Below are 72089 nucleotides of genomic sequence, written 5' to 3' on the forward strand. Positions count from 1 at the left end.
GAGAGAGAGAGAGACAGACAAAGAGAGAGAAAAAGAGAGAGACAGAGAGAGGGTACTCTCTGTTTCGAGTGCAAACGTTGTGCTCAATAAAAAAAAATGTCAAACAGCCACAACCTGCATGTGCAATAACGCGGTGTTCATATAAACAAAAAGGCTTGTGAGCATAAACAAACAAACAAACACACAAACAAACAACCCTGTGTGGCAACATGCTGACAGTCAGGTGCCCAACCCATGCAGATGATTGTCAGTCAGTGCCATATGCAGCAAGGCGTGGGTAGTGTAGTCTTTTTGGACTGTGGAAGGGAAGCCATATGCACCAAGGTGGCGTGGGTAGTGTAGTCTTTTGGACTGTGGAAGGAAGCCATGAGACCCTACCAGCCTGCATGCCATGCTTCCTCTGCAGCCTCAGATGGAACAAGAACACCTAAGGTTTGGAGGTCTTCACACACACACACACACACGACTCTCGTGTCACAGACACACTGTCCCCCATAAAAACAGACCTCCTCCCATATCAAGAGAAAATACGGATCATAATTCAGTTTTTCAGTTTGTGAATCAAATCATGTGCTTCCTGTTTCTGAGGGAATCAATTTTCTGATCCAATTAAGAAATGAATAAGTCAGAGGAAATCTGGTTATGGAAAAGAGAGAGACAGAGAGAGAGAGAGAGAGAGAGAGAGAGAGAGAGAGAGAGAGAGAGAGAGAGAGAGAGAGAGAGAGAAAAAGAGATTCAAGGAGAGGAGAAGGAAAAGAGGAAGAAATAAGAGATGTAGACAAAGCACACACACACACACACAGCACACACACACACACACACACACACACACGTAGCACCTTGCTTCAGAGTGCCATCCACACACAGCTGGGTTGGACCTCCAGTTCCTCATCCGTGGCCAAGAGGGAAACAGAGAGAGAACACACACACACACACACACACCCCTAGTGTACTGTCTGTGTGTGTATGGGAGGGGCGTGTCATGTCTTATTGTCTGAATGCAAGAATGCTCTCGTGCGTGGAGTTCCTGATCAACATGTTAAGTATGCACATTGAAACACACATGTTAATTAGTGCTGCCGCAACGTCGACATAATCGACCATGAAAATTAGTCAACAACAATTTCTTTAGTTGACGTGTGACGTGAGAGTTTTACTATCGACCGCCTATTTTATTTTTGGTTCTCCCGTCTCAAACGGCTCACTGTAATTCACCTCCAGAGCATTCAGAGGTAGTCTGTACTGTTTAGTAACTCTTGAGAAGTACAAGGACTGTATTTGGATGTTAAACAGGCTACTTAAGCTTTGGCAGTAATGTTTTAAACTCCACCATGCAAGTGTAAATGCCGGCGCCATTCATTATTAGGCAGAGCTAAGCGGGGGGAGCTAAGCTAAGCGTAGTAGGTTATGCTAGTCCAGACTCTGACTAATATGGTATGCTATAGCTTAATGGAAATGCAGATACTTATGCTTAGATAGTTAATACATAATGTTTTTGAACAGTTTACTTAATGAGCTTCTAACAAAAGTAGGCTGATCTTGATGTGAAGGTGAAAGCCATTTTAAAGTTATTTGTATTGTTTACATTTGTGATTTTATTTGGTAACATCAAAGTAATTTATATTGTTTATGGCACAGGTGACATTTTATGTTTTGGCCCTTCAGTTGAGTTCAAAATAAAATATACACAACGAAATAACAAACACAATCTTTTTTTTTTTAATTAGTCGTTTAGATTAGTAGACTAATCGAAAAATTAGTCAACAGATTAGTCGTTAGAAAATTAGTCGTTAGTGGCAGCAATAATGTTAGAAAGAAATAGAAATGTCAACCACAGCAACAATAGTTATTAGTCTCTCTCTCACATACACACACAGCACCAATACTTAGATTAGGCACACATACACACACAAATCTGTAAAGTAGCGGTGTTCTCTGCAAACAAAACAAATTAATGTTATGAAGTACATAATGATTACATCAGACATGCTCAATTACAGTCCATCCATCGCGCGCGAGTCCACACAATATTGTGTGTAGTACGCAATTATGCAATGTGATAGGAGCCTAGCCCAGATGCTTCCCTTAAGTCTAAATGCGTGTGAGCGTGTGTGTGTGTGTTTCAGAGTGCCAGCGTGTCTCTTTGCATCTGCAGTCACTGGACCACCAGCACCAGTCTGGAAGTAAACAAAGGGGCCAAGTGCTAAACACAACACCTTTATTATTATTCCATCACACTCAGACAGTTGCAGTGCAGGAGGGAGACATTGACAAAGACCAGCAGATGACATCACAGAGGTGTGTGCGCCTGTGTGTGCTTAAGTCTGTGTGTGTGTGTGTGTATCCGTTAGTATGTGCGTGCGTATGTGTATATGTATGTCCGTGTGTCAGTGGGAGGGTTTACACCACCCCCTAAAGTGCAATAGCGGTTTTGATTTTTTTTGTGCAAAGTTTAGCAACATCCATCAGCTCAACAGGATCACTCCAGCCTCCCAGCCCAATGTCCAACCCAACCCACACCAGCTCTGTCTGCTCATAACACTCATTATAAAAGATCAGGAAACAAACAAACAAACAAACAAGTAAACAAAAACACAGTTTCCGTTCCCAACCGTCCATTCTAAGAGTCCACTGCAGCCATTGCACACACAAGAGAGCGTTGCCATAGCACTGCTGACAGCGCAGAGCATTTAGCACACAGGAAAGAACACGGCTGAGCGTTGCCATAGCGTAAGAACACAGCTGGGTTCAGTCTTTCACCTTCACCCCTTCTTATTCAGTTTTTTTCCCCATGTCAATCTTTTTCAATCAGATTCTCTCTACGGTGCGAGAGAGAGAGAGAGAGAGAGAGAGAGAGAGAGAGAGAGAGAGAGAGATCAGAAGGAGAGATCAGAAGGAGGTGTAGGGTTTAATGCTAAAGGGGTCTGATTTGCATGTGTAGCTTATGCGTTACCTGCCAGCGAGTCATCACTCTTCTCCCCGAAGGTGGCGAAGTACGGCTGGGACGGGTTAGCATCCTCAAAGGGGTGGGGCTTGTGGAAGACAGGGGAGGCATGGCCTAATATGGGGGCGGGGCATAGCTGGAGAAACCCCTCCAGCCCCGCCCCAGGCTCCAGGGACTCCTCCTCGAGGGCCTTGCCCAGCTCAGGCCGCTCTGCGTGGGGCGCGCCGCACTGCATGTAGCCCTCCTGCTCCAGGCTGAGGGGCGCCAGCTCCAACGCTCCCTCCTCCACCGCGTGGACGCTCGACGCCCCTTTAGGCTCCTCCTCCTTCTCGGCGGTCGACGACGACGGCTCCTCCAGGGAGAGCAAGCCCGGGCAGGCGCTGGGGGTGGCCGGCTCTTCGCTCTCCTCCAGGACGGGGAGGGGCGCGGCCTGCTGCTCCTGCGTAGCAACCGCCGCCACCGTTGCCACCGCGGCCACCGGCTCGTCCAGCAACATCTCGCCCTCCGTGTCGCTCGTCTCGTCCTCCGTTGCCGAGGAGACGGGAGAGCCGGGCGTCTGGAGCGCTGCTGGTTGCAGCGGCTCCCTCCAGCAGAGGTTGGTTGCCGGGATGATGTCGGGAAGCGCGGAGGGGGTCAGAGGAGTGGCCAGAAGGAGCTCGTGCACCTGTGGAGGTGGTGAAGGAACAACAAACAACAACAAGTTCTTATTTTGGATATTTTAACATCTGTATTGATTTTTTTTTCTCCTTTTCCTTGTATTTGCTGCGGTCAGCTTGTTTTAAACAATACAGTAGGGCTTTCTCCATCCGATGCTCGGGCCCTATTCCGATTCATGTCAAAGTTGATATTTTGTTTTTATTGATACGTGGTCACGTACTGAGCCTATATTAATCGCCACAAACACAGCACACACCTACTGTTGAGGAGGAGCACTACAGACACACTACACTACATTACAGACACACTACACTACATACTACAGACACTACACTAGACACACTACACTACAGAAGCACTACACTACAGACACATTACACTACACTATATACTACAGACACACTACACTACAGACACACACTACACTACAGACGCACTACACTACACTACAGAAGCACTACACTACAGACACAATACACTAGACACACTACACTACACACTACACACTACACCACTACAGACGCACGACACTACAGACGCACGACACTACAGACGCACGACACTACAGACGCACGACACTACAGACGCACGACACTACAGACACAATACACTAGACTACAAACACACTACACTACAGACGCACTACACTACAGACGCACTACACTAGACTACAGACACACTACACTACTACAGACACACTACACCACTACAGACGCACTACACTACAGACGCACTACACTACAGACGCACACACACGCTACACTACAACAGACACGCTACACTACAACAGACACATTACACTACTACAGACAAACTACACTACAGACACAATACACTACAGACACAATACACTACAGACACAATACACTACTACAGAAACACTACACTACACTACAGCTACACTACAACAGACACAATACACTACAGACACAATACACTACTACAGAAACACTACACTACACTACAGCTACACTACAGACACACTGAACAGATGCAGGACACATGTGAGCCATGTTGTGAAAAGCAAGTACATCCCACATCCCAACAGCCTAACCCAGCATGACTATTACGTTGCCTGCGCTGGACTTACCTGCCCCGCGAGGGCTGTGGAGGAGCAGGGTCGGAGGGCGGCGGGGAGCTCCTGGGTGGGGGTGGGGGGCTCCAGGGGCTCTGGGCTGGGGCTGCTGGGGTGGGGCAGGGGGTGGGCATGGGGCTGGGTCCAGGGGTGGCTCCCCCAGGGCTGGGGCATCTGGGAGCCCGGGGGCAGCTGCTCCAGGTTGTCAAAGTGGTCGTCGTCGGGGAAGTCCTGGTCGTCGTCGTCGTCCACCTCGTTGCCGTAGCTCTCCAGCCCGCTCTCAGTCACGGGCTCGCTGGCCATCTCTACGTCCTCGTCTTCCTCCTCCTCCTCGCCCTGCCGCCGCGGAGGCCCGTCCGCCCGCTCCGACCCCACCTCCATGTCGCACACGCGATCGTCCTCCTCGTCGTCCTCGTCGTCGACCTCCTCGTCGTCCTCGTCGGCGCGCAGCTCGGGGACCCTCTCGGAGTCGGGCGAGCCTGCGGAGGGCGCAAGGTCGTCGGGGCCCTTGAGGCTGGCGTCGGCGCCCAGGTCGTCTGTGCTCTCCGTGCCCTCCAGCAGGCCCTGCTGGCTGCAGCTGCCGTCCTCAGAGTCCGCCGCCGCAGCAGCCGCTGCTCCCGCCGCTGCGTGCCAGAGGGAGGACCCTGGACGAGACCCCTCCCCCTCGGCAACCGCCTCCTCGGTGGGCTGGGTCCCGCTCATGTCCGAGAGAGACACCTGCTGGCTGCCGCCTTCCTCCTCCTCCTCCTGCTCCTCCTCCTCGTCGTCATGGTTACTGCTGGTGGTGGCGGAGGACAGGTCAGGGTAACTGGGGGCCTGCTCACAGGCAGCTCGGGAGGGGTCAAAGGTCATGGTCACGGAAGCGTCCTCAACAGACATCGGCTCTTGGGGCTGACCAGCATTTTGCAGTTCTTGGGGTGAGGACGCATCCTTCTCAGTGTGTTCCCTTTGGGGTGAGGACGCATCCTTCCCAGTGTGTTCCCTTTGGGGTGAGGACGCATCCTTCCCAGTGTGTTTATGGGGTGAGGACGCATCCTTTCCAGTGTGTTCCCTTTGGGGTGAGGACGCATCCTTCCCAGTGTGCGGCTCTCCGGTCAGGTGAGCGTCCTCATCCGTCTGCTGCTCCTGTTGTGCCAGAGTGCTGGAGGGCTCCTGTGGGGGGCGAGTGGGACTGGGGGGGCCAGAGACCCCAGCTGCTGCTTCTTCTTCTTCTACTGCTGCTTCTTCATCTACAGCAGAGCTAATGCCCCCTAGTGGTGCATCTGCAGACTGCACCTCTGGCTGCACCTCAGCAGGAGCCTTTTCCAGGCCCGAGGAAGCTGCTGCCGCTACTGCTGCTACGGTGATGCTTGTCGCCGCAGCAGCGGTTATCTCAGCGATGTGTGCCGGTCCAGCCGAGGGGGCCTTGGTGTCGGGGGGCTGGGCGGGTCTCTTCCCTGCGGGCTTGCCGTTGAGGGCCAATGGGGGCACGGGCTGAGTGGGCTTAGAGCCCCGCTTGGAGCCCGCGGGCGGTGCGGCGGCCAATGAGGTGGGGCGGGGGCTGGCCATGACACGCCTCTGGGGCGTGCCCTGCAGGCTCCTGGGTTGGGTCACCTTGGAGGGCGTGGCTTTGGCAGAGGAGGCGGGGCCTGCAGTGGGAGGAGGAGAGGAAGAATAGAAATATTAACACACTTGTCACTTTTTCAAAACTTCCATGTACTTTGTGTACATAAAGTGAACATTTTTAATCAATTATATGCACATCTGCATTTTAAATTTGCAATTTAACTTTATGCAAATTTCACACTTTTGCTAAAAATGTACTCAAAAAGTAAAAAAAAAAAAAAAAAAAAAATGTACTCAAAATTGCAATACATCAACCACCACAGTATCGCAATATATTACAATAAACTTTCTCGTAACTGTATTATGGTATTGTGTCGTCAGATGTTGCTGATACACAGCCCTTAGTGGCTGTGGTTTTGGTAGAGGTAGTACCTGAATTAGGCGCTTTGGAGGTGGAGCTAACATTGGGGTGGGCTTTAGCAGAGGCGGAGCCTGTTGTACTTCTCGAAGCAGAGCCTGCTGCAGCTGTAGTTTTAGAAGTGGAACCTGCTGCAGCTGTAGTTCTAGAAGCGGAACCTGATGCAGCAGGAGCTCTAGGAGCGGTACCTGCTGCAACAGGAGCTCTAGGAGCGGAAGCAGCTCTTGCAGTGGTCTTGGTGGCAGATCGGGAAGGGGGAGGAGCTCGGGACGCGGAGGTGCTGCGAGGGGGGGCTGTGGTGGTGGTGGAGGGGGGCAGTCCTGGAGGTGGCAGGAGGGGCACGGCCGGCAGGTGCAGCAGCTGAGGGCTTCCTGGCAGCAGATGGGGCGGGTTTAGCGCCATCTAGGGGAAGGGAGGGAGAAAAGGGGAGATGGAGAAAGAGAGAGATAAGAGGAAAAGTCTCTTTAACAGACAGCACATCTCAAACACACATTTGCCTGCTCCCTCATACTGCGTGCCACGGAAACAGTTATGAAGCATCAAGAAGGATGTTTTATTTGTCAGAAGAGAAAAGATAAGAGAAGAGCAGAGAAGAGAAGAGCAGAGCAGAGCAAGAAGCAGAGCAGAAGAGCATCATATGAGGAAATGTTTTGAGTCTTAACCGGCTACTTGCACAAAGGGCTCTCAGTGCACTCGTTTGTTCGTTCTCTCTCTCTCTCTCTCTCTCGTTATTTCTGCCCCTTGCAGCTCCGACACTGAATCTCTTGTTTGCCCACTTCGCACACTAATTACATTAAGTGGCAGGTTCAAACATACCTGGCTCCAACGGAAACAATACAGCCGCATTGAGAGCCTTTTGTGCAGAGACCATTGTGTGACACGCGGCCAAAACTGTCAAAAATCAGCCCAGCCGTCAAAATCAAGAGACAGTCAGAGCAAGGCCAGCTGTTAAAATCAAGTAGAAGTTTTTAGTTCATCAGCATCTATTGATAAACCATGGCAAAAAGTATAATAAATAAAACTGTTTACACGTGGCCGGCTATTTTCATGAACGGACATTTCACCCTCTCGGTTTTCAAAAATAACATTGTGCACACCTGTCAGTTTTCAGAAAAGTTTTCCTTTACACTAACCCTGGGTATATTCCAAACCTATATGTGGCAGTGCAACGAGAAGCTCCAGCCCATGTTAGCCAATCAGAATCCCGAAAATATCAACAGCAGCAACGAATCACTTCCTCTTTCTCTTTTTAACTGACTAAAAATCTCCGCCGTCAGATAAATCTCCGTTTGTACCTCTTTAGACACAAAAGAACAAACGGAGTTTTCACAAAAAAAACAAATCAGCCCAGAGTTTTTAAAAAGTCCATTTGCTTTTAATTTGATAAAACCTCTGTTTGCGTCTAAATGACAGGGTTAAACGCAGAAAAACATCACAGGTTGCATCGTTTTCGTTGTCGTCTAAATAGGGCCTAAAATAAACCAACACATTACATAGATAAAATAGCAAAACAATTCAAAATATAGCTGCAAGCAGCAATGTGGGGGCCAAGCAGTGCGCTATAGCAGGAATGGCGTTGCCATGGCATGAGCAAGCACTCACAGCAAGAAGCAAAATTACACCAATGTCCTTGTGCATTCTCACAATCAGCTACCATGTCCCTCTACCAAGTTTGGACTTCATACACCAAAGTGTTGCTGAGATGTGAGCTCACTTTCTTTATTACAGCACCCCTAGAGGCCAAATGAGACCACTTTCCTTGCATGTCCTCACAATCAGCTAATATGTCCATGTATCAAGTTTGGACTTCATACAATGAAGCGTTGCTGAGATATGAGCCCACTTCCTGTATTACAGCGCCCCCTATAGAGGCCAAATGATGCCAATTTCCTACTGTGTCCTCACAATCAGGTTCCAAGTCCCTGTACCAAGTTTGGACTTCATACATCACAGCGCTGCTAAGATAGGAGCTCACTTCCTGTATTGCAGCGCCCCCTATAGAGGCCAAATGATTCCAATTTCCTAGTGCGTCATCATAATCAGGTAACAGGTCCTTATACTAAAGTTTGGAATTTGTACACCAAAGTGTTGCTGAGATACAAGATCACTTCCTGTATTACAGCGCCCCCTATAGAGGCCACATGATGCCAATTTTCTAGTGTGTCCTCACAATCAGATACGAAGTCCCTGTACCAAGTTTGGACTTCATACATTAAAGCATAGCCGAGATGTCAGCCCACTTCCTGTTTGGTGGCTTCATCGCCATATTTGATTGGCTGTCACGGGCAAACAAAAATGAAATTTAAAAATCTGACAAGTATCGTTTGTGCGGCTCGGGCAGAAGATCATCTCCGCCAAGTTCCGTGAAAATCGGATGAAATTTGTGAACGCTGAAACTTTTCATAGAGTTTGGACTAAATCCAATATGGCGGAGGTCCAATATGGCGGAAAGTGACGTAATAGGAGTCATTGAACTTAGGTCGGTCCAAGGATTCCAACAGTGCCTGATTTGTGAAAATCGGCTGCACCGTTCAATGGTCACATGCGTGAATGTAATCCAGGTTCGACCCATTGGTGGCGCTAGAGTGTTGGGCATAGAGTTATGTAAATTGGTGAAAGTGATCATAGGACAGTGCTGAATCAATGTGCCGAATTTCATAACTTTAGACCCAGCGGTTCAATTTTCGGCCAGATTTTGACCTGTTGGTGGCGCTAGACGGCTGGGTTTAGAGGTCCGTAAATGAGTGCGAGTGGTCAGTGGAGTCCAGAAACTTTCGGCCAAAAAACAACTTTTTAGCCAGGCGTTCTATGGGCTGCCATAGACTCTAATGTCAGAGGAATAATAATAGGAAAAGCTAGTAACTCAATGGGTGCCTTCGCAGCTTCGCTGCTTGGCCCCCAATAAGACTCTTCAAACCATTTGATTAAATAAATTAGAAAATTAAAAAATCCAGAACATTGATAAAAATGTTTCTTCACCGCCATTTTAGAGGAGGTTTCATTTCCTGTTAAGTCTTACAGCCACCCATAGCAACTATTAACCTTTTACAGATTAGACTTTTTACTCCGGATCTGCTTCGTCTTCGTTTCTTTTTGAGTACTAAAGCCTTTGAGTTGTGACTGAGGCCTGCATATTTATAGATTTTCGAATTTAGGGAAGACCTGTTAAACGAAATTGTATTTTAATATTATAGCCAGTACACATTCTTTCTTTTTATTAATACATTTTCTTACACATTGAAACCAAATATATCGTCCTTTCTAATTGGTTATGACATACTGTTGCAAGACCTGTAACCCTTCCCTCTCTGTTCTAGTTATCCTGTATCTCGTAGTTTATTCTGTCTTGAGAATCAGAGATGTTTCAAATACCCTACTCTGTCCGTTATCCTGTGTCTCTGTAGCCTAGAAATCTAGACGTACCCTAGCGGCAGCAAATTACATTTGCTGCCAGGGCTAGTCTAGCAACTCTCCGTTGGCTTGTGAGCTCGAAAAATTAAACTTCTATCAGGCCAATCAAATCGTGTATAGAGACGTTAGGCGGGCTTAACATAATGATTGATGGCAGAGTTGCAACGGTTTGGCTTGAATTCCCTGCTACTTGAAAACAAAGACGATGGATGTTGCTGTTGGCCAACAGTGTGACACGAGTTAAGCTTGTTTAGTTGGCAAAAGTTTGAACTAGCCAACTAGCTCAGCTGGTGGGGAAAGCGCGCGACTCAGCTGTCCCTTGCGTGCAGAGGGAATTTGAAAGACAACCGATTATCCCGCCCCTCGGACTGAGCACTGCGAACGGTGAGTGTGGGTCTGGCTCGTCAGGCTAACGGAGTCATTCATCCTAGCACGCTTTGGTCAGGAGAAGCGGCTCAACTTTAAATCAGCTGGACATAACCCGGTCTTGGTGCAGCCCAGGAAGCCAGTGGAAAATCCCCAGCGCGCCCCACACACGCACACACACACACACACCTCTCTTAGGTCCGGCCGCTGCTCCAGATGTGGAGCTACCGCCAGAGGGAGCTGAAGCGCCAGGCGGCCTCGTCGCTACGGCAGCTGCTCTCCCAGACGCCGCTGTGGAAGTGGGACGAGAGGCAGGGACCCCTGGAGGCCTGGGGACAGACAAACAAACAAACACACACATTAGACTGAAGCCTCTCTCAGGGTTTTAATTTATGGATGAGACTGTTGGGAAAAGGGTGCCAGCAGCGCTCCGAGATGAGCAGTTTGTTTGTTCACACTCACACACACACGATTTTGCTTGTTCAAAAGAAACACAACACACACGCTCTGAGATGAGCAGCTTGCTTGTTCCAAAGAAACACAACATAAATGACAACTGTGTCTTGGTGTACAGTGTTCCGCAGCAGTGATGTGTTCTAGAAGAAAACAGTGTTCCGCAGCAGTGATGTGTTCTAGAAGAAAACAGTGTTCCGCAGCAGTGATGTGTTCCAGAAGAGAAGCAGTGTTCCGCAGCAGTGATGTGTTCCAGAAGAGAAGCAGTGTTCCGCAGCTGTCTGTGTGTGTGTGTGTGTGCACAACTGGGTGTCAGCAGGGCCCTGGAGATGGAAGGCTGTCTGGACACGCAGATGGACAGAACGGAGAGAGCTACAAGTACGAAGAAGAACTCATTACTGTGGATCAGGACAACGACTAAGACCAAGGCACAGCATAGGACAGGACAAAACGAGCTGTGTTCTGATGGACAGATGAGAGGACCAGGAGGAGAGGGATGGATAAGAGGTGATTTGATTAACAAGGAGAGGGGGGGGGGGGATGAGAATGAACAACAAACTGACCGACAGAAAGACAATGAAAGCAGACAGAAGAAAATGGAAACCTTAGAGAGATAACGAGCTCTGCAGCTCACACACGTGTGTGTGTGTGTGTGTGTGTGTGTGTGTGTGTGTGTGGCGAGAGACCGTTAGAATGGTCTTAAATGCCACTTTGTTGTGAATTAACGTGACCTTGAGTCACTCAACCCAGGTCAACTCTGACACACACACACACACACACACACACACACACACACACTGTAATGCGCAGTACCTCAGTTGACCTGAGGGCTGGAATTGGTCCAACTGCGTACTCTATGAAAGATTCCACACACACACACACACACAGGCAAGAGGACACACATCCACACACACACACACACACAGGCAAGAGGACACACATCCACACACACAGATAAGAGGACAAAGACACACACACACACACACACACAGGCAAGAGGACACACATCCACACACACAGATAAGAGGACAAAGACACACACACACACACAGGCAAGAGGACACACATCCACACACACAGATAAGAGGACAAAAGACACACACACACACACACACACAGGTAAGAGGACAAAGACACATACACAAACTGAGACAAAGAACAGTTTTTCCAAAACAAAGATAAGAAAACGCAGCACAAGACAAAGAGAAACTACCCAATGACACACACACACAGAGAACACATTTAGAACACACACTTACAGCCACTAGCACACACACACACACACACTTACAGCCACTAGCACACACACAAATAACTGAATATGTAACCGGAGGGTGGGGGTGGATATGTTCAATAATGCAGCACAGTCCCTGGCACACACACACACAAAAAACATTTACTAGCGCAGGCAACTTTTAGTTGTTACTAGTTAGTTTCTGTAATACGGCCCCAGACGCATTAGTGTTTTGGAGTTCAGATTGGACATTAGCTGCCCGCCAACACAGTCTACTAGGAGACAGAGACCGCATGAGGAACAGCAAATGAGGGATGGATGGAGAGAGAGAGGGATGGAGCACAGAGAGAGAGAGAGAGAGAGAGCGATGAGGGATGGATGGATGGAGAGAGAGAGAGAGAGAGAAACGAGTGCTTTTTTCTCTCCTTCTGTGTCCTAGATTTTCTTTTAAGGCCTCCTTTCCTTCCTCCCTCCTCCTGCCCACACACACACACACATCATTGGTCCACATTTTCTCCTGCTCTCTCTCCACACACATCATCCAGACCACGTCACTGACATTCACAACTCTGACCTTACTCCACCACACACACACACACACACACACACCTTACTCCAACTGGTCTGCAATCTGCACACAGACAATTTCATTCTGGTCACCTCCATTTTTCATTTTCACCTGCTCCTCCACACACACACACACACACACACACAGATCACACCTGTCCTCTCCAGGTCAATATACCAACCACTCATTTGGCTGTTTCAAGTTCCTACTCCTCATCTCTATGTCCCCCTCTCCAACCACACCTCCTCTCCTCATCTCCATGCATCCCCCTCTCCAACCACACCTCCTCTCCTCATCTCCATGCATCCCCCTCTCCAACCACACCTCCTCTCCTCATCTCTATGTCCCCCTCTCCAACCACACCTCCTCTCCTCATCTCTATGTCCCCCTCTCCAACCACACCTCCTCTCCTCATCTCTATGCATCCCCCTCTCCAACCACACCTCCTCTCCTCATCTCTATGCATCCCCCTCTCCATCCACACCTCCTCTCCTCATCTCTATGCATCCCCCTCTCCATCCACACCTCCTCTCCTCATCTCTATGCATCCCCCTCTCCATCCACACCTCCTCTCCTCATCTCCATGCATCCCCCTATCCAACCACACCTCCTCTCCTCCACCTCCACTCTCTACATGGCACGCACACGCACACACACCTTCATGCCAACAGGAAGTTCTCGCTCACACACACAAAGAATGCTTTAATCAACGTGTAACCTGAAAGATCACACACAATAATAATAAAACATTTCACTTGCTTGTACAACAAATCACACACAAACAACCTAAAGACAAATACGCATGTCAACACCTGTCTGGTGAAATGGACTGATTTCAGGCTGTAGATTCCAATAAGATGACAGAAGACTTGTACCACACACAGACACACATACCAGCATACACACACACACACACACCACAGCATACACACACACACACACACACACACACAGGGCCTGTCAAATCATAAACTACACCCTTCACACAGCCAACATACACACCAACTCCTGACGACATTCTATCCCACAGAGAACAGACACACACACACACACACACACAGGGCCTGATGACATTCTATCACACAGAAACACATTTAAAAACACACCACTCGCACACCTGGCATGGCAATATCCTGCGGACATGCGCTCTCTCTCTCTCTCACACACACACACACACACACAATCCTGGCATTCCCCAGAACAGGACAATCCAGCTGCAGCAAAGTCAGCATTTCCCTCTTCTGTCAACCCCCTCCCCTCTCTCTCACTCAGGCTTCCCTCACTCTCTCTCTCTCTTGAATTTCACTGTTTTTCCTCACCCCCTCTTCCCCAACCCCAACTTCTCTCTCCCCCATTTAAATAAGCCCCCTCAAACTCCTCTCTCCCAGAGTCTGAGTGAACAATGTTATTGGGCCAGTGTTTAACAACTCCCTCTATGTATGTTAGCTCTCCTTCTCTCCCCCCCTCTCTCTCTAGCCACAGCTTCTCCCCCTTTATAAACTGTCTCTCTCCTCATTACATCTCTCTCTCCTCTTTCCCACTGTTCTACTCTCAACAAATCTCTCAACACAATGCTGAGTGCACAGTGGGGGACCTGAGTGTGTGTGTGTGTGTGTGAGAGAGAAAGAGCCTTCACTCTGACACTATTGTTCCTCTTTGGCGCACAGACTTGCCACCAGACGAAGGAAAGAGTGGTGAGAAAAGTGATCCTCCCCACACACACACACACACACAGTATACACTCACACACACACACTATACAAACACACAAACACACACACTATACACTCACACAAACACACACACACACACTATACACTCACACAGTATACACTCACACAGTATACACTCACACAGTATACACTCACACAGTATACACTCACACAGTATACACTCACACACACACAGTATACACTCACACACACACACAGTATACACTCACACACACACAGTATACACCACACACACACACACACACACACATACAGTATACACTCACACAAACACACACACACACAGTGAGACAAACACACACACACCTCAGTGAGTATGTGATCAGGGCCAGATTTCTCCAGACTCTGTTGGTAGTTTGGAATGTGATGCAGTAGCGGATGAACACTCTTACAGAACCTCCCCTTGTTCTTATAGAACCTCCCCTTGTTCTTATAGAACCTCCCCTTGTTCTTCATTCCAACTTCATCTCTCAAATCAAATCGCATCAAATCCACACTCCTTCCTCCACTCACACACACATAACAATCGCTACCACACGCACGCACACACACACATCCAAGCAGTCAGCAGGTTTAGTACTTTGTGTGTGTGTGTGTGTGTGCGCGTGTGTACACACTCACCTGGCGGTCCTGGTAGTGGTGGGTTTAGGAACAGCAGAGGGTCTTGGAGCTAAAACATAAAGAAAAAGGAGGGTAGAGAACAGTAAAGGAGAACATAGATGCACACACACACACCACACACACACACACGCACGAGCACAACATCCCAGCTCTATGCCCTACACATACACACACACACACACACACACACACTCTCTTTCCATTGGCTCACCTGTGGGCCTAACACACACCCACACACGTGCACATCATCCCAGCTCTACACACACACACCCCTTCCCCCATTGGCTCACCAGTGGGCTTCAGACACAAACACAACATCCCAGCCCTGTCCCCAACACACACACACCCCCTCACCCAAGGGTTTTAGAGACTTGCACGTGCCTAGGCGCCGACGCTGCTTCCTGTTGATGCATCGACGCCTCTCCACTGCCATCCCACCCATACCACACACGCCACTCGCTGGTTGCCGCGGGGTAGTGGACCTGACGCCGTGGGCGACGTGGCCTCCCTCCCTCGGGCCGCCTGCTCTGGGGGCGGGCACTTAGAGGACGCCACGGCACGCTGTGTCGGGGCTACCTTCGCCATGGCAACGCCAGCTTTCTTCTTAGCAGGACCCTGGAATCCAGACAGGATGCTTTAGCTCCAGATGCTCGTGAGAGAAGTGTGTGTGTGTGTGTGTGTGTGTGTGTGTGTGTGCAATATCTTGGATAGATGTATGTACATATTTATTGTGAGTGAGAGAGAGAGGGCGAGTGCGAAAGAAAGAAAGAGAGAGAGAGAAAGAGAGAGAGAGTGCGTGTGTTCCAGGTACCTGTGCCGCCGTCTGATTTGTGGCAGGGTCTTTGGTTGGAGGCGGAGCTTTAGCGGAACTCTGTTCTTGCCCCTCCCCCTGTGGCTTCGACACTTCCTTATTTGTGATATGCCCCTCCCCCTGTGCCAGATGCTCAGCTTCCTGCTCAAGGGGTGTGGTCACATGCTCCTCCCCCTGTTCTTCCATTGGCTCCTCCGATGCCGGGCTGACCTCGTCAGGCTTCATGACCTCTGACCTACGGGCTGGACGCCCTGGGGAAAGAAGGGGATAGAGAATGAGGAGGGAGAATGAAAGAAGGCGAGAGCGAGAGCGAGGAGAGAGAGAGGTTAGTATTTCCGAATGACTTTTTCTAAAGCACACAGCAGATGACCCTTTTCAAGGCATTTAGTCATTCAGATTTAGTGACATAGTCGCCTGTGTGGGGGTGTGTGTGTGTGTGTGTGAGAGAGAGAATGTGTGAATGTGAGAGAGAGAAAATGGAACAAACAGGAAGAGAAACCACAACACAACACACACACTAAACACATCCCAGCACACACACACTAAACACATCCCAGCACACACACACACTAAACACATCCCAGCACACACACACACTAAACACATCCCAGCACACACACACACTAAACACATCCCAGCACACACACACTAAACACATCCCAGCACACACACACTAAACACACTCCCAGCACACACACACACTAAACACATCCCAGCATGCACACACACACACTAAACACATCCCAGCATGCACACACACACTAAACACATCCCAGCACACACACACTAAACACATCCCAGCACACACACACACTCAAACACATCCCAGCACACACACACACTAAACACACATCCCAGCACACACACACTAAACACATCCCAGCACACACACACTAAACACATCCCAGCATGCACACACACACTAAACACATCCCAGCATGCACACACACTAAACACATCCCAGCATGCACACACACTAAACACATCCCAGCATGTATACAATATTACTCCAACACATCCCAAGTAGCATGCATACACACACTAAACACATCCCAGCATGCATACACACACTAAACACATCCCAGCATGCACACACACACTAAACACATCCCAGCACACACACACTAAACACATCCCAGCATGCACACACACACACTAAACACATCCCAGCACACACACACTAAACACATCCTGGTAGCAATAATAATAATACACACCAAACACATCCCAGCACACACACACACACTAAACACATCCCAGCACACACACACACTAAAACACATCCCCAGCACACACACACACTAAACACATCCCAGCACACACACACACTAAACACATCCCAGCACACACACACAAAACACATCCCAGCACACACACTAAACACATCTCAGCAGCTAACCAACACACACACACCCTAAAGTCATCCCAGTGCATTGTACAGCCAAACACACACACTTAATGTGGCCAGAGAGAGAGAGAGAGAGAGAGAGAGAGAGAGAGAGAGAGAGAGAGAGAGAGAGAGAGAGAGAGAGAGAGAGTACTACAGGAATGACCACCAACAATGAAGAGGAATGAAAGCCCAGCACCCCACCTCACCCCACCCCAACACATACAAACTCAATGCCCCCTCACCCACCCATTTCTTTTTTTAGTAGCCCTACCCTTACACACACACACACACACACCTCTGGACAGCACTTCCAGAAGTCCTCATGGAGCAACCCCAGGGTCGTCATGGAGAGGGGGGGTTTCACATGAGAATGTCCGTCATGTAACACTGGTCACTGGTGGCTGTTCAACACACAGGAAATGCAACCCGGACCTCTGGCTGGTCCCCTCTGGGGGTCTCTAATCTTACTCAGTTCTCACACACACACACACACGTTCCTTTCTCATGGAAACCTCACTGGGAAATCCCACAGAGAATCTCATCTGGTCATGTAGCCTGTAGCCCTCAGGCCCCTCATCCTGCTTGTGTTTGTGTTCCAACTCACCCCACCCTCCCTCAATGCACTCTCCCCTCACCCCACCCCTCCTCACCCCACCCCACCCCTCTCCCCATCCTACACCTCCTCATCCCACACCCTCCTCACCCCAATTCTACCCCTCCCCTCATCCTACACCTTCATCCTACACTTCTCCTCACCCCACCCCACCTCTCCTCATCCTACACCTCCTCACCACCCTCCTCACCCCACCCCTCTCCTCACCCCACCCCTCTCACCCCACCCCTCTCCTCACCCCACCCCTCTCCTCATCCTACACCACTGTCCACACCGCACCTCACATCTCCACACCCCACTGTCCACACCGCACCTCACATCTCCACACCCCACTGTCCACACCGCACATCTCCACACCCCACCCCACCCTGTCCACACCGCGACCTCATACATCTCCACACCCCACCCCACTGTCCACACCCCACCCCCCACTGTCCACACTGCACCTCACATCTCCACACCCCACCCCCACTGTCCGCACTGTCCACACTGCACCTCACATCTCCACACCCCCACTGTCCGCACTGTCCACACCTCCGCACCCCACCCCACCCCCCACTGTCCACACTGCACTCACATCTCCACCCCCACCTCAAGACTGTCCACACTGCACCCCACCCCACCCCCCACTGTCCACACCTGCACCCCACCCCACTGTCCCACTCCGTACCCTCACTCCCACCCCCCACTGTCCGTGACTCGGCCACACTGCACCTCACATCTCCACACCCCACTGTCCGCACTGTCCACTCTGCACCTGGGCTCCCTGCTGCTTCTTGTCTTGTCTGTTCTTCATGCCTGCATGTTCAGTGTTGCCTCGTGTTGCCCTTCTTGGGTGTTGCCCCGTGTTGCCCCGTGTTGCCCCGTGTTGCCCCGTGTTGCCCCCTACTCTTTCTCTTGGTTTTGTTTTCTTCTTTCTTCTGATCTTACCACCCCTCCCTTTCTACCCTCCCTTTCTTCTCCACCCCCCCATCCGTCTCGTCTGGGTTCTGGAGTTTGATCAGATCGGACTCAGAGGCGGCTCTCACAGACGGCTAGACCAGCAGTGCCGTTGTGCTTCAGACAATAACACCACCAGCAGAATAGGAGTGTGTGTATGTACATGTGCAGCGTGTCTGTGTGTGTGTATATGTATATGTGTGTGTGTATATGTCTAAGGAGTGGTTGGACTTTGGGAATGTGTGTGTGCACGTAAAAAGGAGGACAGACTAGGGGTGTGTGGGGGGTGTGTGTGTTTCACACCCTTAACCCAGAAAAACTAAAAAGAAGTGTGTGTCTTGGCAAACCTTTTACCCAGAAACCAAGAGTGTGTGTGTGTGTGTGTGTGTGTGTCTTGGCATACCCTTAACCCAGAAACCAAAAGAGAAGAACATAACTGACTGTTTCCTGAAACTGATACCAGCTCAGTTTGAATGTGGAGCTGCATACCTGCATAAGGCTGGTATTGACAAACATGTCTGTGTGTGTGTGTGTGTGTCCCAATGACTGTGCAACAAGCAGAAGACCAGCAGCTGTTGAAACCAGAGCAAAACAGCTCCTCCAGTCCTGCCCCTCCTCCCAAATGCCCAAGCACCCCTCTCCCAAAATGCCCAAGCACCCTCCTCCTTCACCACACTGTCCTCTCATCCTCCCATGCCTCCACCCTCCTCCTCCTTGTGCTCTCCTCTCTCCTTCCTCCTCTGCATGCCATTCTTCATCCTCTCCCTCCTTTCCTTCTCCGCATGCCATTTCTCCCACAACTCTCTCTCTTCTCCCTCCTCTGCATGCCATCTCTCTCCCCTTTTCTATGGTCCCATTTTGCTATTCTGGATTTCAAAATGACTACCTCTCCCAATTTATTCATCTTTGCCCCTCCATCTTTCCTCTTCCCTTAAGTGCCATCTCTTCATCCCTCTCTTCATCCCTCTCCCTTTGCCATCTCTCTTCATCCCTCTCTCTCCCTTGCCATGCCATCTCTCTTCATCCCTCTCTCTCTTCCCCTTTGCCATGCCATCTCTCAGGATTTACGTTTTCTTAGACTCAGCACCACTCCTCTCCTACTTCTCAAGTCTCTTCTCCAACTACCCCCCTCCCTCTCTCCTCTCCTCCATCCCTCTCCCTCCCCTCTCTCCCTCCATCCAGCTGCAATGAACACACTGCACACAAATCAAATCAAGTCTACCAAATGACAGAAAACAGACTCACTGTCCTACTGCCTACTGTCTGTAAACCACTGTGATTGAAATATTCAGTTACCATTTAACTAGTGACTTAAGTCCACATGAGCCTGGTGCAGTTAACAGTAAAGCGGGTCAAAAGAGGCTTTGATGTAAACAAGGAGACATCTAACAGCTAGTTTTGGCTGTTAGCCATTAGCCTCCTGAGCACCCTAGCCCAGTGCTAACCCAGAACTTGGGCAGTAGGCTAGCCCAGTGCTAAACCAGAACTTGGGCAGTAGGCTAGCCCAGTGCTAAACCAGACCCCAAGTGGAGGAAGGCCTAGTAAGCACCCAATGGGAGGCTGTCAGTGCTAACCCCAATGGGTCGGAGTCTAGGCTAACCCCAGGCCATGGGCAACAGCCTAACCCATGGGTGGGAGGCTAGCCCAGCGCTAATGCTGCTATCCATTTGGCTCGGACTGCTCAAGTTGTATGCGTGAACGTGGCTTGTAGCACTTTAGTGTTCGTTTGTCTTTGTGGGAAAGAACATGGACATTACACTTTAGACCCTTTAGCAAACCAGCGCGAAAACAACATGTTATCAAGTGTGTAAGAGCATTTAAAATCGACATTAAAATCGACCAACGTAGTACAAATACATCTCAAATCAGCAATTACAGTTGTTTATCTTGTTTTCTAACTGCATGTTCAGCTCGTGCACACTCGGGAGCCCTGAGGTGGACAGTCAAAATTCCGACCTAAAGGGGGTGCGTCTCGGTGAATTGTCACAAGATAGCTGGGAGATTTACACTTTCCAACTCGGGTGGGAAATTTACGAGACAAATGGATAGACCCATAACCCCATGGACGGGAGGCTAGCCCAGTGCTAGGCTACCCCAGTGCCCTGTGCTAACCCCATGGACGGGAGGCTAGCCCAGTGCCCAGTGCTAACCCCATGGACGGGAGGCTAGCCCAGTGCTAACCCCATGGATGGCAGGCTAGCCCAGTGCTAACCCCATGGACGGGAGGCTAGCCCAGTGCCCAGTGCTAACCCCATGGACGGAGTACAGAACAGTGCCCAGTGCTAACCCCATGGACGGGAGGCTAGCCCAGTGCTAACCCCATGGACGGGAGGCTAGCCCAGTGCTAACCCCATGGACGGGAGGCTAGCCCAGTGCCCAGTGCTAACCCCATGGACGGGAGGCTAGCCCAGTGCCCAGTGCTAACCCAGACTCCAGTGGGATCAGGGAGCTTGGCTAGCTGAGGCTGCAGCTGGACATGTGGAGACCTAGGGGCTGTCAGACTACAGTGAAATACAGCATGAGAGCCCCAGGCCACTAGCAGGTGTGTGCGAAAAGTGCCAGATGTGTGTGTGTACAGATAAAAGCGTGGCGGCGGTGGTGTGTGGTGTGTGTGTGGCTGTTTGAAGATGTGTTTGTGCAGACAAAAAGGCAGGCAAGGTGTGCAGAGATGCGAGTGTGTGTATGTGTGTGTGTGTGTGTGTGTGCATACGCCTGTGTGGGTGTGGTGCGTAAAAGGCATACGCTGTGTGTAGTGTGCGTGTGTGTGTGTGGTAAGACAGGCCAGGTGTGTGTGTGGTGTGTGTGTGAGCGTGGTGGTGTGTGTGTGTGGCTGTGTGTGCACACGCTGTGGTGGGTGTGTGTGTGTGTGTGTGTGTGTGTGTGTGTGTGTGTGGTGTATTGCTGTGTGTGTGCACACGCTGTGTGCGATACGCTGTGGGTGTGTGTGTGTGTGCACACGCCAGTGCTGCAGAGACGCTGTGGTGCGTAAGGGGCAGGGTGGGTGTGTGTGTGTGTGGTAAAGTGGTGTAAAAGGCAGGCGATACACTGTGTGTGTGTGTGTGTGTGTGCACATACTGTGTGCGAAGATATCGCTAAAAGGCAAGGCAGGTAGGTGTGTAGGTGTGTGTGTGCGTGTGTGCGCATACGCTGTGTGCACTAGCAGAGCCAGTACATCAGTTTTAGCTTGGCTCAAACCCTCTGCCCTCCCAAAGCTTGGTGGTCACCACACCAATCCTCACCACCACACAATAAATACACACCACACAATACAATACACACACACACACACTACACTAATTGGCACACACACACTACAATAATTAACTCTCACCACTAATACTACAATAATACACACACTACACACACACACACACACCACACACACTACACACTAATCCTCACCACGCGCACACACACACCACACACTACACACTACACACACTACACACGCACACCACACACACTACACTAATCCTCACCACACACACACACACTACACACACCACACACACTACACGCACACACACTACACACGCACACCACACACTACACACTACACACACTACACACACACTACACTAATCCTCACCACACACACACACACACACCACACACACCACACACACTACACGCACACACACTACACACGCACACCACACACACACTACACTAATCCTCACCACACACACACACACTACACACGCACACACACTACACACACACCACACGCACACACACTACACACACACACACACCACGCACGCACTACACACACCACACTACACACCACACTAATCCTCACCACGCACACACTACACACACCACGCACACACCACACGCACTACACACACACTAATCCTCACCACGCACACACACACACACTACACGCACACTACACACACCACGCACTACACACACACTAATCCTCACCACGCACGCACGCACACACACCACACACACACACACACACACAGCGTATGTGCACACACACACAAACAGATATCCAACATTAAACCAAATCAAACAGTCTGTTGGCAAACCAGACAGGTCACTGCATACACACCACAACTAAACCCCCCTTCACACACACAGTCTGATGCCAACTGCTGCTTTTTAATGTGCTCATCTGTTTAAAGTTTTTCATGCACACACACACACACACATCACATCGCTACATGCGTCCGTCCGCATGTTGCGGTGTGTGCTGGGCTATTTGGATTGCAAGTGAGAGGTGTGTGTGTGTGTGTGTGTACACACGTGTGCATGTCTGTCTGTGTGTGAGTGTGTAAATTACCCATTTTACATTCCTCTCTAGGCCACAACACCAACAGCTGCCAGGACTGACTTGCACTTGGTGTGTGTGTGTGTGTGCATGTGTGTTTGTGTGGGCTTGTGTGTGTGTGCGCATGTGTGTTTGTGTGGGCTTGTGTGTGTAGGAGAGGGAGAAAATCGACTCGTGGAGTATATTTGCAGGATGCTGTTCAATTGGCAAACAGTCCCATAAATAATACATAAACATCAACAGGGCAGCCCCAGCCATGGCGCAACTGGCTGGGGCACCTGCACCGTACGCTGGCGACCTGGGTTCGATTCCCGCCCCGTGGTCCTTTCCGGATCCCACCCCTGCTCTCTCTGTCACTCTCCACTATCCTGTCGCATTAAAGGCATAGAGAAAAAAAAACATCAACAGAGCGAGGGAGAGAGCGAGGACTCCACACTGGACCTTTAAATACAAGGAAAACGGCTGCAATACCAACGAAGAAGAACACAACGGGGGAGGGGGGGCACAGAGAGAGGAAGTGAAGAGAGATGGAGTGGAGAGAGAGAGAGAGTGAAGAGAGAGATGGAGTGAAGAGAGAGAGAGAGTGGAGAGAGATGGAGGTGGAGGAGTATATATGAAAGAGATGGTGGAGAGATGGAGTGAAGAGAGAGAGATGGGAGTGAAGAGAGAGATGGAGTGAAGAGAGATGGAGTGGAGAGAGAGATGGAGTGAAGAGAGAGATGGAGTGAAGAGAGAGATGGAGTGGAGAGAGAGAGATTTTATGAAAGAGAGAGATGGAGTGAAAGAGATGGAGTGATGGAGTGGATATTTGCGTGAAGAGATATGGAGTGAAAGAGATATGGAGTGAAAGATATATATGGTGTGAAGATATATATTTTATGGAGATATATGGATTTTAAGAAGTGGGAGGAAGGCAAAGAGCCTTCCATACGCTAAATTGGAGAAAGGGGCAAGGGGCCTTCAGACCCCGACCCCACCCCCAACCCGGAGCCCAGACCCCGAGCCCCAGACCCCGGCCACCCCGACCCCAGTCCTCCTCCACACAGCAAATGAAACAACTGTTCCTTTCCTTTAACTGGGCCAAGCATGTCTGGCATCTCCCATTACATCAAACAGTTAATACTACTGTGTCTGTCTGTGTGTGTGTGTGTGTGTCCCATTACATCCACCAGTTAATACCATACCACTCTCTGTACGTGGCGGTTCAGTAGGGGAGTATGCATATGTGCACTGGCATGCGTTAACACCATTCAGAGCTCAGCAGTGTGTGTGTGCGAGACCAGTGAGGTGGCGCCACTAATGTGCTGGAGCGTTTGCTAACTGGAAGTAACATCACTCTCTAATAGCTTCTAAGTCACAGGGTGAAGGGTTAGTCAGGGGCCAATCTAGCCAATTAGGCTGGCTGTGTGTGTGTGTGTGTGTGCGTACACGGATGTGTTTGTGTGTACCGATGGGTGTGGGTAGGGTTGCAAAATTCCGGGAATTTTCAAAGTTGGAAACTTTCCATGGGAATTAACGGGAATAAACGGGAATTAATGGGAATAAACTGGGAATTTTTAATATGGTGAGTTATAGACTAACAGGGAACTTAAATGTAATGGACAAAACACCATCTTGCAGCATAATATTAGTTAAAACAACCTGATTTAATGCAATTTCAGTCAAATTTCTACCCTGCACAGGCGTCAATCCCATGCACACAGCAATCAGCATAGGTTTCCTTTATGTCTAGTAGCCTATGATGCATTCGTGTGCATTGGGAAAATAAATTCCCAGTGAAAATGTCATCTCATGTGGGAATAACTGGTGTGAAACTGGGGGAAGTTTGCAAACAGAGTTGCCCAGTTATGGGCTTGTCGTCACTTTTGTCCTCATTCAAATGGGTGTACGTCATTTTGCATAAACTGTAATGGGAAGAGTAATCTGTCTGATTAAGCTTGACAATTTATATATAATTTACATAATCTATAAGGTTGGGTTGGGGTGGTATGTTGTGTCATTATTTGTTTTACCATTTTCTGGGATTCTAACTGAACAAACTGATTGTCAGTCAATGTTCCATTTGTTGTTGAGTGGCGTGGTGTATCTTGGGCAGTTCAGTGGTTTCAGTGTCGCTAGCTTAGCACGCTAGTAAAACCATAGGCAGAGAATGGGATTCCGCCAGCATGTTAGCTATCTTTGTATGCTAAGCTAAACGAAAATACGAACAAACAAATCATATTACTTATTACGAAACAAAATGTTAATGTCTGTATATGAAACTGTAGGAATTACAAAAAAACTCCCAGTTAATTCCCGTAAATTCCCATTAATTCCATGAAAGTTTCCAATTTGGAATATTTCCAAAATTCCCCAGCTTAACTTCCCATGGAAAGTTTCGGTAAGTTCCGAAATTTACGTACATTTTCCGTAGCCTTGCAACCCTAGGTGTGTGGTGTGTCTGGCGATGCGATGGATGTGTGTGTTTCCTGTGTGTGCACGTGTGTGTGTACCGATGGTGCATGAATGTGTGCATGTTTCCTGGTGTGTGTGTGCTGGTGTGTTGTGCATGTCTCCTGGTGTGTGTGACCTTTTTTTTGTCTGGGTAGAGACAGACAGATAGACAGACAGGATGTGGCCACTCTTCACCACTCACAGGAGGGCACAGAGCACACAAATCTAAAGACTGGCACACCTTTATTAAAACAACATTGGATAAACAGTACAGAATACAACCATTGGATATCAAATGCTACTGCCACACAAACATCAAACAAAACCATACCAATCAAAATTCAGCACACCCCTTCATATTCTACAAACATCCTGGCCATCCTCAACCAACTAATAAAACGCATATTCAGTTCTCACAGTGGGAGAGACAAATGTGGATTACGAAGACCAAACAAAGACCATTGTGTGTCTCAGGGGGACTGACTGGTTGGACAGCATCGGATTTCCCTGCTAGAGAGAGTGAGAGGCCTGCTTGTTTGTTTAGAGGCAGAGTGAGAGAGAGGCGAGAGAGAGAGAGAGAGAGAGAGAGAGAGAGAGAGAGAGAGAGAGAGAAAGAGAGAACGAGAGGGAGTGAGATCTTCCTGATCTCTTACACTTGTCTATCAGACAGATTAGACGGATCAATCTCTGTCTGAGGATCTCACTCTCGTAAGTTAACTGCCCTGCAGCCTGCAGCAGCATCACCGTCTTATTCCTCATCAGCATCAACCAGATCACTGATACCTGTGTGTCAGACCGATGGGGCCCAAACACACCACCCCCTCAGAGACAAACGCTATGCTATTCTAAAGGATAAAGCTTGCTGCTGGCTAATGTGATCCCCGCCTAAGTGTTAGAATCTTATATTTAGATAAAACATCTAGTTGGTATTAAAAAGGATACAAGTCCCTATGCACAGCCTTCTGATTTTCCAGGTGCTGGTGATGTGCAGTCGTCAATGAAATTCAGAAAAGTGAAGGATCACCGCACACTGGTGGACTTATTTAGCTGGTTTATTTTTCAGCGAACGACGTGTTCCCAGACAGGCTAACACACCAATATACTAGACATGAGTCACCAAGCCTAACATATCTTAGTTTAGCCTTTATCAGTTTACCAGAGAGGTGAACACACTTGTAGACAGGTCTATGTTCCATTAGTCACCTAGCCTGACAAATTATTTGACATTTGTCATTTCAGTGTGTAAATGAGTGTAGTGGTCATTATGAGTATGTGTCTGTGTGTCCAGATGGCAAGATGAACTAACACAGCATGATTATCGTGGCGGTATGTGATATTGAGATGATGAAGCTTTGGTGTTGTGTGGAGCATCATTTCACCATCAATGAACACACACACAGTGATCAAACACTGTGCCAACTCTGACCTCACTGCAGTATCAGGTGAGTAATCTGATGCAGTGACACACACACACGTTAGGTGGGGTCACACAGGTGCAGAGTGGATGGAGTACCTGTTCAACCTGTGCCACTCCCTCATACCCACTGAGTGGACACACACACAGCTTGTATCGGAGAGTGGGGTCACATGCCCTTTTGCATGAATGATTCTCGCTCTACCGAGAGAGAGAGAGAGAGAGAATGAGAGAGAGAGAGAGAGAGAGAGAGAGAGAGAGAGAGAGAGAATTAGGCATTGACACGCATCAAAACCAAGCACTCACAAAACTGGCCCATACACACAGCAGATTAAAACCGTTAATACCACGACTAACGAGAGAGGGGACAAGTCAGGAGAGTCTAGCCACACCACGACTAACGAGAGAGGTCAGGAGAGCGTAACCACACCACGGCTAACGAGAAAGAGGACCCATCAGCCCCCCGTTTAACTCAAACTCCAGTCTTGAGTTTCCTGCTGGTCAATGATCCAAACAATGGACTTAACTGGCCTCACTCACCTCACTGTAAACTATTGATTTCCCATCACGGCCATTGTGTCCAAACAGAAGTGAGCTCTAACTGTCTGACACAGCAGAAAATGGGGGTATGTGACAGAGTACAGACTGAGTTTATACCACCAAGTGGACCATGTCGATGGCACCATTAGTGTCATCTTTGGCTGCAGTAGCAGGGTTCTGATGGCCTAGCGTCTGCGCTAAAGCAAGGGGTCTGTAGTTGTTGAACTCATCAGCCTCTTTCTAATCTCTTGGTGAGGGCCAAATGTCAGTTAAAAACAGCAGTCTTGGATATTTCCTTGAGTTCTTTCATTATTGTATTATTCATTATTTAAACCTGCAAAACAGGTTTACACGCCACTCTGTGCATGTTCCATTCCATCTAGAGGGGGGGAAAGCATTCTAGAACGATATTCTAAATGGGGATTCAGCACAGGTCTGTTACTACGGTTACCCTGTATATAATCCACAGGATTGAGAAACCCCACAGAGGGCATGGAGTGGGGGTGGGGCTGGGGGCATCACCGGGGGGTGAGCAGGGAGGGTGGTATCTATGGTGCCCCGAGGGACTGAACCAGATGCCCCCTCCATGAACCCTTGCAGTTTGAATCAGCCAGAATGCGGATTACGAAACTAACTCGATGTACTGTAGGCAGGCAACATGTACACAAACACACACACACAGTCAAACACAGTGAGAGATGAGTATCGAGGCCAGTTTAATCTGACTATCTCCAGACTTGTAGGTGCTGGGCGGATGCGGTGACTGATAACGAGCCAGAGAAAGGCAGACTAGACTACAGCGCGCGCCTTGGCCTGTAGAGGGACACCGCAGCACAGACGGCAACGGCAGCAGGTGCACCATACTTTTAACACCGATGATAAACAACCTAGGAACTTTGCACTTGTGCTGAAAAAAAAAAATCTGTAGTAGTAGGCAATTTAGCTATAGGCCTGAACATAAATTAAACTTTTGGGAGAATATTCTAGCATTAAGTTAGGCCTCGCTGAAAGCACCGAGACGCCAAACAGTGTGGCGAGGCAACTGGAAAATAAAAAAAAAATAAAAACGTGCCTCACAAATAACTTATTTATTTGACAAGTTCGTTTGGAAAAATCAGTTAGTTCGGCTGACGTCAGGTGCTTCTTTACAATGTGTATGGGTTCATAGTTTCAGCCGAACATACCGAGGAATCTCCGAAATGCTGAGGGTATGCGTACACTTACTAAAAGGTCGACGCACAAGAACGTTGCATTTAAGGAATTTACAGTTGTGTTAATTTCAACTGTGCCACAGCGTCGTTTGGAAGCCGACGGGCAAGAATGAATGATTAATTGAGGGACGCTTGTATTTAGAACAATGCAGGCTACAGCCTGCAACAGCTAGCGCCTAGCCCACAAACAGGCTACAACCTTAGTGCACACATGCTTATGATGAACGCCTGGGCCACGGCTGGAAGCCATCGAACCGTTTCACGATCTCCAATTAAGCTAAAGCCGAGGTGACAAATCGACACCTCTCGGTGCAATCTGCCGCCTCGCTGGGCAGCGATGGCTGGCCAACAGGCGCTAGTAAGCTAGCGTTTCAGAGGCACTTGAAATGCGGGATCGCGTCCTCAGAAAACAACACGGTTTCAGCTGAGACAAACAATTGCACATAATCCGGTGTCAGGCATGCAGCGAATGACCAGAACCTACGTTAGCTTGCTGGAACAGAAAGTCCCGTTTTAAAACACCAAGGACGCGCACAGCACAGGCAAGGAGTCTTAAAGCTGAGTGAAGGAAAACAATGCTTTGCACGCCGAACATTGCTACCCGCATGTGCTATATCGCAGCAATTTCTTTGCGTTAACGTTACCTTATTGTAGTGTCTTGCGGCTTCGCTCAACCTGCCAGCGATGTAGTCAAGCTGTAGGAGTCCACCAACGAAAACACTCTGCTCTCGTCTTTTTCTCCGACGCTCGAATCCAAAAAGTTCACATGAACCCGTTCAAATAACTGCGGTCTGAGAGACTGATTCCAAATGCTATTGAAAGCGGGCGGGGCGCCGTTGGGTGGTGGGGGGTGATATATCCAAAGACACGGGCATTATCCAGAAAACGACAAAAAAAAAAAACATCTCGTGCCTCTCTGTGCAGTGCCGTCCAATCAAGGCGTGCAGTCGGGATTCGCTGCGAGCGCCAGTGATGTCATTTCAATAAAGCCTGTCTTTTTGCATAAAACCAGCCCCTCCCTAATCGGCCGATACCCTGGCGCGAGTAGCGTCTCTCCTTCGCTCTCTTGCCGAGCAAACATTGGGCGCTCTCATTGACCCACATCCGGCGGCGGCTTGAAGCTCAATCGCCCTGGTTAATATTTAAACTCCGGAATCAAAACACAACACGTAGCCTAGGCCTAGCCAACGTCGACCTCAGAATGAACCCATGCCTGTTTTATCATGCCAGATATGTGTAGGCTTCTGAACAAGAAAAATAGGCTAGGCCTGATACTTAAGCACAAGACTAATGCTTCATAAACATCCAGTCCAGTTGTTGTCTGTTGCTATTAGTTCGGAAGTCAGTCTGCCCGCCTCTAAAGCTTCTTTCAGGCTAAATGAATTAGGGAAAGAGTGATTGGGCCATTACATATTTGGTTTCAGAGTGCAGTGCTACCATTATCACATTATCTGAAGGCAGAGAGAGAGAGAGAGTGTGTGTGTGTGTGTGTGTATGTGTGTGTGTGCTGTGCTATGTTCTTCATTAGGTGCTCTCTCTCTTTCTCTTTTTTCTCTCTGTCTTTCTATTTCTCTCTTCCTCCCTTTCTCTCTCTCTCTCTCTCTCTAATGATAATTCGGTACTTTTTAATATGATGTAGGCCTATTGAGATTTCTATGTATGTTTTTGTATAGTGTTTGGCTTTGTATGAGGCATGTCATGATTTCATGGGTTGAGTAATGATCCATAATAATACATATGCTGTGTTCTTAATGTTTATGAAATCTAGTGTAGCCTGGCCACGCCCACCTCTCTCTCTCTCTCTCTCTCTCTCTCTCTCTCTCTCTCTCTCTCTCTCTATCCCACTGAGTAGATGTAGCCTCATTAGCCTCCTCCTCTTCCTTTTCTCTCTGTCTCTGTCCCATTCCTTCTCTTTCTCTCTCTATTCTGTCTCTCTCTGTAGTAGTAGTCATTGTCTCATTAGGCCTCATCCTCTTCCTCGCTCTCTCCTTCTCTCTCTCCCTTTCTCTCTCTGTCCCTCTCCTCTCTCTCCTTCTCTCTCTCCCCTCCTCCTCTCTCTCCCTTTCAATTTCTCTCTCCCTCTTTTCTGTCCATATTGCATCATTAGGCCTCCTCCTCCTCTCCCTCGTTTTCCCCTTCTCTCTTCTGTCTGTTCTCACCCCCTCTTGAGATTATTGGAATAGGAACTTGGGAATTGGAATTGAAACTTGGAATTTGAATTGGAACTTGGGAATTGGATTTGGAATGATTTTTTATATTCATAAGTGGTTCATGTCCTGATGTTTATGTTGTGTTCTTCCTGAGAGATGACTGTTGTTGTCTCAAGCCATCCCTGCCTATATCTGTGTGTGATTATTTGTTTAGAGATAAGAGGGAATATTATGGTTTGTGTTTCACTGTTCTGCATGGCTGCGTCAGTAGCTATCTGCTCCGGATTGCCAGTTTGCCACTAATCAGAGTCTAATTAAGTGTGGTCCATGTGAGATGGGATGACCAACATCATCTTCCGTCAGCCTGAAAGGACACTTAAACCCTAACTATTTCCTTGTCAAGTTAGAGCAGCTGATGGATCTTTAGGTGAAGTCACAGTGTTTCCCACAGAATTGGATTCAATTTGTGGCGGTAGCTGACTTGGACAAGGGGGGGGGTTATTAAGATCGTCCTGGTAGTGTATAGGTCTAATTGAGTGCCTTTAAGTCACTTTAAGTCATTCGTGAGTAGCCTAACACAGTTAAAAGGCTGCTGATGTGTGGATGCAATTCATAACGTTTTCTACATAGTTAAAATAAAGGTTTGTACTTCTCCTTGGGACAAGCACTTTTGAATTTTGGAAAACACTTTTCCATTTACATCAGGATTTTGCAAACATTCAGTGTCAGAGTCAATAAAATGAGCCCTTCAACGAAATTGACAAGCAACTGTAAGTAGGCTAAGCATGCTAAATTCGACATCCAAACAGTATTCTAACGTTAGCTTTGAGATACTGCTTGACTCCATGACTTAACTTAGTTTAGTCTCTTCAATGTAGCCTACTATGTTGTGATAAGACCTTAGCAGAGTAATAATAATGTAATGATAAGCTTTATTTGTATAGCACCTTTCATACACAGAATGCAGCTCAAAGTGCTTTACATTTGAAGCATGTAACACAATAATAGTCAGTCAGTCATTATCAATCACTTTTCTTCATTGCTGGGGCCGTTTATGATCCACTCAGCAACATATCAAAAATATAGAAAATAACATGTCATAAGACTGGCAGCCTTAACCCTCTTACCCCCCACAAGCACGCCATATGGCAACTGTGGCAAGGAAAAACTCCCATATTCCAGGAAGAAACCTTGAGCAGAACCTGACTTAATAGGGGGAGCCCATCTGCTTCTGGCTGGCTGCGGCCTCCAATAGCAGCAGATGTAGAATAATCTGAAAAAGTAGTCTATAGGATAAGATGAGTTAACGAAAAGCTTTCCTGTACAGGTATGTTTTCAGATCTTTTTTAAAAATATTTACTGAACTCGCCTGCTTGATGTACAGAGGCAGGGTGTTCCATAGTTTGGGGGCAAAATGGATAAAAGCAACTTCTCCACTTTGTTTGTGGAGCACTTTGGGTACGATTAAAAGATTAGAATTGGATGATCTAAGTTTCCTTTGTGGTTGATAAGATATTAAAAGCTCAGAGATATATGAAGGTGCTATGCCATTCAGAGCTTTGTAAGTAATTAACATAACCTTAAAATCAATTCTATAGGAAATAGGGAGCCAGTGCAGTTCAGCCAACACAGGGTGATGTGTTCTCTCTTCTTGGTCTTAGTTAAAAGTCTAGCCATGAGTTCTGTATGAGTGCCAATTTCTTTAGATGTTTTTGGGAAGACCAGTGAAAAGTGCATTGCAGTAGTCTAACCTGCTAGTGATAAAGGCATGAATTAGTTTTTCTGCATCTTGTTGAGTTAAAAGGGGCGCACTTTGGCAATGTTTCTCAGGTGGAAATAGGCTGTCTGAGTAACTTCACTGATATGGGGCTTAAAACTTAACTCTGCATCTAAGATGACACCCCAGGCTTGTTACTTTTGGTTTGACCTGGTGCGCCAAGTTCCCCAGATTACTAAGAACAATGTCTCGCTTTAGTTTTGGTCCAACTAAAAGTACCTCTGTTTTGACATCATTTAGTTTCAAAATTTTTTGCTCATCCACTGATTAATGGAGGTTAGGCATGCAGTGAGGGAGCAAAGGCCATCTAGTTAGTTGGCTCCACAGAAATATACAATTGGGTATCATCTGCGTAGCTATGGAAGTTTACATTATGCTGACTTATGGCGTTTCCCAGCGGAAGCATATATAGGGAAAATAGCAGGGGGACCAAGGCAGCTCCCCAGGGCCACACCAAAAGGCAAGTCATGTTTTCAGACACATGATCTCCTAGACTGATATAAAATTTCTGCCAGTAATGTAGGTTTGAAACCAGTTTAGAGCATTATCAGAGAGACCCACCCATTTTAGCAAGGCAGTGAATTAGGATGCTATGATCAATGGTGTCAAATGCACACTCAAATCCAGAAGAATAAGGCTTGAGACTTTGTTTGAGTCAGTAGCCAGTCTAAGATCATTGACTATTTTTTACTAGAGCCATTTCTGTGCTGTGATTTGATCTCAAAACCTGATTGGAATTTTTCAAGGATACTGTTTTCGTTGAGGAAGGTATTTAACTGATTACAAACAACTTTTTCAAGTACTTTGCTCAGGAACGGTAGATTTGATATAGGCCTGTAGTTGCTCAGATTGGTATGGTCAAGATTCGACTTTTTAAGTAAAGGTTTCACAACAGTGGTTTTAAAAGCAGTTGGAAATATACCTGTTTCTAATGAGGTATTTATTACCTTGACAATAAAGGGAGCTAAGCTATCATATACATTTTTAAGGAATCTAGTAGGGATTGGATCCAAAACACATGTTGAGGAGCCGGTTTGAGTTATAATTTTACCAAGCTCAGATTGAGTAATAGTGCTAAAGAACCTTAATTTTGGGGGGCTGTTTTTGGGTGTACTATCAAACATATTACTTGTGTTACCAATAGCCTCCCTTATAGAACTGGACTTTGTTTTTGAAGAAGTCTGCAAATTCTTCGCATCTTAGAGAGGATGCCTGACTGAGTGTATCAAAAGGTGTTTGATGCAATAGCCTATCAATGACAACACCCTAGAGTTTCCACTGTTTTCAGCAATTACCTTAGAGAAGTGGTTCCTTCTCTCATTCCGAATAGCTCTATTATAATTTGCTATTTTTTCTTTTAGAATGGCACGGTGAACCTGTAACTTAGTTTTTCTCCATGTTCTCTCAGCTTTTCTACATGATCTTTTTAAATCATGGATATTTTCGTTCATCCAAGGTGTCAGTTTGCTACAGGGCCTTTTTTTAGTCTTTAAGGGTGCCACTCTGTCAAGCAGAGCGCCTAATTCATGATTGAGAGCCTCTATCATTTGATCAATGGGATGATGTAAAATATCCAAATTTATGGAGTCTATAAGAGCTATGAACTGCTGTTCTTCTCTAATGTCCAAGAGTCGCGATTTGATTGCAATTTCGGGATGAATTTTTGGAGTATGTATTACTATATTAAAAGATACACAATAATGATCAGACATATTTATATCATTTACTGATAAGTCTCTGACTTCTATCCCTCTAGAAATGACTAGATCGAGGGTGTTGCCAAGGTTGTGGGTGGGTCCTGTAACATGCTGCTTTAGCTCTAAACTGTCCAACACATTAAGGAACTTACTGGCTTTAGCATCAGTTGTCTTATTGACATGAATATTAAAATTAAGCCATTTACAATTATCCGATCATAGCTAGTGATGATGAGCGACATAAGTTCAGAAAACTGGTCGAGAAAGCCAGTCCATCGTTTAGGAGGGCGGTATAAGGTCAATAGGAGTATAGCTGAGTCAGCCTTCAGAGTGAGGGCAATACACTCAAAGGAAGCGAATTCGCCAAAGTTGACTCTAGTGCAGCTATATTTGTTTGAGAGAATGGAGGCAATTCCACCACCTCGTTTGCCTTGTCTAATTGAGTGGAAGAAATTATAATTTGGGGGACAGGTTTCAACAAGAACAGTTTCGCTGTCTGAAGTCAGCCAGGTTTCAACAAGAAACAGAAAATCCAAATTTTTTTCACTAATAAAATCATTGATTGCAAAGGTTTTGGTATAAGTGCACCTATATTTAGTAAGCCCATGTTAGCTGAAAATTCCTCTGGCTTTTGAGGAATATGCTGAGGTATGGAAAGAATATTTGTTAGGTTTCTAGTTTTAAATTTGTCTTTTCTTTTTACTATACGTTGGGTAGAGATCAACGTTGGAATAGAACTATAAGCATAAGTCATGCTATTGCATGAAGCAGCTTGATCTATGGTAATAGTATTGTATGTTACCCTGCTGAAAACATTCTCAGACCCATCCACAAGTAAAATGCCATTCGAATCAATACCTGGGGGGCGTGAATCTGTTATATTTTCTACAGATGGGGTGGGAGGGCGCACACCTATTATTAATAACTTGGTGGCATCGTCTACCCTGCGTGGACCCTCCACCAGATCTCTTGAACCAAATGCAGTCTGTTTTGGTGAATTTCTTTTTGGGATAAGTTACATTGGGTCCCACAGTCTATTTTGTTTTTACCAAAGGACAAAGGCGGGCCTGGTCTTATCCATCTGGAAAGCAGGACTGCAGCTTTTAGACTGAATCTGGGCCCTGTTCAGTGTGCAAAGGCAGGGGTCAGTACTAGTCAGTACCTATACTGGCTTTTGCATGAACCTGTGATTGGGGGTGCGCGTTTTGGACGTTTCCTCAGATGGATTACCTGCGCTCGAGAAGATGCTTCTCAACTCAAAGACTGTGATTTTGAAAAATGTTGTAGATTTGGCGGGATCTGATTTTGGGAACGTGAAGGGGGGCGCTGAATTCCCTGGGGTTGAGGTCTTGTCGGGTGGTGTCACAACTCCTAGAGAAGCGGCGTGATACCTGCACCGCAGGTGAGATCAAGCTGCTAGAAGGCTACTCCTAGTAAAGCGGCGTGATACCTGCACCGCAGGTGAGATCAAGCTGCTAGAAGGCTACTCCTAGTAAAGCGGCGTGATACCTGCACCGCAGGTGAGATCAAGCTGCTAGAAGGCTACTCCGCAGGGGTGCTGTGCCCTGATGAGCGTGATTTCTTTCCCGGGCTTGTGCTCTCACCCAATCTGGAGGAGAGTGCTTATTTGGAGGAGAGTTGAGAGTGCTTATTTGGAGGAGAGTTGAGAGTGCTTATTTGGAGGAGGAGCTTATTTGGAGGAGGAGCTTATTTGTTTTCTGCATGCAAGGAGCCGTTCTCCCTTTATTTTAATGCTGTTACTGGGAAGCAGTTATACCATGCGTGTGTGAAAGTGTTTAACAAAAAATGCTTAACGAACAGGGTTGACACACCGTGGCACGACTTTTGTAGACTTGTGGTGTTGTAAACAAGTGTTGTGTACAGTCATTGACAACAAGTCTGTAGATGTTTTTATTTTTATTTATTTTTTTGATTTATTTTTGTGTGTTGTGCTTTTTAATATTTTGTTCATCATTGATTAGTTGAAGTTTTGTGCTGTTGTGCATCGTAATAAAGTACAATTCAAAATCTCAATCTCCCTCCATCCTCTCTTTTCTCTCTTTCTCTCTTCATCCTCTCTTTTCTCTCTTCTCTCTCTTCATCCTCTCTTTTCTCTCTTCTCTCTTCTCTCCCTCCATCCTCTCTTTCTCTTTTCTCTCTATCCATTCTTTTCTCCTTCCACTCCTTTCCCTCTCTTCATCCCTCTCTTTCTCTTTTCTCTTTCTTCATCCCTCTCTTTCTTCATCCCTCTCTTTCTCTTTTCTCTTTCTTCATCCCTCTCTTTCTTCATCCCTCTCTTTCTTCATTTCTCTTTCTTCATCCCTCTCTTTCTTCATCCCTCTCTTTCTCTTTTCTCAGTACAAATGATTCATGCTGCTTCTGTGCCCCACTTTTGAAATCCATGCAGAGCAACAGAACAGAAGTCGGGCCCCACTGTCTGTCAATACACCACACACACACACACACACACACACACACACACACACACACACACACACACACACACACACTCACACACACACACACACACACACACACACACACACACACTCACATCAGACACCCCAGTACGTCCATGTTCAGTCAGTTCATCTCAACTTGGTTAGGTGAGTTAGGTGGCAGTTAGGTGAGTTGGCATTTTGGTGTGTGTGTGTGTGTGTCTGTCTGTGTGCTCTAAATGACTAAGCAAATATTGAGCTGCACAGTATTCCTTTGAAGCAGCTGTCCTTTATGAGTGTGTGTGTGTGTGTAGGTAGGAGAGGCCACAGCTTCTCAGTAAAATCACTTCCTCTCTCTCTCTCCTTTTCTCTCTCTCACTCCCTTTCTCTCATCTCTCGCTCTCTCACTCCCTTTCTCTCTCTCATCTCTCTCTGTCTCCCTCTCTATCTTAAGGAAATTAACTTCTATCTATAGCTTGAATTTGAAGTCACAATCACTGCCTCATGCTCTCTTCTCATCTATCTCTTTCTCTCTGAGAAGATGTAAATAAAGAAAACATGCATGTTTTCCATCCAGTTTGAAAGTGGTTTTGAACGCTGCAACCGGAAACCCTCTAGGTTGTTTCTGTTGACCCTTTTAACTGGACAAACACAACATGTGCTTTGCTAAGGCAATTCTGGTGGCAAGTGAGTAAGTTGTGAAACAAGTATTTTAAAAAACAAGTTTTAAAGTTGACATTTTGTAGAGCATTTTGCTAACATCCGATATATTTTGATTTCAAAGTATCTGTGTTGGATTTGAAACCCTCTAGGAACAGATTGAGAGGGTTTGTAGTTGGAGAGGCACAGAGATGGTGTTCACCTTTGACTTTGTTTATCTAAAGCTTGTGTGGTCTCTCTCAACCCCCCACACACATACGCCCCCACACACAAACGCCCCCGACACACAAATGCCCCCACACACACACATACCACCACACACACACACACACACACACACATATACATACTGTACACACATACGCTCCACACACAAACACACTTTAACCATTTATTTATGTCCACATGAAGAAAATGGTACAGGGACACAAAAATATTACAGTTTTTCTCGATTGCTTTGACCTGCTTAAAGAAACTGGGATCCACTTGGTCTTCATGAACACTTTCTTTGCACAGCAGAAGTCATCTCTTGCAAATGTGTTTATACGTTTTCATTAGGTTCACACAGTTCTCACACCCTTTTGCAAAACAGTTACAGTTTTTCTCAGTGGCTTTGGTGCTTTCAGAATGAAAATTCTCATAACTATTAGTTCAACCTCCACAACATTTAGTCATTTGTGCACATCATATAGCAAATTCTCCTTCCTCTGAACAAATTGCAAATGCTTTTGGACATGTATCAGTTGCTTTCATACAATTTTCTGCTGTTTTTTAACATTATCATTTGCTTATGTCATGTCAGTCAAAATGAACTATACTTATGGATACTGAATAGTCGTTCCCTATAAAACTAATAGTCTTCAATTCATTGCTTGAGTCATTACATACAAAATTGTTGAACTAGTTATCATATTCTGTCACAATGCTGTAGAATTGCAAAGGGCATACAGTAAAAAATTACGTATTCAGTGTATTGTACTCACTTAGTCACCTAACTACAGCAATGTGTAACTTTAGTATAGTTTTCAAATGGCTGTACAAGTACTGTATAGTGCTGTCTTGAGCATGTTCAGGTAGTGTCACTGAGTTCTGACCTTTTTTTGCATTGGAAAACACTGAGAGAACTGTCATAATGAAAACATGACAAAGCCATTTGACTATCTTGTTCATAAACGATGGTGTCAAGACTTCTCATTTTGATGACACTGACAGTTTCATTGACATGAATATCTGCTTTTGAGGAATGGACTATCCATTTTGAGCAAGTGACGTGCTTTTGCAGGTCATCCACTAGGTTTTGCCGTTTGCACTAATTGTTTTGAGAAAATCCACTAACTGCTGTGCAAATGTTAATAGTGATGTGAGAATAGCACCAAAGTGACTAAGAAAAACTGTAACACAGATGTAATTCAAAGTCCTCAGACTATTGGTTTCCCAATGCTAACAAAAGGATAACATATCCTAACAACATAAACAAAAGGATAACATATTTTCACAGGTGGTAGAGATTCCTTGTACAAGTCTGAATCTCTGATACACCTGTGTGAAACTCTTTGCACAATTCTTCAATCAGCAGTCAGTCATATCCATAAGAGATGCATGTCTGTTCTGTGTTGCTATTTGCAAAGCTATGGATCTAAGGCACATTTAAAGAAATTATTGTATAGCCAATTTGGTGATGAAAACAGTACAAAAGGTGTTTACTGTAGGTCTATTTTGATGAAAAAGTTGTAGTTCAATGAAATTTGTCTTGTGCTTACTGTAAATCTTACATGTCAATGACAGTTACATCTTGGGAGGGATGAATACAATTATTTTTTATTCAGTAGGGCCTACATTTAGTATTTTCGTTTTTTTCTGATACCAGAAAAATGAGAAAGAAATGGAACAGACATAGCAAAAATGCTCATTTTGAGTTTTGTTGTCCAGTGTCTAATGATCGATTGAAATCACACAGTGATTTGACGACAGGATGTGTTGTTTGAAGGCAAGATTTGCTTTTGCTGCATGTTTGAAGTGTTTTGAGAGAGTAACAGCCTTTTGCAAGCAAAATGTGTCATTTTGGCCAGAGTGCTTTTGTTCAGACACGGGTGTTAACTGTTTTGAGAATGTGATGTCAGAGTTGACACAAGCATCAAAACGATTGGGAAAAACTGTAAGAATGCAATACAATACATATGCAAACCCATGGACCAGTGGCATGCACCACGTCTTCACAATATCACTTAACAAGCACAATACTCAGTTCTTAAGGGTAGCAACGCCATATGTGGCGGCTGCCAATACAGTTGTCAACAATGACATCAAGGTTCTGATAATAGTAGCAAAGCAACAAAGTGATTGTAAAAAACAACTGTAGCAGAGATGGCACAGGACGTGGCAGCTGTTTAGCCCTTCTTTTTGGCCATCCCAAGTTGTTGCAGCCCTCTTACACCTGTACGTGTCCTAGGCTACCAAATATGAAAACAAGTAGTCTGCACCTACAGCCTAGCTCTGAGATGGTGTTTAGGAGTGGTTGATATTTAACTACCTCGGTGTAGAAAGCCTCCTCCATGCTAGAATCAAATGAAAGAAAGACAGAAAGACAGATTTATCTCACTGTAATTATACTTCATCTCCCTGTGACTTTTGCATGCAGTTTCCATATCTATAAAATATATATAACATCCATATCTATAAAATCTACACAATTTCACCTCATTCAAACCAAATAATTCATACCCGTGCCAAATGTTGTGTTACATCATCTGTGTAATAGCTCCCTCTACTGGCTATATTATGCCCTCCTATTTTTCTACTCTTCCTGGACTAGAGAATTACAATTTTTCTCGTTCGCTTTGATGCTTGTGTCAACTCTGACATCACGTTTTTAAAAACACCCATGTCTCAACATGTAAACACCCAAAATGTTTTCCTCACCAAAATAGGCTATACAATAATTTCTCTAAATGTGCCTTAGATCCATAGCCTAGCCCAGTGATTTTCAAAGTGGGGGCCATGCGGGGGTGCCAGGGGGGCCTCAGCAAGTTGGAATGAAAAATGCTTTTTATACAATGCCATTATAATAATTTGTCACATATCTGAACATTATATTTCCCATGATAATAACTGGGAATAATAGTAGAGTGATAACTCTCATATAGCAGAAAGCCCCAAATACAATTTTTACACCCTGTATGCTCCATCGCGAAGTGCTTGTGGCTAAAATAATTATTAGGATTAGCTTAATGTATTTTTACATTTGTCGCTTTGGTGCTTTTCTCACATCACTATTAACATTTGCACAGCAGTTAGTGCAATTCTCAAAACAATTAGTGCAAACTGCAAAACCTAGTGGATGGCCTGCAAAAGCACGTCACTTGCTCAAAATGGATAGTCCATTCCTCAAAAGCAGGTATTCATGTCAATGAAACTGTCAGTGTCATCAAAATGAGAAGTCTTGACACCATCGTTTATGAACAAGATAGTCAAATGGCTTTGTCATGTTTTCATTATGACAGTTCTCTCAGTGTTTTCCAATGCAAAAAAAGGTCAGAACTCGGTGACACTACCTGAACATGCTCAAGACAGCACTATACAGTACTTGTACAGGCATTTGAAATCTACAGTAAAGTTACACATTGCTGTAGTTAGGTGACTAAGTGAGTACAATACACTGAATACGTACATTTTTACTGTATGCCCTTTGCAATTCTACAGCATTGTGACATAATTTGATAACTAGTTCAACAATTTTGTATGTAATGACTCAAGCAATGAAATGAAGACTATTAGTTTTATTGGGAACGACTATTCAGCATTCATAAGTATAGTTCATTTTGACTGACATGACATAAGCAAATGATAATGTTAAAAAAACAGCAGAGAATTGTATGAAAGCAACTGATACATGTCCAAAAGTATTTTTGCAATTTGTTCAGAGGAAGGAGAAATTGCTACTATGATGTGCATAAATGACTAAATGTTGTGGAGGTTGAACTAATAGTTATGAGAATTTTCATTCTGATCTGAAAAAGCACCAAAGCGACTGAGAAAAACTGTAAGTGTAGGGAAATATTTTATTCAGACCCACACTCCATTTCAGAAGGTGGCGGTAATGCAACCAGACGTTGTTTGCCAACCGCGATAAAAACAAGAAGAAGAAGAAGAAGACATCCCAACCATAGACAACGAGTTGCTGTACGCGGAAATGTGTGCGATCAATGCATGGACAGTAAAAGATATGCTACGATGCAGTTGAGACGTGTTTAGCCTACCTCATGTCAGTCGTTCGTCCGCTCTTAGCAGGCTACGTAGGCCTATGCAAACACTTTAATTCATTTGGAAATGCATCTGAAAAAGGAAGAGCTGTTTGATGGGAAATACATCAACTATCACCTTTCAAAGTTGTAGAGCTTGTAGGATAAGTCACGTATTCTAGTGCACATGGCAAAACACTATGATGTCGGTGAAGAAAAATTCAGCGCGAGTTATGAACCGAATCTGGGTCTGTGTAGGCCTACGACTGGGGAGAAGGAAGAGGAGGAGGAGGACGTGAAAAGTGAACTGATCGACACGCGGACAACAACATGCTATGATCCAACACAGCCTGGTGGTGATGAAGAGACGATACCAACCAAAGAAGAATTAGAAGAGTCAACAGTAAAAACCATAATAATTAAGACTGAAGACATTGAAGATCAATTAAATCAATGTAAGCATCACAATTATTTTTGAAAAGCAGTCTTGTCCTACCAATCACATAGCCTATTTGTTGTTATATTCTGAATGCATGTGTTTCATTGCTTGTGCCTGTATCTGAATGGATCTTGCACTAGAAATACAGAGAATGTTCAAGGATTGAGTGCATTTTAGTTTGTAAGTAGCCTAAGTAAGGCCTAAGACATTTGTGGAAGTAAGTCTTTACTTTTGTCATGCAGATTGCGACTCAAAGAGATCGACATCAAGACATAAGCTAACAAACAAATTAACCTGTTCTAAATTCCAGATCTGTATGATGTAATTCTAGATTGACATGACTAAACTCCTCAAAGTGTTAACCCTTAAAGTACCGTCACACCTATGTGACAGGAATGTTGAAAAATTACTGTTCTAAAGAATATCTGGGTTCATTGAATTCAACATAGAATTTTAGAATCTTCAATTGTTGTGAAATGTAATCTTATGTTAGAATGTTAAAAAAAAAAAACTCACCTTTAAGGGCTTGTTTATTTCCCACGTGAGATAGTTCTGTTCACAGACTCCTCCTGGTTTTTGCAGACCAGAACAGCCATGACGCAACAGCAGCAACAGCAGCACCAGCAGCACCAACAGCAGCAGCAGCAGCAGCAGCAGCAGCAGCAGCAGCAACAGCAGCACCAGCAGCAGCAGCAGCAGCAGCAGCAGCAGCAGATGATGGAGGCGGCTCAAGGAAGAATCTCCTGCTCATTAACGTGCCCAGATACCTGGCTTCAAATACCTGGCGCTCTTGAGGACGCGCATCTAAGGCTGCACACCGGAGAAAACCTCCACCCATGTCCCCAGTGCGACAGGACCTTCACGCGTGAGGCTCACCTGGCCAACCACCTGAGGACGCACGCGCCCGCAGGTAATTCTTAAAGGTGCCGTTTGCCATGTTAATCGCAACTGATTGGGAATGTGTAAGCATGAGTTACTCCCTCCAACCGAAAAAAAGTCAAATAAAAAATCCTGCACCTGCTCACACAGCCTCCTCTCAGTGTTCTCCTCCTCTCTTAGGGTTGCAGCCGTGGCCTACTGGTTTGCGCTTAAGACTTGTAACTGGAGGGTTGCCGGTAATTCTTAAAGGTGCCGTTGCCATATTAATCGCAATTGATTGAAATGTGTAAGCTACTCCAACCGCAAAAAAAATCAAATAAAAATCATGCACCTGCTCACACAGCCTCCTCTCCTCTCAGTGTTGAGTGTTCAGTTGCCTTATTGATTGTATAACTGGTTGTTGGTGGTATAATTGTGTAATGTGTAACATTATTACTGCTTATGTGAGACATGGAATTTAATTGAATATTCAACTAATATATGTTACAATGTTCTTCTGAAACCCAATGTGTGATTGGGTTACACATGAACTATAGGTTATGATACTTAGTAATAGTAATGTGTAAAATAGCTGACGTCAGAACAAGAGTTGTCGAGTAACTTACGTGTTTAGAAGAGTGCTGATGAACTGTCACATCTTTTTGTATTCCCAACAGACTTTTAATTAAATGTGTTACACCAGACCACAGTGTCATTCTTGGACCCGTAACATATTTTATCTGCTCACACAGCCTCCTCTCAGTGTTGAGTGTTCAGATGCCTGCTCACACACCCTCCTCTCCTCTCCTCTCCTCTCAGATGACTGCTCACACACTCTCCTCTCCCCTCTGTCTTGTTTCAGCAGACGATCAAAGTGCAACGCGGCAGAGCAAACCCAGGCCTTACGAGTGCCCGGACTGCTCACACACCCTCCTCTCCCCTCTGTCTTGTTTCAGCAGACGATCAAAGCGCAACGCGGCAGAGCAAACCCAGGCCTTACGAGTGCCCGGACTGCTCACACACCCTCCTCTCCCCTCTGTCTTGTTTCAGCAGACGATCAAAGCGCAACGCGGCAGAGCAAACCCAGGCCTTACGAGTGCCCGGACTGCGACAAGAGCTTCCTGCGCCCTGCGTCGCTGCAGAGACACCGAAGGCTGCACACGGGCGAAGGTCTCCTCCAGTGCCCCCAGTGTGACCGGTCCTTCGCGATCGAGGCCCACCTGACCCACCACCTGAAGTCGCACGTTCGCAAGACCTACGAGTGCGCGCAGTGCGAGAAGCCCTTCACCTGCCGCAAAAACCTGCGAATACATCAGGATCACCTGAACAACGTCGCACCCACGCAATGTCCACACTGCGCCAAGGTATGTTAATATAATCATACAAGTTAATAATCTTGAATTTCCCCTGGGGATCAATAAAGTATCTATCTATCTATCTATCTATCTATCTATCTATCTATCTATCTATATATTAGTGTTGTTATAATTACTGTTGTTATCTAGGTATATTTATATATTAGTGTGTTGTTATAGTTACTGTTATCAATAATTATTTATTTACTGTTACTGTTATCAAGATTTATTTACTTTATTAATTAAGTATATATGTATAAGTATATATACTCTTTTGATCCCGTGAGGGAAATTTGGTCTCTGCATTTATCCCAATCCGTGAATTAGTAAAACATACTCAGCACACAGTTAACACACAGTGAGGTGAAGCACACACTAATCCTGGCGCAGTGAGCTGCCTGTAACAACAGCGGCGCTCGTGGGAGCAGAGCAGTTAGGTGCCTTGCTAAGCCGTGCCTACTGGTCGGGGTTGGAACCGGCAACCCTCCGGTTACAAGTCCGAAGCGCTAACCAGTAGGCCACGGCTGCCCCAATTATTATCAAATATTAACTATTATCAAATATTAAATATGATCAAATATTAACTATTTGATTCTCAGCAAAAGCCATGATGAAACGGTAACAAATAGGCTATAGCCTAGGCTATGTAAATAGGTCCCTTCAGGGCAGAACAAGACCGGTTCGCCCTGTCGGGACCTATTTCCCGATAATGACCGGCGTTCTATACATTATCCCTTACATATTAGGCCATCCTTAAAAATATTTTTGTTTGCAGTAACAGCCAAAAAAAATTAAAAATGGGTCGGTAGGTAGGTCAATATTTTTTTTTTTCAAGATTCAAAGTAAAAAAAAAAGTACAATTTTGGTCATGGTGATTCGTAGGAATGAATTTACACAAATGTGCATATCGTTGGCCGTAACTGACTGGGTCTTCAACCCGTGCCTTCAGGCGCACCATTGCAAACCTCATTCTGATGCAGGTTATATAGACCAGCCTTTCTCAAACTTCTTTGACCTGAGGCCCGGTCATGGCAGACTTTTGGGTCATAGGGCTCATCTACATGTACCCAGAAAGAAGGCTACAATAGCTCTTGGCCGTTATATTGAAATTTGACTATACAATACTCAATGCTATACAGTGTATTATACAGTCTCTGCTCTGTTTCTAAGGAAGTTCCAAAAACAACGTCGTTCTATTAAGTTTCGTTAAATAAATAAATAGCCTTCCAACAGGTTGAAGCGGAGCTTTGATACCAACGTTATCGATTAGTTTCAGTTTCTCTCGCGCAGACGCCAAGATTGAATGAATGCTCATACCACCCACTTTAATTGTAGGGCTCCATGTTTAATGACATCGATAGCAGAAACGTTTGTTTTCTTTTTTTCGTCGATCCGCGGTTTCTTGATCAACTGCGCAGCAAATTATCAGATGAAGCACCGGGCCTAATTTCCTCCGACTCCGCGGACCAGCAGTCTCCATGTTGCGGACCCATATTTTGAGAAATGCTGAATAGACCACAACCAATTTCAATACTCCGACCGCGGTCACCGTTAGACTAGGGGAGGAGGGATGAAAAAGATCTGGCCACAGTTCTTCCAGAACTTCGTGCCAAGTAAAAGCGTTATCAGTTTGTGTGAATGAAACGAAGCGTAGGCCATAGTGTGACATGTAGTGAAACCAATGGTGTAGAGATGACGCCACAGGTTTTTTTTTTTAAGTGAGCCACGTTTGCATGTAGGCAATTTATATTCACAATACTTGGGCCTACTAAAAAATATTATTTTATTGCATTTGTATTGGTTGTTTAGAGTAAAAAAAACAATCGGTCGGTATTAACATAAAGTTTTACAACCCGCAAGTCGGTCCAGGACTAAAAGGGGAAAAAAATAAATATTTGGGTCGGTTCTAAATTGACAGGGTTGGTCGGGTTACGGCAAACGAAAATATTTTTAAGGATGGCCTTACTATATTAGTTTGTGTCGTTATAATTACTGTTATAGTGAGATATTAATATATTAGTGTGTTGTTATAATTGCTGTTATCGTGGTATATTAATATATTAGGGTGTCTTTATAATTACTGTCATCGTGGTATATTAATATATTAGGGTGTCATTATAATTACTGTTATCGTGGTATATTAATATAGTAGTGTGTCTTTATCATGGTATATTAATATATTAGTGTGTCTTTATAACTACTCTTATCGTGGTATATTAATATTAGTGTGTCGTTATTTACTGTTATCAAGGTATATTAATATATTAGTGTGTTGTTTTTTATTGATATCAAGGTATATTAATAATTTATACTAGTGTGTTACTGTTAGTTACTGTTAGTGTGTTATAATTACTGTTATCAAGGTATTAATGGATTGTTTTATCTTAAAAGTAGTGCTGCACAATTTGGAGAAAATTATAATTTTATGACTTATATTGCAATTGTGATTTGCGATTTAATTTAAAATCAAGTTTCAATTTAATCGGAGTGACAAGGGGTTATGTGGTATGGTATGATATGACAAGATTAACTGTTGGGACAGATTGAGATTATTTACAACAATTATTATTAGAGACAATTATTTACAAACTTTGTGATTAGCTAATTGCATTACTTCAAAATGTGATTTTGATAAAAAATTGGATAATATTGCAGTACTTACTTAAAAGGATACCTTTTATTGTTTTTGTTAATGGAATTTGATTATGCTTATCACGTAATTTGTACTGTTTTTTTTTTTTTTTTTGTTCTTTTGAAGGTGTTTAGTCGCACCACGTGCATCAAGTACCACCGCGGGAAACATCTGGAAGGCTCGCAGCACGTGTGCTCCGATTGCGGGAAGGTGTTCAGCGGCGCCACGCCCCTCAGGGACCATCAGAGGAGCCACGGAGCGAGGCCGTACCCCTGCCCGCAGTGTCCCGCCGCGTTCCTGCGCCCGTCCTCTCTCGCCAAGCACCAGCTCACGCACACGGGCGAGAAGCCGTTCAGCTGCTGCCAGTGCGGCCGGTCCTTCCGCTGCAAGGGGACACTGAAGAGGCACAAGAGCACGCACATCGCCCCGGGCGACCAGGGGACGGCGGTGCCCTGCCGATGCGCTACCTGTCAGGAGATCTTCCCGCCGCCCACGCGACTCACCTCCTTGGAGAGGAAGCGTCACAAGTGTCCCAAGTGCGGGAAGGCGTTCGCCCGGCTCACCTACCTGAAGCTGCACCTGTGCTTCCACGCGCGCCGGGAGATGCGGCACTTCCGCTGCGGCCAGTGCGACAGTGAGATATTCTCGCGCCTCTATCAGCTCGAAGCGCACCGCAACGAGGCGCACGGCAGCAGCAGCGGCAGCTACCGTTGCTGCCGGTGCGAACGGGCGTTCGTGCTGAAGTCGAGCCTCAGGGCGCACAGGAAAGCGGCGCACGCCGGCGCCAAGCCCTGCAGTTGCCCGCGGTGCCGGGAGCTCTTCACGCCGTACGGGTGTCCCGACTGCGGCACGGCCTTTGCCTCTCCGTCGGCGCTCCGCATTCACCAGAGGCTACACAGCGGGGAGAGGCCGTACGCGTGCACGCAGTGCGACAAGACCTTCGCCATCGCAGGGAGCCTGCGCAGTCACGAACGCACGCACAACGGCACCAGAGAGAAGCCGTTTCTGTGCTCGGACTGCGGCAAGACCTTCAGTTACTTGTCGTCGCTTCTCAGTCACCAGAGGATACACAGCGGGGAGAAGCCGTTTGCGTGCACACAGTGCGGCAAGACCTTCACACAGGCGGCGGGCCTGCATGGTCACGAGGGCACGCACACCAAGAGCTTCGCGTTGGCAAAAAGCCTGCGCGTTCACCAGATGCTCCACAGCGCGAAGAATAAGCCTTACGCGTGTTCAAAGTGCGACAAGACCTTCACAAGTGCAGGGTACCTACGCTGTCACGAACGCTGTCACGAACGCATGCGCCACAGAGAGAAGCTGCTTCTGTGCTCAGACTGCGGCAAGACCTTCAGTTCCCTGTCGAAGCTCAGCGATCACCAGAAGTCGCACAGCGGGGAGAGGCCTTACGCGTGCTTGCAGTGCCGCAAGACGTTTGCGCAGGCGAGTTACCTGCGCCGTCACGAACGCACGCACAGCGAGGAGAGGCCCTACAAGTGTTCTCAGTGCGGCAAGAGCTTCACAGTGGCAAACAGCCTGCGCCTTCACCAGCGGGTCCACACCGGGGAGAAGCCTTACTCGTGTTTGAAGTGCGGCAAGGCGTTCACGTTCCGCACAACCCTCTCCCGACACCAGCGCGTGCACACGGGCGAGAGGCCCTTCCCGTGCCAGCGATGCGGACGGGCGTTCACGCGTCGGAGCGGCCTCACTGCGCACCGCTGCCACCCTGACGGCGCTCACTCGAGACGGCAAAGACGCGCGTGCCTACTCACACTCGCCGAAGAAGCACGAGAAGAAACCGAATGAGTGTCGGCTCAGGAGCTTTCAGTCAGCTTGAACTTGTTCAAACAGCATCAAAAAGGTTGACTCACTGCAGAAAGGACGGATAAGGAGGCCACACTCTTCAGGACACATTAGGAGGCCACACTCTTTAGCAGGAAGGACACATTAGGAGGCCACACTCTTTAGCAGGAAGGACACGTAAGGAGGCCACTCTCTTTAGCAGGAAGGACACATAAGGTGGCCACACTCTTTAGCAGGAAGGACGCATAAGGTGGCCACACTCTTTAGCAGTAAGGACGTAGCAGGAAGGACGCATAAGGTGGCCACACTCTTTAGCAGTAAGGACGCATAAGGTGGCCACACTATTTAGCAGTAAGGACGCATAAGGAGGCCACTCTCTACAGAACACATTAGGAGGCCACTCTCTTTAGCAGGAAGGACCCACATGGAGGCCAGACTCTTTAGCAAAAGGGGGCATTAGGAAGCCACACTCTTTAGCAGGAAGGACACACAAGGTGACCAAAAGAGTTAGGTTACATCTCACCCTGATCAGGTGCCCATTCAGGAGGGTATTTCAAATATTTGTTTTTTGTGACAAACCTGGTTCAGTTAACTTACAGAGAGAGGCCACACACTAAATAAATGAGCTCTGTGGCTTTGTTTAGCTTGGGCTCTTTCAGGATTTACCGCTTTATTCTGAGTGAACTTCCCCTGGTGTGTATGTCATCAAACCCACTCCCCAAGTACACACACACAGGGATGCCCATGTAAGCAATCTGTTGTTTACTGTTTATGCAGTGTCTGAAATGATGCATCGTGGATGGTACATGGTCACCACTAGTCTGTTTATACGTCAATGTCAATGTTGCTTTACTTCACTCCATCAACATCTGAGTGAGCTGGCTACACTATTGCGAACAAATTAAAATGCTCAAGTTATAAATTCCAAAGTTATTTAGCAAAAGCAGAGCGTGAGTTTAGCGTGAGTTCAGTACGACAATTGTACCATTTAAAAGTATAGACCCATATGTGTAGTAGTCCTACAGTAAATTTGTATGGATAAATCTGTCTACTAAATAAAATAAATGTAAAGTTGGAAAACATTTTTTTGGAGTTTTGTATTGAAGAGAATTTGGGATCAAGTAGACACTCATTTGCAATTTTTCTGCAGACCGCCAGAGAACCGATGAGCAATGCCAGCAGACCGCCAGCTATGCCCTCAATGGACCGACAGTGGTCCGACAGCTATGCCCTCAATGGACCGACAGTGGTCCGACCAGCCTCTTGCTATCTGGGATATATTATGGGCAACTTTAGATTTTTTTTTTTTTTTTTTTTTTTTAAGATTAGATTAAACTTTATTGTCATTGTGCAGAGTACAAGTACAAAGACAGCGAAATGCAGTTTGTGTCTAACCAGAAGTGCAAACAAAGCAGAAAAGTGCAATGTGATATACAAAGTATAGACAGGTGGTGCATAGACAGGACAATAAATATAGTGCAGTGTAGACAGTAGTGTACAGTTGGTTTACAGAAGGTGGTTTAGAGTAATATAAATGAAATATAAATTTAATATTTAAATATAAATATGTGCAGTGCATTACCTTATAAGAGCAGAAATAGATATGATGTAACAATGTATGAACAACATGTACAGATTATGTGCAATGTAGTAGCAGTAACATTAGAATCATAGACTGTACAGTCTATGATTAGAATAGTAGGCTAGGCCTTGTTATAACAGTGCATTAACAGAATATATTATAAGAAAAACAGAATAAATGTGGATATTCAGTATGAACAATATAGACAGATATGTAGGCTACAGCTATGTGAATTTGGAATTACTTTTGAGAATTTATAATTTTTAACACTCAAGAGATCAGTGGATTTACTTGGATCTGTGAGCAATGAACACACGCACACACACACCACTAGACGGCGTGCCTTGGGTCAGTCCTATGCAAATCACTTCATAACGAGAAGACTTAACTTCAGAATCCTTACACCTTGAATGCTACGTTTTTATGTGGAAACCGACCAAGCGCCAAGAAAATAGCATTTTCTGAGCAACACCAGTGATTTAAGGTTTGTTTTATCCCCTGCATGTCATCAGAACGTTTTTGGCTGCGACATCCAACTGCGAAACTCGGCGTGGTTGCGGGAAGCTACCAACTTTAACCTGTGATTAGCCTATCTAACGTCAGAAAACGCTGCGCTGGTTACGCAGTTAAACCAGAGAGGGTTGAAGCGAAGGATCTTTGGTTTAACTAGTCATAATTATTTTAACGGTTGGTTGATGTCTAGGCCTGCGTTTCCTCTTCGCTTTATCGCTGAACCTGCAAATGTGCAATGGTAGCCTACGTTCACGGCTGCTAGCGTGACCAAAGTCGCTGCAGTTGTTGTTCAATGAAAGCATGGTTTTGTCTTTGAACGGTGAGATTGGTCTGTATATAACCAGTGCCTACTGTGGGTGTTACGGATTTAGGAGAACTGGGGCCAAAAACGGCTGGGAGGACCCACTCCCGCGAACTAGTGTTGACGAACTGACCGAAGTGTCGGTTAAATAACCCGGTTCGTGTCACTGAGCCTGGAGAATCGAGTGCCAAACGTCAAAAACCGACTCAGTGTTCCTAACATCATTCATTTTCGCATACAGAGCAACACTGGCTTGATTGGCTGTGCTCGAGTGTTCTCGTCGCTACTCTTTCATCGTATCTCGTATTAGCGTCTCTACTGGAGTGGTAGTAGCCTATAATCAGTCAAACTATGATGAGCCTGTATGGCTCTGGGTCTCATAACCGTGGCTGTCAAACGAGTCAAACAGTTCGCTAGGTTCTCCGGGCCTCGTAACCGTGGCTGCCACACGAGTCAAACAGTTCGCTAGGTTCTCGGCAAGTTGTAATCAACCGATCACAAGCCTTTCTAGTGCAAACTAGATGCTTATGTTCATGGAAATTGTATCGATGGGAAAGTATTATATCACATACCTACAAATACACATAGGCCTAATGTGTATCTTAGTAGTCATGTTAAATAAATGTTTAGAAGTGAATGACTGTAGGCTGCAGGCTGTCACGAGGAGACAGAATGAGACCGAATGTAAACGTGCAACAACCGCTGTAGCCTACCCTTTATCTTGCCTTGGTTCTCGGCAAGTTTGATTCATTCCAGCCTTGTTAGTGCATCGTAGCCTATTATTTATTCATGGCAATTCACACATTATCGATGGGGAAGTAGGCCTACATATCATATTAGCCTACACGTCATATTATCTTAAAGTTATAAAGTTAAATGTTAGAGAAGTGAATGTTGCTTAGCCTCACGAAGACCGCGTGCCAGGCTGAACGAGACCGTAATCGAGGGTGAGTCTAATGTTATCAAACGGTCTAGGTTCTCGACAAGTTAGTTATTAACCAAGCCTTATTCTAGTATCGTAGATGATTGTGTTTATGGCAATTTACACATTATTGATGGGGAAGTAGCCTACATCACGTAAGCTTCAAATAGGCTACACGTTATCTGGGTAGCCTAGTTATAAAGTTAAATGTTGCTGGCTTCGTTTGTCACGAAGAGACCGCGCATCAGGCTACTTAGCCTACTAAACGAAACCGTAACCGAGGTATAGGCTATGAGTCTATTATCAAAACGGTTGTCTAGGTTCGCGGCAAGTTATTAACCTTGTTTTTAGTGCATGGTAGATGCTTGTGGTCATGGCCATTCATATATCGATGGGGAAGTTCATCACATAGCCTACAAATACACGTCATGTTATCTTTGTAGTTAGAAAGTTAAATGTTAGAGAGGTGAATGTTGCTGGCTTCATATAGTAGGTTCACTAAGACCGCGCACCAGGCTACTGAAGGAGACCGTAACCGAGGGTATGAGTCTAATCAGACGGGTGTTATCGCAAGTTTGAGTTATCAACCGATCGCAGAAACCTATTTATTTCTCGTGCATCTTAGGTGATTGTGTAGCCTACATAGAGGTTCATAGGCTACATTACCGATGGATATAAAATACAAATACACGTCATGTTATCTTGGTAGTTATGTTAAATGAGATGTTTGTTGGTAGGTAGGCTGTCACGAGGACTGTACAACAGGTTAGAGACCGTAACCGTGCTAATGCATGAGTAATCAAATGTCAAGGTTCTTAAGTTGAGTTATCAACTGATCCCAAAAGCCTTTATGTTTCGTGCATCTTAAATGAGTCAATAATACAGGGTAGTTGCAGAGTCTTAAAAGTCTTAAAAATGTCTTAAATGTCATGTTCCTAAATTAAGGCTAAAAAAAAAGTCTTATATTCCGTTGCTCAAGTCTTAATTTTTTTGAACGAAGGTCTGAAATTTAATTATTCTAGCCTATTTTTTCATAGTCAACCAGACAACACGGTGAAATGGGGGAAAAAAACTACAACATGAAAATTCTATACAACGTTAAGGGGTTTTGCGTAAACGTCAGAGAACGTCTAATTTAGTGTTAAACGGTGCACCGATACTACAATTATCACAATAGCCTGAAATTGAAAATGTCACAATACCTAATTTCATTAGTATCGATACTTAAAGTGTAATTCCAGTGAAAAATTGACCCAAGGGTAGCCTAGAAATCTAGACGCGCCCCTAGCGGCAGCATTTTCTGCCAGGGCTAGTCTAGCAACTCTCCGTTGGCTTGTGAGCTCCAAAAATCGAAACTTAATCAGGGCATTGAAATCGTGTATAGAGTCGTTTGGTGGGCTTAACATAATGATTGATGGCAGAGTTGCAACGGTTTGGCTTGAATTCCCTGCTACTTGAAAACAAATATCCTATTGCGTCCTATTGCGTGCAGAGGGAATTTGAAAGACAACTGGTGAGTGCCCAGACCCTACATTTTAATGTGGGTCTGGCTCGCCAGGCTAACCCAAGGGTGTTTTTATGCATTAAAACACATGAAATAAGCCGTGGAGACAGTAATTTTCGTTGATCAACAACTACAGAGCTTGGCCTGGTATATGCTATAGCCCCAAATCGCAAACAGTGGATTAGCTAAGGGCAGTAAGCTAAATGCTCCAGCTTTACCATGCTGGGTTCATCACTAGACCTCTAGGTCTGTCAGTTTTTGGCTGCTCTTTTGTGTTTTGTCTCTCGGCCTGCAGGGGGAGCTCTAGGGTTTTGATGACGTGGCTAATTGGTGGTGTAATTAGGAGCCGGATAAAACCTGGACCTCCCAGTCCGCGAGAGACCTCTTGCTGGCTTGCTTGCTCAACATCACACTTGCGGCTGCGCTCCCCACTGACACATCTTTTTGCATTACATTTCATTATGCTGACATACACCACAGTTTTGGCATACATTTACTGACTTCTGTACATAGTTTATTTAATAAACCTATTTTTGCATTTAATACACTCCGGTGTGGTCTCCCCCTTTTATGTTGTGGCGGCCTTGAGCCAGGAAGTCATGACACTTCCGAAATAGCATTTTTTTATCCAGTAATATTGTTCAAAACGGCACCAAACCTCGTCAGTAGCTTGCTTAGCTAGTTAAGCTGGCTAGTTAGTGAACCCGGAGAAGACTAAAGAACACTTACCAACTGTCCCCCTACCAGCACCGCAGTCATGCTATCCGGAAATTTTTTGGTCACCTCTATTAACGACTATAAATAACGATTTATTTATAGTCGCTCCCATTGACTTCCATTCAACACATGTAAACAATGGGGGAGCCCATTACTACTTTAGCTGTTGGCTGCAGCAACTTGAATTAGATAAAACCGATTGTTTTCGGGGGGTTTTTTCTGCACTGACAGTACTCGGTGACCTCAAAAAGATATATGTGAAAAATCACTGGAATTCTGCTTCAAATGTTTTTGTATTGCTGTAAGTCACTTTGGATAAACACGTCTGCCAAATGAATGAATGTGAATCTATTTGATTTCTCACTTTTTCAGAGCCGGATTGCCTGAATCTCAATACTGAAATGGAGCAGCCATGTCCTCAGCCCTCAGGCTTGAGTGGTGAACAGCAGGTGGCGCTGCTGGGTCAGATAGTGGAACAAGTGGACCTGAAAGAAGAGGAACAACAAGAATCACAAGATGATGTTCAGGCACCTCAGAGCATACCACAGCAGGAGGGAGGAGAGGAAACTGCACTGAACACTGGCCCTGAACTGGAACCAGCCTCCAACGATGCTCCAAGCACCTTCCCAGTTCCCATAGAGTCTTTGTTGTTGCGCCCGTTCAGTTGAGGTCACCTGAGGAGAAAAAGGATATCGTAGCTCGAGGCCGCCCGACTCCGGACCTCAAAATGATTCATCGTTTCAATTCGTGGCATTACAGCAGAATACCCTGGCTGACGGGGTGTCCCAAATCAAACCAGCTCTTCTGCTGGCCGTGCTCACTCTTCTCCGCCGAAAGCTTAGTCTGGACCACAGGGTTTTGTGATCTGACTGACCTACCCAAGGCCTCAGAGCGGCACGAGAGCAGCTTCCAGCACATCAGTAACATGGTGCAGCTGCACACTCTGAAGCACGAACGTCACATCAGGCAGTCGGTGTCAACGCAAGCTGAGTTGTCTGCGGAGCAACAGGACAAACACAGACAGATTCTGAAAGTACTGACTGATTCGCCATCATTCTTGGTCAAGAGGGGATATAAACCTCTTGTTGAATGGGGGACTCGAAGAGGAAGATGAAGAGGGACCCTATCAGCCTTTGTCAAACTCGTCAAACTCCCTAGTGAAGGACAATGATAGGCTTTCAACTCACATAGACCCTGACTCCTTCTTCTCAGGTTTGTCAGATGACCTCGAGGACAGGCTGACGGAATCTGTGGAAGAAGTGGTCTTGGATGAGATCAAAGCAGAAATAAAAGATGCCGACTTTGTGTCTTTGATTCTACACGAAACCACCGATGACTCATGGGACACGCAAATCGCAACAGTCCTGAGATACGCAACTAAAGAGGGGCTTGCACAGGAGAGGTTTGTGGAGTTCACAGATGCGATGGAGAAATGTACCGCCAGTGCCCTGGCAGAGTTTGTTCTCACCTTTCTACAGAAAATGGACTGTGGCGACAAGTTGGTTGCTCTGTCATACAGTGGACAAGCCGTCACATCAAGCCAAATCAGTGGCCTTGTCGCCCAAGTGAAGGAACGGTACCCGTGGGTCATCTTCGTACATTGGTGTGCACTGGAGCTGAGTGTAGCCGTAACTCAAGCGTGCCACTCTATCAAAGATGCTAGCTTGTTTTTGGGAGTCTTACAAGACCTCAGTACGTTCTTCTTAAACACATTCCTGCAACGCAGCGAGGCCCTGGACAACATTGTTAGAAGGCGCGCCTCAAGCACAGCACCTCTTCTTTGGAATAACATCTCAGATGTGGTGAAGACGATGAAGGAGCACAGCGAATCGGTGATCGAGTTGTTTGACAAGATCCTAGACAGTGAGCTGGTGTTGGATAATGACTCCTTTTTCCGTGCTTTGAAGCTTTTGCCTCAAGTTGTGGAGCCCAAGTTCAAGTTTCTGCTGGAGGTATTTTCAGCCGTTTTCTTTCGTATGGAAGCGTTTGGAGATGCCCTTCAAAGAAACAGTGTGGAAACAGCATGTAACGTGAGTGCTTTGAAGAGAACACTAGAAGCACTGACAGCAATGCATGGGGACTTTGATTCCATTTTCTCTCAGACAGTGGAGCCAGTGGATAGCCCTGCAAAGAAAGGAAAATGGGAAGAAGAGACTAAGAAGGTTTTTCATGGCCTTTACGTCAGTGTTCTGGACACACTCACCTCGGAGTTAGAAGTACGGTTTGATTCCCTGGCAAAGATGGCATTTACCGAACTGCTAGACTTCTCCAAGTTTACGGCCTACAGCGGAACATTTCCTGAGGAAGCATTCAGATGTCTGAAGGAAACCTATGGAAGGTTTTTTGACTTTGCTCTTTTGCGAAATGAACTTCAGGTGCTCTATTCTTCATACCAGGTTTGAGAAGAAAAATATGTGTGATTTAGGCGCCTTTCTTCACAACACTGGCCTGAGCGGCATCCTAACACAAGTGTCCAAACTCTGTCAACTGAGTGTAGCCATGCAACTGGGCATCCCGAAGCAGGAGGCCTCGTCTTCTGTTTTGAGAAGAATCGAAGCGCGCAACGACTACACCTCTGGACAGGGGAGTTCGCTGTTCCTGACTATTGAGAGGAGTATGCTGGACAAAATGCAGGACTTCGACGGCTTCTATGACCGCGTCAGCCGCCAGTTTGCCGAAAGAGGGGATGGAGATGACCTCAGTTTCGTATGAGGTGGGTAGCAAGTCAAGTATTGTATTTTATTGTATATACTCTTTTGATCCTGTGAGGGAAATTTGGTCTCTGCATTTATCCCAATCCGTGAATTAGTGAAACACACTCAGCACACAGTGAACACACAGTGAGGTGAAGCACACACTAATCCCGACGCAGTGAGCTGCCTGCTACAGCGGCGCTCGGGGAGCAGTGAGGGGGTTAGGTGCCTTGCTCAAGGGCACTTCAGCCGTTCCTACTGGTCGGGGTTCGAACCGACTACCCTCCGGTTACAAGTCTGAAGCGCTAACCAGCCTTAAAGTTGCCGCCGAGCCAGCTAGGAGTTGAGTTTAAGTCGACCTCATATAGCGCATTTCATACACAGAGGTCATTCAATCTGCTTTACATAAACAAAAGCAAACAGGAATAGCTGATAAAATCACAAGATCCACTTGAAGGCAGAGGACAAAAGTGTGTAGAGCAAAACGTTTGCATTTCTGATTTCTTATGTTTTGTAGGCTAACTTCAGAGGTCTATTAGCGGCAGAATCCGAACCCCATCAACAAGCTGAAGGTTCGAAACCGAACCTTGAATTCGGTTCACCCCTAATAGTGATATCATTTTAAAAAGATTATAAATCTAATTGAATCATGTCTTTAAAATCGAAAATTAAATCAAATCAAATCGAGGATTTTGAGAATCATGACACCCCTAAGACACACACACATGCACACCCCGATACAAACACACACACTCACACAGAAACGGTTCACTAGTCTGAGAGCTGGTCTTGTCAGTAGTACCCATGGCAGCCATTGGTCAGTGCTGCTGTCTGATAACTTTCATGTTTCTTGGAATTCACGTTAACATGCAATGCCATCAACCAATGTCAGCCTTTTGAAGTTGGACATTTTGTCTTTTGTTTTTATTTTGCAGGGGTGACCATGTGACCATGGCAACCTCAGCCCAAAGTAACGGTGGCTCCAGAGAGGCAGTCCTTTCTCTCTACCGTACAGACTACTGGAGAGCTCTTTACCCAGAGTGCACTTCACCTCAGACCACTGGAGAGCTCTTTACCCAGAGTGCACTTCACCTCAGACCACTGGAGACCTCTTCACCCAGAGTTCACTTCACCTCAGATTACTGGAGAGCTCTTTACCCAGAGTGCACTTCACCTCAGACCACTGGAGACCTCTTTCCCCAGAGGGCACTTCACCTCAGACCACTGGAGAGCTCTTTACCCAGAGGGCACTTCACCTCAGACTACTGGAGACCTCTTTACCCAGAGTTCACTTCACCTCAGACCACTGGAGACCTCTTTACCCAGAGGGCACTTCACCTCAGACTACTGGAGAGCTCTTTACCCAGAGTGCACTTCACCTCAGACCACTGGAGACCTCTTTACCCAGAGGGCACTTCACCTCAGACTACTGGAGAGCTCTTTACCCAGAGGGCACTTCACCTCAGCTTTAAAACAACAGTTACTGTTGTGAGTGCATATACCTGATCAGTCTTTTATCTGGCTTCAAATTTATAACTGATCAGTCTCTTAACTGTTCCACATTTATAACTGATCAGTATCTTAACTGTTCAACACTGTTACTGAGATGAATCTGGAGTAGGTGCCGTGTGTTCATACCTACAGGTTTAAGGTTTTGATTGTTGGTTTGTTTGTTTGTGTGTTTTTATTTCTGGTTTTGACAGTTTGTCTGCTTTGGCCAAGTTCAGTCTGAAGACAAATACCCTGTCACATGGCATCTCTGTTTTGTTTTTGACCACGACTTTGTTATTTGGAATACTGTAATATGTAGCCTTATTGCTTATGACTTTCTTTCTTTTTGCTGCATAAGTGTCTTGCTCATCTGAGAACGGTGCACAGAACTGTGAGTCAGAAACAGTCAGTTAATTTGACTGAAAAAACACATTGTGTGTGTGCATGTGACTGTGTGTGTGTGTGTCTGTGCGTGCATGTGTGTTTGTGCGCGTGCGTGTGTGTTCTGGTGAATATGTGTACCAGGTAACCATGATCAGCAGATCTGCTCTAGTGACTACAGGTAACCATGGTGACATTCAGTAAGCATAATGCATAATGCTCACTGCCAGCTGAAGCAATACAAGTTGTACATAATTCAGTCATTGAGCTCGTATGAGCACTGTGTACATAAGAAAGTGGCTTACTGTTGCCTATCAATATAAATAAATATAATTTAGCAGCTTAAATCTTGGGTTAATTATGGTGCGTAGTTCCATCTTCAAGTGGTTTCCATGTTTTGACAGCGTGCAATACTTACACTGTGTAAAGAGTGGATAGTTAGCCAACTGTTAAACTTTAACATTGTTCAGTATACCTTGTTTGTGTACATTGTGGCACTGTTATGTTTGTGTACATTGTGGCCCTGTTATGTTTGTGTACATTGTGGCACTGTTATGTTTGTGTACATTGTGGCACTGTTATGTTTGTAATAAACCTGCTAAAGTTTGAGTCTTTGCCACATTTTCTTCTTTTCACTTGTAACTGTTTTGAAGTTGTAAGCAGGGATGTAGTGGAGGCTAAATACAAGTAAACAGTTTATCCACCTCTGAAATTTCACGAAATAGAGTTTATCCACCTCTTTTTAGAGTTTATCCACTTCTCAAAAGAGTTTATTCACCAATTGCAACGTTTTGCATTCAAAAATCACACTGTATTATCCACATTCACAATATGCACACTCATCAACACTCAAGGAACCATTACCGCAGTCCACCTTACCGTGATCACAGAAATCATAGTTTACCCACCTCTTATTTTACCACTACATCCCTGGTTGTAAGTTAATGAGTTTGAGTGTTTGTAATTGGGAATTCCAGAGAGTGTGCCGGTCTTGGAGCTTTTTAGGAAATTCTTGGACTCTATGTAAGTATTATCTGTGGCGAAAGCAGGTGTATGGCCGTAGGACAGTGTTGCTCAAATGGTGGTCTGCAAGCTATCCCAAGTGGTCCGCGAGCAGACGTGGTAAAATAAAATAGATGAGTTGTTTGCAATACTGAACTGCCTATGTAAACTATGCCAGATTAAATCATGAATCCTCTGACACAAAAGTAAAGTGCAAAGACAGTAAGCAAGGTGGTTCATTGAGTATGCCTATTGTATACTGTTGAAGTAAGTGTACTGTTTTTGTTAGCTAAGTGTTTTTTTTTTTTTATTGGTTAAGTGGTCCTTGGTCTGAAAAATTTGAGAAACACTGCCGTAGGATCACTACTGTTCGTACCAGGCACATCACCAATAATGGCAATGAGCGTTAGGGGACGTTAAGGAACCTGTCAGGACAATGAGCATTAAGGGATGATTAGCGTATGTTTCTTATATATATATATATATATATACTGACAGGAAGTGAGTGGGAGAGAGGGAGTAGGTGAGGGTCATGCTCGAACCATAGACAGTAAAGGCTCAAACTAAAGTATGGCACAGACACTGTAACTGCCCCAGCCCATATTTGGTCAGATTAAAGGCAGATTAAAAGCCTTCCACACACACTAAAATAAATAATTAAATGATTTTTGAAATTGCCCTGCTCAGACTGTAATTAGGCTCAGGAAACCATTGCCAGTGTTTTGACTTAATTAGCTGATAAGAGCTCTTCTGAGGTCGACGTTTTTGTAATTCTAAATTATTTATTCTAATATGTATTTCCATGAGCTGCAAACCGTAAACATTAAATAAAACCAGAGTAAAACTACACACCAGCAGATGGCGTGCTTTGGTCGGTCCTCTGCAAATCACTTCATACCGAGAAGAAGACGTTTAACTTCAGAATCTTCTCAGGCCACGTTTTGTGGTAAACGAGCAGACGTGAAGAAAATAAAATAGCATTTTCTTGGCAGCAACACCAGTGGATTCAGGTATGTTTGATCGCCTCCATGTCATCACTATAAGAAAGTATGGTGGCGACCTGTTGGAAGCTCAGTTGGACATTCACAACCGAAACTCGGTTTGATTCATGATGGAGGCGACACACTACCTTAGCCTAACGTCAGAAAACAGGCTTTGCATAATGGCGTGGAGGGAAAAAACATGGATATGTAACGTGTTTGAACTATCTACAGTAGGCTATATTGGCTATCGTGTCCCGCCGGCGCCAATTATCTATTTTAACCAGAGTTTAACAAAAAAGGGTTAAAGCGGCGGATCTTTGGTTCAACTAGCAGTGCTTGGCAATAGAAAATGTAGTGAGCAAAGCTACCAGTTAGCCTACTTTAGGCCTATATATTAAATGAAGCTTAACTACACAAAAGCTTCCTCAGGACAAAATGTAGCTAAGTTACGGTACATTTCACAAGTAACTAGCCTACATCAGAAGCTACTTTGTAATTTACTAAAAAAATAACTTAAACCCATAGAGTGAGTATGCAGCTTCATGCAAAGTCAGTGCTATTTCAATGCCAACAGAACTCATATTGTCTGTTATAACAGACAGTAACTTAGTTACCTTGATTTACACATGTCTATATTATTGAAACGATTTGATAGCGACACACACAGCTGTCCATTCAAAAGGTTTATTAGCTGAGAATGAGAGCACACAGACCAAGACCAAGACACAGAACACAATACACACGGGCAGGTCAAGAAGACACACACTACACCAAACAGGGGAGGCCTGCAGCCCCCACACAAAAAAAGGATCACACATGAGTGAAAACTAAAAGGGAAACAAGTTACACTAAAGACGCTAACATTACACTCAAAACTAAGGAGAATTAACAACATAAACCCCCCAAATGTTCTGTAGGAATCTGGGGTATTTCTGTATGTATTCTGATGTGTTCATCTGTGTTTACATGCCATTGGTTCACTCCCTAGTTCTAATCCTTAGGCGCCTGTGTGGCTGCACATAGGATTGACCATCAACGGGTCAGACTGTCATGTTCCTGGCCATAGTCATAGCATAAGCAGAATGAGATATCACCTTGTTATTCTGTTTCCAGGGCTAGTACTTTTCCTATCCTATGGCTGGTACCTTCTGGTACCTTCCACGTTGGCATGATTTACGTTGACATGATTTTAGTATAACAGGCTTTGTCACAGGCTTGGACTTCGAGACGGATCGAGGAAGCGACTCGGGGAGCATCTTATGCCAAGACGCTCAGCAGCAGCCCGCTTCTACTAACTACCACACCTGTTAGACTCTGTGCAGTTTTACTGTTTGAGACTTAGCCTGTGCTCGGTTAGTGAGTGTTGTACCATCTACAATAAATTCTTTTAATCACCGATCCTGATCCAGCCGTCAAGCTTTATTGACCATCTTCAGTACAGACATCAGAACTAAAACACAACGCAAAACGATCGCGAATCCAACATTTGGTGCCGTGACCCTTCTCGCAAAAGGAGAAGAAAGACGAAAACATTTGGTTTCCGTGACCCGAACGCAAGAGGAGGGGGAAGACGAGAACATCCATTCGGCGAGGTCAGACTGAGTCTTCGGGTTCAAACAGACGTCGAGGGCAGACTTTTGAAACTTCACATCTGTAAGAAGAGTCTACTTTGGGGCCCCGGGCTGACGTGACCAACCCCAGCTGGAAGCCTACCAAGAGGGAGGACGCTGTGCGCGTGCAGTGAAGAAACTCTGACCAGGTGAAAGCAAAGAGTTTTTTTCTCCTCTGTGCGTGAAAAGAACCAAGAGTAAAGTTAAAAAATAATAAACATAATTTAGGGAGTAAATTAGAATTTTTTGATTTGAAGCTGCACATTAATGAGAGTATTGAAGTTTGTGTCATTAAGTGTTTTGACAAGTAACGTACCTATATCAATGATTGATGAGCTCTAGATGTCATTGGATATAAGAAGTTTTCTGATAAAACAGTAAACGGTTGAAGTGTATACACATATTTTGGAATAGATTCGTGAACGAATTAAAAGAAGTAATCGATTAACTACGGACAAGCTTGTGGGATTGACGCTTTTCTTTTTCTGTACTGCCATTACATGCTGAGCTGTGTGAGTTTTGTGACAAAAGCTGTGTGAGTTTTGTGATGAAAGCTGTGTGAGTTTATGAAAGCTGTGTGAGTTTTGTGATAAAAGCTGTGTGGGTTTTGTGATAAATGCTGTGCGGGTGCCGAAGAGAAAATAGAAGGAGTTACTGTTGCGACAGTCATTATTGTTGCTGAAGTGAACTGTGTGGTTGTTTCTCAAGGGTGTTGTTTAGTTTAATGGCCTAGGACTAAACTTAGCGTTACAGTGATACGGAGAGGAGACAAAATCACCAGAGGGGGGTGTTTTGGTTGTGCAGTAGGTGAAAAGTGGTATAGGGTTTCCAACCTATGTTTTTGTTGACTTGGTCAACTGTGAATTTAACGAGAGATCGTTAAAGGTGTGAGTGAGACATTAATTTTTTGTCGTTGTCCAGCCGGTTTTGGGGAGAAAGGAAATAGTCTGAGTTAAGTGGAACTGACACTGGTGAAAGTTATTGCTGTGGCTTTGTGCTGTGAATAGAATAATTTGCCAGGTTCCAGAGCGAGAGAGATAAGGAGAGAGTGTTTTCTTTTCCCTGGCGGGAGCAGCGAGCGTGTGTGTGTGAGTGTGTGGGAAAAAAAGAGAAGGACAGAGAGAGGGAGGTTTTTTCTCTGGCCAAAGCAGAATCGCAAAAAATTGGCACTAAAACATCACACACTACTGACAAATTTAAGCAAAAAGTTTAAATAAAGGACCTCGTCCTTGTACGAACACATAGTCTAATTCATATGGCTTCGGGCCCCAATAATAATCTGGAACAAGACACTGTGCAAGAGAGTAAGGAATCAGAGATGGTTCGCGGGCGCAATAAGCAAAAAGAAGATAAGCAAGCAGCTGACCATGATGAGGAGAAAGTGAAGCCTCAGCAGGAGGAGACATTCGCTGAAATACAAGATTATGTGTCAGATTGGATGGCGAAGAAATTTCAATTGGGCAAATTTGAGGAAAAATTGAGAAAAGATTTTGAAATTGATCCTGCATCTATTGTCCAGGGGCGCTGGCCACCTAATAAGGTTCGTGAGGTGTATTTGAGTTGGAAAAAGCACAACAGACATCGTGAGCCCTATGCTTTTTTGTTAATGAGCCAGCTAAGGCGATCCTTTATGGGGGCTATCATCGGGCATCCTGCTCGCCAGGAGGTAGATGCCGAAAAACACCGTTTGTCTGGCAGAAGAATTGAAATCTCAGGCAGGGAAAGCTGGCAAGAGGTTGCAGACGGCCGCAATTGTGGAAGAGTCATTGAGAAGGAAGATACAAGAATTGGAGACAGAAATTCGAGACAAGACTTGGAGAAGTGAGATGGAGAAGCGTGACTTAGAGGAACAGTTGGCAGAAGCAGACATGTTGCTAGAACACACTGGAATGAGGCGAAGAGGAGCAGTCCCAGCGCGCCACTCTGAGGGGAGGAGCCAACTCCTCCCACTACCACCGCCCCATCATGGGGAAGGGGGGCGTGGAGGGCAGCACAGCACCCGCCTCTATCCGACACTGCACGGCTTGGACCCAGCAGCGCCACCTGCCATGGTGGAGGCTTCTGGAAGTGCAGTGGACATCTCTGACACTATTGAGCTGGGAGGCAGTTTCATCGCACACTATCCGGCTATTGGAGGTCTGTTTGAGCCATTGAACAGCACCCCACCTGGTGGGTACCAACAGCCAACAGGGAAAGGCCCCTGCTTCCAACAATCTACAGCTGATGCTCAAGCCAGCATGGGCCTAGCAACAGGCCCTGGCCTCTACACTTCATATGTGGCCCACTACCAACAACCTGCTCAACCCCAGCAGGGCCAATACCAGCCACTGGCCACTGCTACAGCTCCCACTCCAACACCATCCATGCTGTTACCAGCGCCACCTGCAACCAATCCCCAATACCTGCCACCCGAACAAGCCAACCAAGCACCATCGAATGATGACGCAACTGCTGTCCCCGTGACTGACGCCCCATCCACATCTGATGCAAGCCAGGGAGCGGCTGCTCCCGTAATTAAGCCCAAGACCAAGAGGCGCAGACCACCAGCAGAGGGATGGGATGTCTGGGATGAATCAGCTGATGAGGCCCTCATATGCCCAGTACGCACAGTAGCCAATGCGGATGGTGTGTCTGTGTTCTATCAACCAGCAAAGGGCGACGAAATCCAGAAGTGGTCTGCCGCCATACAACACCCTCGGGATGCCGGACGGCATACCTGGACGAAGAAAAAAGAACTCAAGGAGATGAGAGACCTGCACCCTTTTGATGCATTGAAGATCCTACATCGTTACGTTACTGCTTTGCTTGAAGGCAACTACCAAAAGACCTGGCAGTCGTAAAAGTGAAAGCACACACAAGGCAAGACACCCTTGAGGCAAGAGGCAATGCATTGGCGGATGCGGCGTCAAGAACAGCCGCAAGAAAAAGAGAGGGAGGGGATAACGAAACGACTAACGAGAATGGACACGGAAATGGAAACACGGACGGATCTAACGGTAACAGGAAATTTTTTGAAAATGACAAAGAGAAATGCATGATGAGAGTGGCCAAGATAATCAAGGAAACATCGGAAGAGGGAAAACGGGAAAGTTTGGCCAACATCAAAGACATGCAGAACAGCGCAAGCCGAGAAGAGAAGTGGACTTGGATCGAAAATGCAGCGAAGCTCCATGACGACAACCTGTGGAGGTTTGGAACACGAACAGTGGCTCCAGAAAGTCTTCTGCCATACCTGGCGACGCAAATTCATTCGCTTGGACACGTGGGAGTGGAAAAGATGAGGAACAGATTCATACAGGTCTGGTGGGCCCCAAAGTTCACAGTAACGGCCAGGGACATCGTCAAGCGGTGTGCCACCTGTCGGCAAAACAACCACGACAGAAAGGTCAAGCTGCCAACATTGAAAACACCTGCTCCACCAGGGCCTTTCAGAGTTCTTCAGATAGATTACATCACCCTTCCAAAGTGCAAAGGCTATCGCGACGTTCTGATTGTCCTGTGCAAGTTCTCCAGGTGGATCGAGGCGTTCCCTGCACGATCTGGAACTGCACTACACACTGCCAAAGTCCTCGTGAAAGACATCATTCCACGATACGGATTGCTGGAACAGATCTGCTCAGACAACGGAACACACTTCACTGGAGCAGTCTGCGCGGAGGTGGCCCGCATGCTGAATGTGCAATGGTCCCTGAACTGCCCTTACCACCCAGAATCCTCTGGGCAGGTGGAGAGAGCCAACCGGACGCTGAAGGAGCGACTGGCCAAGAAACATCAAGAAGGCATTCCTTGGGTTGACGCCTTACCAACAGTCCTGTGTAGCATGCGTGCTACAAGCAACAGGGACACAGGACTCAGCCCATTTGAGATCGTGACTGGCAGGCCTTTCTCCGCACCAGGCACGATTGATCTGAGGAAAGCCGACATCCACCTGACATCAGATGCAATGCTGAACTACTGTGTGCAATTGACAGAAGCGGTCCAGACAGCGGCTAACCAAGTGAAAGAGGCCTGGGGAGACCCCCCGGAAGGTGGGCACTCTCTAGTGCCAGGTCAGTGGGTGATGATTCACAAGCCCCAAAGGTTAGCGCTAGAAGCGAAGTACGATGGGCCGTATCAGATCTTGTTGATAACACAGTCGGCAGTAAAGGTCCAGGGCAAAACCAAATGGATACACGCGAGCCACTGCAAACTAGTTGATCCGCCGGAAACATGACACGCCGAGCAGGGTACGAATTATATCTGATTTTCCGCCCGTCTTCTTTTTAGAAATAGGGTGTAGACCAGGGAGGAAGATTCACGGAAGACTTTCATTTTGACGGTGGATTTGTTGTTTTCACGGGAGGTCAGAGGAAAAAAATGAAAAGGGTAGGGACACCAGTGTAGAATCTTTCCTGTAAAACCGAAGCCTGCTTGGAGTGTTGTGCTAGTTGACTCTTGGTGACACAAACTCATGCTCAGAAAGGTGATAGACTTGGACAAGTCTTACCTGTTTTTTTTATTACTGGCATTAGCCATTATCTAATTCAGGAGTGATTACATATACCTGTGAAATGTTTAATCATTATGTGCTTGCATGTTATGTTGTCAATCAATACTATAACTTCATTCATTATATGATTGTTCTCACTGCAACCATTACTATCCTCCAACTGATACTGCTCTTTACTTTCACTCCACATGTACCCATGGAGTTGCTTGAAATACGGACATCATCAGGACAGAGACTTTTGCCTTTGAACTGAACTGTTGCCTGCCGGTCTTCTTCACTTCTCCCCAAAAAGACTCTGTTTCCCCAAAGGAATCCTCAACTCCATCGTTCTCTAACAGCGATCAGCTCACTGAATTCTGTGTTGTGTAACTGTTGTTGTGTGCCTTCTTTATCAACTGAAAAATGTCACCGAGAATGTTGTTTTGTTGTGCTGTTATCCTGTGTCACCTGGTTATTGTTACTGATACTCTGTATGCATGATGTGCACAAGGACAACACTTTTCTGAAGGCGGCTCATGGGTTAGCCCAGGCCAAGCTGCAAGCATTAGTGTTGGGTATCGCGGGGTTAATGCCATCTGCCTCTGAAGTGTATCCTTACATAGCCATCCCTTTACCATCCCAGAGTATGTAGCAGCCTTTAACAGTACTACAAATGGTTCCCCTGATGACATCTTTCCCAATCCTCCATGGGCCAGAGGGCCCCTACTAAGCTTAAATTGAGTTATGCCCCGTGGTGTGGTCTGTTGGGTGGCCGACAAGAATGGGACGGTCGGTGGTAGGTCAGAGCATCTGCCCATATGAAGTTCAGGTTGGACAGACTGAAGTTTCCATTGAACAGTCAGGTGAAGTGGTCCTTATTCCCCTTCCCCGATGATGCGTGTTCCAGGTGGGGACGCCAGGAAGCACGGTCGTCACTAATGCACTAGCACCTGTCACGTGGTTCCATGTTTGTGTGTGGACAGTATGCATATTCCTATCTTCCCCTAATTGGCAAGGCTCTTGTTATTTATCTTATGTTGTTCCAGCTGTGAGGATTGTGGGAGGGAACATTTGGTGGGTGAGTCAACATCCATACACCCCTAGGACTAAAAGCGTGGCGGCTTTTGGGGTCACAGTATTATTGCAACCCGACACAGAGATTCTTTGCCGCTTTAATTCCAACTTATGGCCTAACTGTAGCGCTTGATGAGATTAGAGATCTGGTACACATTGTTGATGTAGTAGCTAATGACACTGCACGTGCTCTTACAGACATTAACCGGGAACTGTATGCAGTAAGACAGGTTGCCCTTCAGAATAGACTCTGCTTGGACGTGGTTTTGGCCAGTAAGGGAGGTGCTTGTGCTCTGATTGGACAGGAATGCTGTACTTATGTGCCTGACTCGACCGGTAATGTCTCCAATTACATCAAAGATATTTACGTCCACGTGCAGCAGCTTAAGCGGGATAATGGTAGCTGGTCCCTGGGAGGGTGGTTGAGTAGCTGGGGTGGGCCCCTGTTTGCTCAGATTGTCCAGTTCATTATGCCCCTGCTCATTCCCATCGTTGTCATCTACTTAGCAATCCAAGTGGTGTTGTGTATCATTAAGCGGGCCACCACTACCAATCCAAGATTGGCCCCTGTTAGAGTACCTCCTGCTGGCGACGAGGATGGGATGTACCGAGGATGTGGGTTTGATTCCTTTCCTTTTTAATTTTTTTTATTATGTGTGAGACAATCCTCCGGAACGAAATCAGTTATTATGTTTTTCTTTTAAGACACCGGCACTTCTTCCTTTTCAAAGTGCTAGAGAAGTAATCTTGTCTTGGTTTGTCCTCTGTTCTTTAGACCACATCAGACTCCTTTTATTTGTTTTGTATGATCTATAAAAATCTGTGTTTTTTAATTGATCAAGAGGGGGGACTGTAGGAATCTGGGGTATTTCTGTATGTATTCTGATGTGTTCATCTGTGTTTACATGCCATTGGTTCACTCCCTAGTTCTAATCCTTAGGCGCCTGTGTGGCTGCACATAGGATTGACCATCAACGGGTCAGACTGTCATGTTCCTGGCCATAGTCATAGCATAAGCAGAATGAGATATCACCTTGTTATTCTGTTTCCAGGGCTAGTACTTTTCCTATCCCTATGGCTGGTACCTTCTGGTACCTTCCACGTTGGCATGATTCACGTTGACATGATTTTTAGTATAACAGGCTTTGTCACAGGCTTGGACTTGAGGCGGATCGATCGAGCGACTTCGGGGAGCATCTTATGCCAAGACGGCTCAGCAGCAGCCAGCTTCTACTAACTACCACACCTGTTAGACTCTGTGCAGTTTACTGTTTGAGACTTAGCCTGTGCTCGGGTAGTGAGTGTTGTACCATCTACAATAAATTCTTCTAATCACCGATCCTGATCCAGCCGTCAAGCTTTATTGACCATCTTCAGTACAGACATCAGAACTAAAACACAACGCAAAACGATCGCGAATCCAACAGTTCGCTCTCGTATCCCAGGATGCCCTCTTGGCGAGCGTAACACTGTCTTTATCGCCCCGACGCTACATAGCTCCCCAACAAGCCATTGCCTTCCTCGGCAACGACCGCGGGTAGCCACATGCTAAGCGTCGCGCGTCGCCCGCCACTCAGTCAGTCGCGACAGTACCGCCAAATCCGTGGGGTGCACCCGCGGGAGCTCACTCAGCGGGGCGCCACGCTGCTAGCAATCCAGTTCAGGCGTGCTAGCAGCCACGTGGCCGACCCTGCTCGTCACCAGCTCCCTCTCAGCAGCCGCCCTCAGGCTTCACTTTCCACGGCGTGTCACCACGGCACTCCTCCTCTCCTGGCGGGGCCCTAGGTGGCCTTTTCAACCCGTCGACACTGTACCAAGCACCGGAGTTGAGGGGGCCAGATGAAGCTGCACCAGCGCCACTCCGGCTCCGTCCCGAGTCGCCGACCAGGACAGACAGGCACCGACTCGCCAGCAGCGGACGCTGAGCTCTCCGCTGCAGCTACCGTCTTCGGCGTCCCTCCTCGTGTTGCCATCTCGCAGAGCCGTCCTGCTCTGCTCCCGGCCCGTTCCACTCCTTCGCGGCCTTGGCGAAGGCACGACCCCCGAGATGGCCATGCTAACGAACTCCACACAACAAACTTTTTTTTTTTAAAAGGCGCCGGCCAACAGGCCAACTAGAACAGGCGCCCACACAGGACGGTGCCTCTCACCGCGCACCCAAAAGTTTTAAAGTTCAGAGTTCAGAGGCCCTTTCCGTCCCGAAGCTGCCCCACCGCCGTGAGTTCGCTGCCCTCAGCGTCTCCGCCAACCGTCCGTCATCCAGGAACCTCTTCCTCGCCTCTGCTCACGCGTCGCGGCTTGCCGTGGAGTCGCCCAGGCCAGCGTCGTCTTCTCCGTGACCGCATCTTCCAGGCCCCCTCTTCGGCAGATCTTCTCCCATGGCGCGGAGGCAGCTCAGGCGATAGCTCCTCTCCTCCGTCGGCGAGTAGCAATAGAAGGCCCCGAGCTTTTTAGTAGGCCTTACAAGGGGCTCTCTGGATCCTCTTGGTGGGCCTCCCCCAGTGGTGAGTCTCCCGGCTCCCAGCTTCTCTGGCCCGGAGGCCATGTTCGAAGTCACTTCTGACACCAATGTAACGATTTGATAGCGACACACACAGTTGTCCAATCAAAAGGTTTATTAGCTGAGAACGAGAGCACACAGACCAAGACCAAGACACAGAACACAATACACACAGGGCAGGTCAAGCAGACACACACACTACACCAACAGGGGAGGTTGCAGCCCCCCACACAAAAAGGATCACACATGAGGGAAAACTAAAAGGGAAACAAGTTACACTAAAGACGCTAACATTACACTCAAAACTAAGGAGAATTAACAACATAAACCCCCCAAATGTTCGCTCTCGTATCCCAGGATGCCCAAATCAATCAATCAAAATCAATTAGAGAAAAAAAAAATTGTGAAAGGAGAGTGTGCAAATGTGGCCCAATTTAGATTTGGACATGTTTTAAGTTTGCAGGATAAACTGCAAGCTAGCTTTTTATTCTAACTCAAGCTTAACTCTAACACTATATTCAAAGTACAGTATCAAAGGAAAAATGTAGCCTAACTGTTCGTTTTCACCTGTAAAAGCTTCACCTTTTGATTACCCCAGTTTCATTCTACTTGGCTGAGATGTTGGTGCTACATTTATAAAAGTAAAATTACCCATTCAGTTTAAATTTACCATGTACAAGTTGAAACTAATACGAACAATTTTTATTATTTTTTAATTTATTTTATAGACATTGCTCAATAAACCATGCAGTAGACAAGCACCAACATCTTGGGGGCAGGTTTAGGAGCAAGTCCTAAAAATAATGGGCGTGTCACTCCTAACTTTAGGACTCCTATTTTTTTTTTTCACTAAAAGTAATTCACGAAGCATTTTAGACCTAAAAGTAGCACCTAAGTCTGGGACAGCTTAAAATAAGTCGAGAGGACTTCTAACTCACTAAGACCTATTCACAAACAGCTTTTTGTGGCATTTCACGTTGCATTCTCAGACCTGTCACCTGTCACTCTTCATCGTAAGGGAGGTCCCGCGTTACTATCATCAGCCAATCAAGGTGGTCACTTCAGGCAAGCTCGTGCATGAGTAATGACGTCATCCATAGCAACGAAGACTCACTCTTAGTTTAGGAGTTATCATTTTTCCTTACTAAGAGTAGGTCTGAAAGGCTTTGTCCTAGCTAAAATCTTTTAGTGTGATTTAGGAGAACTCCTAGTGGTAAGATAAAAGGCTTTGTGAATACGGCCCCAGGAGTTTATGTAAATAACACTCTCAGATCAAGTTATGAACCCGGGTCATATAGGTTTACAGCTATTTTTCTTCCGGGTACTTGTATATATAAATATTAATATATGTATTATTATACATCTTAATGTATTGATATACATCTTAATATTTATCAGAATTTTCCATTTGCCGTTATCTGGGAAAGATTTTTTAGTTGTGTGATCCTTCTCATTAAAGAGGCCCGATACTGTTGAATTCTGAACTCAATTCTGTTTTTGTATGACATTATATAAATCACATGGTTTTGTTTATTACGATGAATAACAATTGAAATTGTAAGAGACATAGTAAAAGCCAACATTTAATCAATGTCCTGTATTTCAATCATCATTCTCAGACACTATGTTGACACTGACATCTTTTT

The 72089-nt window shown here is 46.0% G+C and overlaps 4 protein-coding genes across 5 annotated transcripts; 2 read left to right on the forward strand and 2 right to left on the reverse strand.

The window, feature by feature from the left end:
* Positions 1-2204: 2204 nt before the first annotated feature.
* On the reverse strand, positions 2205-15098 carry LOC125297262 (cell surface glycoprotein 1-like). Of its 2 annotated transcripts, XM_048247519.1 has the most exons (6): positions 15026-15098; positions 10606-10745; positions 6654-7041; positions 4692-6304; positions 2954-3608; positions 2205-2819 (listed from the first exon to the last, which is right to left on the reverse strand). In XM_048247519.1, exons 3-6 carry the CDS (start codon positions 7039-7041, stop codon positions 2809-2811), a joined length of 2667 nt encoding a protein of 888 aa, XP_048103476.1. In that variant the 5' UTR covers positions 10606-10745; positions 15026-15098; the 3' UTR covers positions 2205-2808. The 2 variants fall into 2 exon arrangements, with proteins under 2 accessions (XP_048103476.1, XP_048103474.1); XM_048247517.1 differs by having other exon boundaries at positions 2205-3608.
* On the reverse strand, positions 10641-29658 carry LOC125297703 (cytochrome c1-like). The gene is made up of 4 exons (XM_048248154.1): positions 29303-29658; positions 15837-16087; positions 15470-15640; positions 10641-10745 (listed from the first exon to the last, which is right to left on the reverse strand). The coding sequence occupies exons 2-4, from the start codon at positions 16059-16061 to the stop codon at positions 10641-10643; spliced, it is 501 nt and encodes a 166-aa protein (XP_048104111.1). The 5' UTR covers positions 16062-16087; positions 29303-29658.
* Positions 29659-41528: 11870 nt separating this feature from the next.
* On the forward strand, positions 41529-49773 carry LOC125297704 (zinc finger protein 709-like). The gene is made up of 4 exons (XM_048248155.1): positions 41529-42073; positions 42608-42967; positions 43969-44279; positions 47029-49773. Exons 1-4 carry the CDS (start codon positions 41806-41808, stop codon positions 48703-48705), a joined length of 2616 nt encoding a protein of 871 aa, XP_048104112.1. The 5' UTR covers positions 41529-41805; the 3' UTR covers positions 48706-49773.
* Positions 49774-55383: 5610 nt separating this feature from the next.
* Positions 55384-58066, forward strand: LOC125297377. The gene is made up of 2 exons (XM_048247726.1): positions 55384-56954; positions 57870-58066. Exon 1 carries the CDS (start codon positions 55666-55668, stop codon positions 56641-56643), a length of 978 nt encoding a protein of 325 aa, XP_048103683.1. The 5' UTR covers positions 55384-55665; the 3' UTR covers positions 56644-56954; positions 57870-58066.
* Positions 58067-72089: the final 14023 nt, after the last annotated feature.

This window comes from Alosa alosa, chromosome 7, assembly GCF_017589495.1.
Source record: "Alosa alosa isolate M-15738 ecotype Scorff River chromosome 7, AALO_Geno_1.1, whole genome shotgun sequence".
In the NCBI taxonomy this organism is placed as follows: Eukaryota; Metazoa; Chordata; class Actinopteri; order Clupeiformes; family Clupeidae; genus Alosa; species Alosa alosa.

What these genes read in the sequence shown, in the direction of transcription:
- LOC125297262 (XM_048247519.1), bottom strand. Translation starts at nt 7,041, where the DNA reads ATGGCGCTAAACCCGCCCCATCTGCTGCCAGGAAGCCCTCAGCTGCTG. An exon ending in CTCCAAAGCGCCTAATTCAG is followed by an intron (nt 6,305 to 6,653) that starts GTACTACCTCTA and finishes CTCCCACTGCAG; the next exon opens with GCCCCGCCTCCTCTGCCAAA. An exon ending in CCACAGCCCTCGCGGGGCAG is followed by an intron (nt 3,609 to 4,691) that starts GTAAGTCCAGCG and finishes CCACCTCCACAG; the next exon opens with GTGCACGAGCTCCTTCTGGC.
- LOC125297703 (XM_048248154.1), bottom strand. Translation starts at nt 16,061, where the DNA reads ATGAAGCCTGACGAGGTCAGCCCGGCATCGGAGGAGCCAATGGAAGAA. An exon ending in CAAATCAGACGGCGGCACAG is followed by an intron (nt 15,641 to 15,836) that starts GTACCTGGAACA and finishes TCTGGATTCCAG; the next exon opens with GGTCCTGCTAAGAAGAAAGC. An exon ending in ACCAGCGAGTGGCGTGTGTG is followed by an intron (nt 10,746 to 15,469) that starts GTATGGGTGGGA and finishes GTCTGTCCCCAG; the next exon opens with GCCTCCAGGGGTCCCTGCCT.
- LOC125297704 (XM_048248155.1), top strand. Translation starts at nt 41,806, where the DNA reads ATGGCAAAACACTATGATGTCGGTGAAGAAAAATTCAGCGCGAGTTAT. An exon ending in TGAAGATCAATTAAATCAAT is followed by an intron (nt 42,074 to 42,607) that starts GTAAGCATCACA and finishes CACGTGAGATAG; the next exon opens with TTCTGTTCACAGACTCCTCC. An exon ending in GAGGACGCACGCGCCCGCAG is followed by an intron (nt 42,968 to 43,968) that starts GTAATTCTTAAA and finishes TTGTTTCAGCAG; the next exon opens with ACGATCAAAGCGCAACGCGG.
- LOC125297377 (XM_048247726.1), top strand. Translation starts at nt 55,666, where the DNA reads ATGGAGAAATGTACCGCCAGTGCCCTGGCAGAGTTTGTTCTCACCTTT.